This window comes from Spinacia oleracea, chromosome 4 (assembly GCF_020520425.1).
Source record: "Spinacia oleracea cultivar Varoflay chromosome 4, BTI_SOV_V1, whole genome shotgun sequence".
Classification (NCBI taxonomy): Eukaryota; Viridiplantae; Streptophyta; class Magnoliopsida; order Caryophyllales; family Amaranthaceae; genus Spinacia; species Spinacia oleracea.
This window is the reverse complement of record NC_079490.1, coordinates 158,975,941-159,048,029: the sequence shown is the minus strand read 5'-3', so window position 1 is coordinate 159,048,029 and position 72,089 is coordinate 158,975,941. Positions and strand designations below refer to the sequence as shown.

Genomic DNA, 72,089 nt, shown 5'->3' with positions numbered 1-72,089 from the left:
CATTGCTTGGAAACCCGAGATTCGTTAAATAAAAGGAGAAATAGCAAAGCCAAGTGGTTAGTTTTCTGAGAACCGTAACGCACCTCTCAAGGGTGCGTTGTAATGTGTCCCTCATATGATTTAATCGCTTTCATCACCCTTTTATAAAATTGTCAAACTATTAACTTGATTGATCTATCACGCCTAATAAGATAATACTTTGGACAATTGAATTATCATGCTAGGTACCTTAAATCAATCTAAATAAGATAATCACGATCGATTTAGTGTTATGTGTTGCATGTTGCTAAAATCAATTCATAATAGTTTAATAGTTTAACGCATGTCCCTTCAATTATTTATGCTGAGCTAGTAAGGATAACCTGCCTCTGGAGTTATCGATGAGCACTCCTCTCGGTAGTTACAGTCCCCCGAACTCTCAATCTCTGCCCTGCGGGTGTACGCTGAGCGATCCCCACACCAGGGATCACAAGGGAACCTATGGCCGTCGTGGTCGAACATAATTGCACTCCCTTTATGTCATGATAACCGGGTTTTGTCAGTTTTTCTCATTGTCGTTAAAAACTGAATGGCGACTCCTATATTACTAGTCGATTGGGTGTAAACTCACAGGAAATCCAATTACACTTGATCTGACAACGTCACGCCCACGAGGGACGAGGTCACGCATTAGCCTCGTGCTTTTTCGACCCCCTCACAGTGGCGACTCAACTGGGGAACGTTAATGAAATACTCGTGCTCGTAGGTAATCAAAATAGCCGAAGGGTGAAACGATCCTACTCCGCGTTTATTTACTTATCAAGTTGGGACGACCTGAAAATCAGCATATTAATGTGAACGGACAGAACCGCATAACGAATCTTGGCTCCCTTGGTGTGTTTCATCTCGGGAGTTGGGACTAAGGATACCCATCGCCACTCGGGAGGTGCATATGCTTCGAATGTCGTCCACTCGGCACTTTCGCTAGTAGTACACCTGTCCCAAACCCAATCGCTCGCCCACTAGGTCCCTCTCATTGGTGCATGCCCCCTTGGCTTACATCGTTATTGGCCTCTTGGGACGAAATTCGTCTGTTGAATGCACTACCTCGACCGGGGCACGTGTTGGATCTACGATAGAAGCGGTACCAAGCCAGGCACAAATATTACCCATAGAAGCCTATCATAAACTACGTGACATATTATTTTTTGCTTCATGTAGTAATGCTAATTATGTGTAGCGAATTATGTGATTGTGTTGTGATTGTGTGCGACAAATAATGCCGGAAAACCAACGACCCTAAAAATTGCCCAAACATTCATAAACACCGATTGGCCAAAGAGTTATACCAAAATACGTGTTCCGCAATCCCGGGCGATCGCCACAAAAATAAGCGACGCCCAGGACGGCCTGTAACGGATCCCACAACGCTGCACAACGTGTAAAGGACGTTATTAGGCAAGCACGCAAAATTAAGTCGTACGAAAAAAGGATAGACGAACAGAATACGAGTATCAGTCAGGGACGCATTTTCAACGCCCCTGGCTGGGTGCCAATCATTTTCAACGCCCAGAGCTGGGCGCTGAAGTTGCTGCCTGGCCTTTTGGTCAGGCACAGTAGCCTCGGTACCCAGGCACAAAGTATACGTAGCAACAAAAAATTCGTAACAAATTTGCTACGAGGAGGTATGAAAAAAGGCACTCGATTCTAAGAACGACTTATATAATAAATAACTCCTTGTGTCGTTGTTAGGCTTCCTATAACGACTACGTTCGGCACTAAAACCGAGCATGCTGATTAAAATAACCTTGAATGTCACACGGGCAAAGATTTTCGAAAATATAAAAGAGTTCAAAAGTGCACACACAATAGTCCAAATATACTAGTCCGACTTAAGGTAGTCATAAAGTGTCTAAAAAGCCAACGCATTAAATAAAGTAATGTGTCTCCTACTCCATAATGTTGATACAGGGCCACTAAATACCTACCCGTGATAGCCATCAAGGATCGCAATGGAAGTAGCATATCCTGAACATCTATTCCAAAAGGTCGCACAAACCCAAGAGATGCATACTCTGGGACACGACCCTCTACGTTCTAAAAGGCCACTCGCCTCAAAGAACTACACCATGCCAAAAGCCTCCCCCAACGCACATGCTTTCGGGCTGTTGTTTGGGTTAGAAAAGAGAAGAACCAGGAACAAAACAGAAATCATGGCATTGGCCCTTCAAGATGAATTATTTGATCCCACTAAACTGATCGCTCCATCACCCCTAAAGGTCGACCAAACCCAACAAGGGTGGCGCAAGACCTTCAAATGGACTAATGCTCGTGGAATGAAGTTCAAGATATCTGCGGGAGAGGGCCCAATGTGGGAAGAATTCGAGTCTGAATCCGAGTCCGAATCCGAGTCTGTACCTAATAAAATTTTAATCTCTCCCAAAACTAGCTTAGACCCGGAAATATCCACTACGGGAGACCTTTTTGATGTAATGCTTCACGACTTTAATGAGATAAACAAAACTTTTGAGTATATGCCGCTTAAAAATCCGAGTAGTAATGCAGAATATCCTAAATTCATTAAAATCGGCCTCACCTTAACTCCCACTGAAAAAACCGATCTAATCTCCACTTTACGGGAATTCGAGGGTGTCTTTGCTTGGTCCTACAAAGACATGCCCGGAATAGATCGAGAAATCGCTGAGCATAGGATTCCGCTGGATCCCAAAATGACGCCAGTAAAACAAAAGCTATGACGGCTTAAGCCGGAGATAGCCTTGAAAATAAAAGAAGAAGTCACTAAACAATTAGACGCGGGCTTCATAAAGGTCTCGAACTACCCAAAATGGGTGGCCAATATTGTGCCCGTAGCTAAAAAAGATGGACGAGTGCGAATGTGTGTAGATTTTTGAGATGTCAACAAAGCCAAACCCCAGGATGACTTCCCCCTACCTCACATTGACATATTGGTAGACAACACAGTGGAACATGCGCTTCTCTCCTTTATGGATGGGTACGCAGGATATAACCAAATACTTATGGCAGAAGAAGACATGGAAAAAACAACCTTCATTACCCCTTAGGGTACATATTGCTACACTGTGATGCCTTTTGGTTTGAAAAACGCGGGGGCCACCTATCAAAGAACAGCCACCACGTTACTTCATGACATGATACACAAAGAAATCGAGGTCTATGTAGACGACATGATCGTCAAATCTAAAGACCGGCACGGTCACCTCCCTGCACTTAGGAAATTCTTCACCCGAATCCTAAAATGTAACATGAGACTAAATCCACAAAAAATGTGTGTTCGGGGTAACTTCCGGAAAATTATTAGTATATGTGGTTAGTACACGGGGAATCGAGATTGACCCATCCAAGATTAAAGCCATTACCGAAATGCCCCCACCAAAAACTGAAAAACAGATAAGGGGTTTCCTAGGAAAGCTGCAATACATTAGTAGGTTCATTTCTAAGCTTACTATGACTTGCGAGCCAATATTTAAAAAATTAAGAAAAGAAGAAAAAGCCGAATGAGATGAACAATGCCAAACTGCCTTCGATAAAATCAAAGAATACCTAAGCAAACCACCCATCCTTTCCCCTCCTTTGCCCGGAATTCCTTTACGTCTATACCTAACCGTCACAGATACTGCAGCAGGAGCTATGCTCTCACAGTGTGTACATGGATCCGAGCGAGCCATCTACTACTTGAGCAAGAAGTTCATACAGTACGAGACGAGATATACAGAACTTGAGAAAACTTGCCTCGCCCTCGTTTGGGCATCCAAAAAACTCAGACACTACCTATTAGCCCACATCGTTCATATAGTGTTACAACTGACCCCTTAAAATTCATGTTCGAAAAGCCCGCGTTAAAAGGTCGCTTATCCAGATGGCTAGTCATGCTCTTAGAATTCGATATAAAATTCATGCCAGAAAAAACAATCAAAGGAAGAGCGGTAGCCGAATTTCTGGCCGAACACGCTACGAATGAGGAAACCACGGAAGCTTACCTCCTCCCTGACGAGGAACTTCTGATGATACAAGACGACTATTGGACACTATACTTCGACGGTGCATCCAATCAAAAGGGATGCGGTGTCGGAGTTCTCCGAGTCAGTCGCGAAGGGGCCCATATACCAATTTTCGTCAAACTTGACTTCGAAGCCACAAATAACGCCGCCGAGTACGAAGCCTGCATAGTCGGGCTAGAGGCCGCGGTTAGCCTCGGAGTCAAACATTTACAAGTCTTCGGGGATTCTTCCCTAATAATCAATCACATATCCAAAAAATGGAAAGTCCGAAGCACTAGTCTCTCAAAATATCAAGCCCACTTAGACCAAATAGTTGAACAATTCGAAAAAATCGAGTATACGTACTTACCAAGAGACGACAACCGATTCGCGGATGCACTAGCAAAATTAGCTTCGATGCTCAACATCCCGAGTGGGTGGGACGGAATGACCCTTCGGGTCGAACGAAGAAAAGAGCCGGCTTATTGCTGTGCCATAGACTCCGAGCCAGAAAATACCGAAGAAGAACCATGGTATACGGACATCCTTCGTTATAAAATGAGTGGGGAATTCCCCCCAAACACCTCCCCGCGAGCACAAAAGGTGTAATCCCCCGTAAATTTATAAATTTTATTAAATATATCTTAACCTATATTATTTATATTTAAATAGAATTTATGAATTTTAGTAATAAATATATGATTAACGTATATTTATTTTATTTACGTTTTAAATATTTTAACGATTTATGAAATTAAAAGTAATTTTAGAATTTTACGTTGAAAAGAATTTGAATTACGAAAACACGGTCGAATTTAGAAAACAATCATAAGCGGTGTTGAATGCAAATACTAAGACTAAGTGTTAATTCTACCCCAATTGGATGAAGCCCAAAGCTCTTTACTCCTTTCAATTGCACGTAAAAACCAAAAACAAAGAAAACACAAAAAAAAGCAAAACCCCTTCTCCACTCCAAGTTCACGTGAAGCTTTCTCAAACCCTTCTCCTTCTCTTCGACGTTGCTTCCCCGGACTGCTGCTGCTCAGCCCCGCCGCCACCAGCCACCGGCAATCCATACCGCCGGTAACTCCTTCGTTCTCTCCTTCTCCTTCCTCCTCTTCTCTTTTCGTCTTGCCCCTAAGCGTTTTGCTCTCCTCCTTAATTTTTTGTCTTCGCACGCAGTCACAGCAGCGGCGCGAGTCTTTCCTCGCCGCCAGCCCAGCCGCCGCGAAATCTCCACCGTCGCACCGCACGGTAGAACTCTCCTCCTCCTTTCTTTCCCTTCGTTTTTTCTTTTTTTCTCTTACCTTCGTGGCTGATCTTTGCTCATCCGCGCAGCCACCACCACCGCACCACCGTGTGCCGCCAACCTTGCTCAACCGTTGCCGCCGTGACTCTGTCCGGCCGCCCAAAACTCTCTTCTTGATTTGGTTATTTCTTAAACTCTAAGTAAATTAAACGTTACTCTAAGTAAATTAAATGTTTTAATTAAATGTTATTGATTTAATTTATGTTTTGATTGAATTACATTTATGATTTTTGTGATTTATTTATGAATTTCAGATTTTAATATTGCATAATTGAATTATTAATTTTCATATTTCATAATTTGATTGAAATAAGTGTTTGAATTATTTAAGGCATGAATTTCAAGGCTTTAATATTTTTAAACCATGGTAGAACAATTAGGAATTACTAAAACTATTATTTTTATACTCTAAGCATTATAATTTGGTTTTGGTAAAGCTTTAAACGAGTTTATATTGCTGGAAATTTAAAGTATGATGTTTTGAAGAGTTTTCAACGAATTTCAATTCTTAATATAATTATTATTATGCTTGGAGGTTAATTAGTTAAGTTTCGATATTGGAGAATGTTCTAAATACGTTTGGAATGTGTTTAGAGTACGTTAGTGTTGCTGTAAATTGTTAGAAATTGATTGGGGAATTTTATTGGCTGTTTTTAGGCGGAGAATTCTTTGTAGGCGACTTTTGAATTCATTAAAGTGGTCTTGTAGTTTGTTTACACAAGGTACGTACATACCTGTGTGCTTGGAATGTGTGCTAATTGTTGAAACCATGTTGAATTTGTTGTTGAACTTGGTTATGTTGATATTATTGTTGAACTTGGTGATGTTGATATTATTGACGAACTTGGTTATGCTGAAATTGCATGTTTAATACTGTTGGACGGACATATTGAACTTATATTGCATTATGAGAATTGTAACATGTTAGTATGGATGATTGATATAAACATGTTGGTTGGGAACACTAGATTATTCTATATGTTGGTTTGGATCGATTGATTATTGTTCCCTTTTTAGCTTTTCACTACTTTATGAGGGCGGTGGACCTTGTTTAGTAAGTTGAAACTTTATACCCATATACAGGGTTGATCATGGTTAAAGGAAAGTTTGGGTAAATTGGAATGAGTCTTGATTGATGCCTTTATGATCACTTACTTAATTCCAAGATAAAAACAGTTGTGAACGAATGTGGATTGTATGCCTTATGTGATTGTTGAGTCATATCAGAGTCTCAATTTGTAAATCATGTAAAGTGAAACTGAGTAGCAATAGCTTTAGACTGTGCACGTCTAAAGTGACGGACAAACAGGAGTTGGGGTTCATGGTGGTAGCCCATGGCCTTTTCTGGGACCGGATTGATCACCGTGTTCTATTTTTATTCAAACGTTCCTCGATATCGCAGGTCAGTGAGGTTACGGAGTCGCGCCCGTACCTCGTCTTCCTTAGTGAAGACTGTTGGACAGACAACTCGGTCCATTGTCTATTTCAACTAAAATGATATTAATATTATGAAAGTCTAGTCCAGTCTAGTCTAGTCAACTGTGATTTGAAAGTGAATGTGTCTTGGTTATTCTTACTTACGTTATTAGTATCATGTTAGGATTATTCGTTTCATAGAATCATGTTAGGATTATTATTGATTTAGTATGTAGTACTCAGCTTTGCTGATTACGTGCTTTTGCTTGTGAATGTTGATCATGACTATGCCTTATTGATCCTGTGATGACCCAATCTTGGTGAGCAGTCTCTGGGGATCAATAAGCATCGTCCATTACAGGTTTGAAGGTGATGCATCATGGGGTTCGGGATTGAAGAGCTGTGTAGTTATTAAATTGTTTTGTTTTAAGTTTGATGTTGAATTTGTTTGGCCTGTTTTAAAGAGACTCGAACTTTGTTTTAATTAATTACGTTGACTTTGTTTTGTTGGTTGGTTTTAGATTTTATTCCGTAGTTGACTTATTTAAATTATTAAAGTAAGTTTTATGTTTTCCGCTGGAAAATTCTGAATAAGCCGTTACGTTTTCACACGGGCGATAATGCCTTGATAATTCTCTACGTTTTATATTAAAAGGTTATTTTAGAAAAGAGAGAATTGTCGGGGTGTTACAAAAGGCCCTACGCCTCCTCGCGTCACAATATAGCATAATCTTGGGAGAATTGTACAAATACACCCCGAATAAAACCAAGTTACTTTGTGTTTACCAAAACCAAGCCCAAAGACTAATGGAAGAGTACTGTAACGGTGTATGTGGACCTCATATGAACGGCAAAATGCTATCCCGAAAAATATCCCGCTCAGGATACTATTGGACCACCATGGAAACCGATTGCCATCACTTTGTGAAAACCTGCCCAAAATGTCAAATTTTCAGTAACCTTAACCACTTACCTCCCTCAGAACTATACACATTCACTTCCCCATGGCCCTTTTCTACCTGGGGTATAGACATAATTGGAAAAGTAACACCCACAGGTGTAGGGGGACACGAGTACGTTTTAGTCGCAATTGATTACTTCACTAAATGGGTAGAGGCAGTCTCCTACGCGAAATTAACGGCCAAGCATGTAGCTCGCTTTCTCGAAAAGAACATATTCTGTCGGTACGGGGTTCCACACGAAATCATAAGCGACCAAGGTTCCCACTTTAGGGCCGAAGTCCAAGACCTACTCGAAAAATATCATGTCAAACATCATAAACCCTCTCCCTACAGGCCGCAAATGAACGGCGCGGTAGAGGCGGCCAACAAAAACATTAAAGTCATAATTGAAAAAATGGCCGAAAACTATAGAGACAGGCCCAACAAATTACACTTTGCATTATGGGGTTATCGAACCTCAATCCGCACCTCCATTGGGGTAACACCTTACTCCTTGGTATACGGAATGGAAGCAGTCCAACCAATCGAGTTGGAAATTCCCTCCCTCCGGATCGTCCTAGAAAGCAAGCTACCCGAGGCCGATTGGGTCCAAGCTAGGTACGACGAGCTCGTCCTTTTTGACGAACGGAGGTTGAGAGCTTTACATCACGTGCAAGTGTATCAAAAGCGTATCGCAAGGAAATTCAATAAAAGAGTCAAACCTCGAAATATCAAAGAAGGTGATTTCGTGTTAAAAGAGGTCCGTGCACCTACCACGGATCCCCGAGGAAAATTTCGGCCCAATTGGACCGGAGCATACTTTGTAAAAACCATCCTACCAGGCGGGGCAGTCCAACTGGCTGACATAGATGGAGCGGAATTCGCTAACCTCACGAATTTATACCAATTGAAAAAGTATTATATTTAATAAAGTTCAGTCCGGAGTTAAGGTATTTAATAAACGTTAAACTTATAAGCAAGCATTCTGCACATTACTCTAACAAAACGGCATAAGACTCACTAAAAAAAAAAACGGAAAAGCTCGCAAGAACTCAGTTTCAACGCCCAGGGCTGGGCGCCGTTATTTTTCACGCCCAGACCTGGGCGCCGATCTTTTCCAACGCCCATACCTGGGCGTCATTCTCTTCTGCCACTGGTCCTCCCGCTTCTGCAAGTGTTCGTACTTCTTTCTCGAATCATCAAAAGAATCACGAACACTTAGGGGGGGTAGCAGACGTGTAATAAACACCCTTTTCAAAAAATATATAGTTAGAACTACGCACGACCTTATTCTGACAAAGATACGTAGGCAATCCTTATCAAGGATTCGGTCCGATAAAAAAAAAGAATAATAAAGTCATGGAACACATCGAGAAGGAAAGACACTACAAGGGCACTATACCCCGACCCATGCACGAGTAAGGCTAAAAGTCCAAATAAAACAAAAAAGGGGAAGCCACAGGAGTCCATGAAGGTACAAACCCAACAAAGGAGTATGACACGAGTTGACAAGGACGAAGATCCCAAATATAGACACGAGAAAATATACATATGTAATACCCCCCAAGTAGTCGGCTAGTCTAGTACATGTGCACTCTTGTCAGAACTCACTCTTTTTTAAATACAATATATGGAATCCTTTCTTTTTCAAAAAATTGTCGTTGGTTTGAAAGTTTAGTACTGTCATAATGCTACGTGTTGAGACCTCATGTGATAAAGGCAACCTAGCAAGCCCAATGAAGGCTCAAACATTCTTGCACCAAAGATTCGCAAAAATATAATAAATCATATGTACACGCGAAATACAAGAATGAATAGAATACAAAAGTGGAAGCAAGCCTAAGACTCGTCCGCGGCTTCACCCCTCCAAGCCTCACCGGTCCATCCCGTCCACCCCCCATGGTGCGAGGACCCCCAGGCTGAACCTCCCCAATGCCGAGGCTGCGACTGCAACTCGGGGCTAGACTCACGAGCCACTGACATGGAACGCCGCCCACGCTCCCGCTCAGGTCGTTCCCCGGAAGTACTCGTCCCCACGTCAGAACGGCGATGCTGTAGGGGCGAGTGCCGTTCCCGTTCTCTCTCCTCGGGGTCGCGTCCCCCGAACCCCGACGGTCCCGCGTCATCGGCCCCGACTCGTCCTGTCTCCGTCTGTAGAAACAAAAAAGGTAAGTAACAGAAAACCAAAGGAAATGTACATCTCAAAAAAAAACCTCAAAAAGCAGGCACGTTACCTAAGTAGAGCGGGGGCTCCTGCAAGAAAGTGCGGATCGAGACCGAACCAACGCGGACTTCAACCGGTTGATCACCCCCACCATCGCATTGGCCGTACGGGCTGGGACCTGAAATGGGAATGTCAGTAACAAATGAAAACAAAAAAGAGAATAAGAAAGACGCATAAATGAAAGGTGCATACCGCCTGTACTCCCTCAGGGAGCGGAGCATGGAAAACCCGGCCCTCCGGAATAATCTCCACAAGCTCGGATCAACCCTCCCCGATATATGAGATCCGAACATCGGGAGGCACCCACCCCCCTAACGCAGGATCAGGATGCTCCTGCACGAAACACGATAGCATGAATATATGGGTACGAGCATAGGAACGCATCAAGAAATAAAAAAAGAGCGACTTACAGCTCCAGGCTCCGGGAGACGAAGAGAATCCAGAATGAACTGATGATAGCTAGCTCCCGCTACCACCAACTCAGTCGCCGGGACGCCCTCCCTCGAATGAACCCTCCAGGCCTCGCCTATCGAACGGGTGGCCAACATGGTCGCCGGTGGAGGATGAGGCACTGAGAAAACTCCAACGGTCTGCATACGTACCCGCTCCCCTAGATACCAGACGGGGTCACGTCGACCGATGAATAAAACACGCATCTGGATCAGGGCATAACTATCCCTGACCGAAGCGTAGGCACCCCTAAAAGAGATCCATGGGGTCCAGACCACCTATTCGTGAATACAGACACAACCAGATCTCGCACAACAAAAAAATAATAAATAGTTAATAAGAAACGAGATAAGGAAAAGGTGCTTACATGCTCGGGGTTCCCGTCCCGAATGAGATCCCACACGGTATCAGGTGGCGGACGCGCCGTCAACTTCTTCTTCCAGCCCCAACGACGACCAGCAGGGTACTCTAAAGGCCTTTGCCCCTTTCAGGGAGCCAGCTAAGGTAAATTCTCAAAGGCCCAAAGCTATAAAAGAAAGAAAATGGGCAGTAAAACAAAATGTATATCAAAAAGCCCAATAAGGCATGAAAGCAAAAAAAGAGAGCTAGGCACATACCTCAATTAAGCGCGGCACCCCCGCCAATGCGATGACGAAATGACGTCTACGGGGGTCTGATTCTCGCACCGCCAGACTCATCTGGCCCACGAGCGTCGCATAGCCCAAATCGCCCCAGCAGTAGGCGCCTAGCGAAGACACGTGCTCCACCAAGTCTATCCACCTCGGGTCAAAGGTGTCAGTAGGACCCGACAGAAAAGTAGAAGTGATAAAGTGGAGGTAAAACAGCCGGGCCTGTCTCAAAGGCGACTCCTCCAACCCATGCTCCAGCCCCACATCAAATCAGCATAGGGTATCCCACGGGCCTGGTACGAGGGCAATCTCCGACCCAGCCACGAGCCCATGAGCCTGGTACCCTCAACAACGGTCGGCAGCGGGCCATCATACCTCATTCGAACGGGAATCCCCGTAAAGGTCAAGCCCGTCAAAGCCGTGTAGTCCTCGGGAGTAATCGTTATCTCGCCCCAAGGAAAATGGAAGGTGTTGGTAGTGTCCCACCACCACCTCATAAATGACCGCAAGAAAGATAGGGAGATGTTGAGTCGCAGTACCTCCCAGAAAGTCTCCACTACCGGGAACAACAAACTCTCCCTCACCAAAACCTGGGCGTCCAGACTCAGGTAGCCAAAAACGGTCTCGCTCATCGCCGCACCGTAACCGCGGACTGTAGTATCCCTCCTCGCGTGAAGACGGGTAGTCACGTGGTGCTCCAGGTCGTAATGCAAGTCCCGACCGTCGTAATACACAGGACCCACCCACAGGGGTCCCGCACCGGTAGACTGACGTGTCATGCCGCGCTCTGCGTGGTCGCCAAAGGACGGGGACGACTCGCAAGACATGCTGGTCAACGACACAAAGGCATTATACCTTTAACCAAATGGCACTTACCATCTCTAAAAAAGTGCATTCCGCTCATAAAATGGAGTCATACAATTTTGTTCCCTAAAAAAATATGGTACTAAGTTCAGATTGAGCAAATACCTCCCTAAACAAAATTAACTCCAACAAAATCAAGATTCTTTCATAATTTGTCACTCATGGATTATGAAGAACGACAAGCAGTATACCAAGAACACCTACATTGCAAAAAATACTAGAATCGTAGGTGCACTTGGGGGCTAGTATATATATGTCCAAATTCAACAAAAACCAACATACTTGCAAAAATCGACATGCACAAACTGATTAACATGTCGTGTAGAACATTTTCAACTATCTAATTGAAAGGAAGGGGCACAAAATCAAAAACCCCCAAATCAATTTCAAGTTCAAGAACACTCAACAAAAATACTCAAATTTGACCAAAGCTTAAAAATTACTGAAAATTACTTACGTTGGGAGGATTAGGAAGTGACTTGGAGTGGAATTCGTGAAGAAAAACGAAGGAAACAAGTGAAAAATGAGTAAGTTGAGTAGAGAGCTCGAACGAAAATGGCGAAAGAATGGGGAAGAGGGAGACGGGTCGCGTCTTTTAAAGACCAGTCTCCCCTTTGAGTTTTCAACGCCCCACTCTGGGCGTTAGAAATTCTCGCGCCTAGTGCTGGGCGCTGAAAATACTTCCCCTGATAGCGAATATTCGCTGTCGGGGCATGCGCGAGTTTCCTTTTGTAAGGTTATCCGTTGTCTTGATATTCCTTTCCCGCGGAAAAGCAACGGAATTCCAAAAATCTCGTTATTTATTAACGAGAGACATACACAGTGTGGGCCCACTTACAGGACACAACCAATTGGAAAATATTGCTACCCACCAAACAGGTTGTAATCATAAAAGCCTTTTATTAAAAAAAAATAATAATAAAATAAATATATAGGCAAGATAAAAACAGGCTCGCCATCTTCAGTCGGCGGGGTCTACGTCACAAACCGCGTAGGTCCTTATTTTCAAAACATCAAAACAGATTCGTCCACTTCCATCGGACGGGGCGTCCACCCTTAGCGGACAGGCTTGCCCACCTTCAGCGGGCGGGGTCTGCGTCACTAACCGCGCAGGTCCTCAGTTTTCGAAAATGAAATCTTCAAAAACACAAAACAGGCTCGCCATCTTAAGCCGGCGGGGGTCTACGTCACAAACCGCGTAGGTCCTTATTTTCAAAACATCAAAACAGATTCGTCCACTTCTATCGGACGGGGCGTCCACCCTCAGCGGACAGGCTCGCCCACCTTCAGCGGGCGGGGTCTGCGTCACTAACCGCGCAGGTCCTTAGTCGCTGCAGCGATAACTTTTTCTGGTTTTCCTTTTCCAAAAATCAAAGGATTGGTTTTCCGTTTTCCCAAAAAAAAAGCGATGTGCTGGATTTTCCTTCGTTTTACGTCCTATAAAAACAAGGGGGTTTTCTCGTTTAGCTAACCTTAAAAAATGAGAATCTTTTAAAACGTCTTACCTCGTGATTGGGCTTGGCCAGGCCTAGTTACACTTTATGGCTTTGATTTCGAAAACATCTTTAGATACTTCCAATGACAAAGTGAGGGAGTTTCTATACTACCGGTTAACAGATTCCAATGACACGTGAGGGATGTGTTAACACTTCAAGTGATGACCCTTAAGTCAAATGTTATCACTCGGGGGCTCGTGAAACCCTCGCAAAACAGGTCACATACACCATGGCTTGTATGACGCACTCCGTCCAGTACTTTGACCATCGTCTCATCTCGAGACTCAGTCAAAGTGGGGGCTAACTATAGACACCCCACTTTTGTCCCCATTCCCGAAAGGGAAGGTTCGATGATGAGAACACAAATCTCCACTTGGCAACGCATCTCCTATAAAATAACGAATCTCAATCACCCTTTTCATTTCAGCCAAAACTGCTATTTACGGAAACCTGCTAAAAATAGTAACTGCCGTAAAAGATAGTTGTTAAAAGTGGCAAAGTCATAAAAGATAGAAACCTGTCGGAATTAGGTGTTGCACTCCAACATAAATCCTAAAAGAGATAGAATCTGCAAAAGGAATTCTATTCCTGGTATAATTCGAAAGTAAGAGTTACGTATTAATTAAAATCCTAACGAACCTAGAGTTCGTAACGGGCCCAGACGCATTCCGTCATAAAGTTAATATGCACTAAAAGACTCGGATAAGTCCCAAAAGCTCCGCGTTCTGAGAGTCCAAATCTGACAAAGAACTCGGCCCAGATCCCATTTTCAACGCCTGGTTCTAGGCGCCGAAATCTTCGGCGCCCAGCCCTGGGCGCTTAAAATGCCTAGGCCGTTTTATTTCCGGATTCTTTTTGGATTCGTATCTTAAAATCTATCTTTCCACAAACTCTTTCCCTATAAATACAGCCTCAAAACCGACGTGAAGAGGATACACAATTCCATAACCTGAGTATTGACTCTAGCCTTAAGCCTAGCCTCACGCTGCGAAATTGATCAGGCGTTCTGTCGCAATCGACCCAAAAGTCGAACAGAACGCATCCTGCCCCTTGTAGCTGATGAATTAAGCCTAAATACTGGAATATTGCTTGGAAACCCGAGATTCGTTAAATAAAAAGAGAAATAGCAAAGCCAAGTGGTTAGTTTTCTGAGAACCGTAACGCACCTCTCAAGGGTGCGTTGTAATGTGTCCCTCATATGATTTAATCCCTTTCATCACCCTTTTATAAAATTGTCAAACTATTAACTTGATTCATCTATCACGCCTAATAAGATAATACTTTGGACAATTGAATTATCATGCTAGGTACCTTAAATCAATCTAAATAAGATAATCACGATCGATTTAGTGTTATGTGTTGCATGTTGCTAAAATCAATTCAGAATAGTTTAATAGTTTAACGCATGTCCCTTCAATTATTTATGCTGAGCTAGTAAGGATAACCTGCCTCTGGAGTTATCGATGAGCACTCCTCTCGGTAGTTACAGTCCCCCGAACTCTCAATCTCTGCCCTGCGGGTGTACGTTGAGCGATCCCCACACAGGGGATCACAAGGGAACCTATGGCCGTCGTGGTCGAACATAATTGCACTCCCTTTATGTCACGATAACCGGGTTTTGTCAGTTTTTCTCATTGTCGTTAAAAACTGAATGGCGACTCCTATATTACTAGTCGATTGGGTGTAAACTCACAGGAAATCCAATTACACTTGATCTGACAACGTCACGCCCACGAGGGACGAGGTCACGCATTAGCATCGTGCTTTTTCGACCCCCTCACACTTAGTATTACAAATCGCGTCATTTCTCGATACTTTTTAGGCGATTTTTCGACGACAGAACGCGTTGAGAAATAATTTCTCGACGCTTTTTGTCAACGTCGAGAATTTAGGCGTAGAGATTTCTCGACGCTTTTCCCCGTCAAAATTGTCGACAGTTTTTATCGTCCAGAACTTCTTGTTGACGAGTTTCTGCGTCGAGAATGTCTACTCATTTTGGTGTTCCAATTCATTTTCTCTACACTGTTCAACGTAAAAAAAAAAGTGCGTGGTAATAATAAATTTTTTGAGGGAAATCTTTTATGACGTGGAAAAGCGTCGAGGAATATAATTTTCTTCTTTTCTTTTTAACCCAAAGCAAAATACAATCTAAAACTTAAAATCAAACGCAACTATAACAATTAAAATTGAAATGCCGAGATATTGATAACTTAAAAATACTAATATTAATTTGTATAATACTTAATTCAAAACATTCCTAAAAAATAACGTTCAAAATATATCATCAAAGTTTACACATTATCCAAACTATTTAGATAGTATCTACATGTTGTGCTTAAGTTGTGCTAAGTATCTACCTTTACAACCAAAAAAAAAATCTATATAATGAAGGATACAAAATGTCAAACCACTCATTATCTACCCGAGAAACCTTCTTTCCCATAATTATATGAATTCTTCCTTTCACAATGTTCTTAATATCTGAAATAACTGAGGGGACTGATTCCACTTTTAGGTTCTATGAAGCTGCATTTCTAGCATTCAAATTCTGTAAGTTGTTGCTAAACACTTACAGAATATGGAATGCATAAAGCCATAAACCATATATTAAGAAAACACAAAAACCCACACATCAACAATAGAAAATTATATAGAGAACAAAAGGCATAAAGATCCAAAATTTAACAGAACATATATAGTTTTACATTCATGATATCAGTGTTTTTCTTTGTATTACAAAGGAACTCAACTCAATAACTTACCAAATACATTTACACCAAGATATTGTACCATCAATTGAATCAAATAGCACTCTTAATACCTCTGTATAAAACTGCATGAAATTGCAAGGAAATCTCAGTACAACACTAAGAGAAATCAGATAAATTCTTTCTAGTGTAGGACTGTGTGCCTCCAGCCACCACCATATCCAAAATTCTACATAACACACACATGAAAAAAGAAAAAAAGAAGCGAAAGGCTCTGCAGTACGAACCTCATATAGAGTCGCGCCCTTTATTACATACAGAAGATCTTTGAGCTTATTCTTGGTTTATGCAAAGTATATGTAAAGCCATGTTAATAATCTCTTATGATAATGCATACTGTTGTTTAATCACATGCCTCTTAAACTTTTCTTCAAAAATTATTTCCCTTCTCAAAATTCGACAATGTATATGTGTAGACACCTACTTTTGTCCCCATTCCCGCAAGGGAAAGGTTCGATGATGAAAGCATAAAAACTCCACTTGACAACGCATCTCCTATAAAATAAACGAATCTCGATTCCCCATTTCATTTCACCCGAAACCTGCTATTTATGGAAACCTGCTAAAAATAGTAACTGCCGTAAAAGGTAGCGTCTAAAAGTGGCAAATCATAAAAGATAGAAACCTGTCAGAATTAGTTGTTGCACTCCAACATAAATCCTAAATGAGATAGAAAACCGCGAGAATCCTATTCCTAATAGGATTCGGAAATAGGAGTCACGTATTAATTAAAATCCTAACGAACCTAGAGTTCGTAACGGGCCCAGACGCATTCCGTCATAAAATTGATACGCGCTAAAAGACTCGAATTAATCTCAAACTCTACGGATTTTAGGAATCCGAATCTGACTAAACAAAACTGCCCAGACCCTATTTTCAACGCCTGGCTCTGGGCGCCAAAATCTTCGGCGCCCAGGCCTGGGCGCTGAAAATACCTGGGTACGTCTCTTTTCCTAATTCTTTGTGGATTAGAACTCTGCAATTCTATCTTTCCACGAACTCTTCCCTATAAATAGGCCCCTAGTTTCGACGTGAAACAACACACAACAACACACAATTATATTCAGAGTATTGGCTCCAACCCTTAGCCTAAGCCTCTCGCTGCGAAACTGTTCACGCGTTCTGTCGCAATCGATCCATAAATCGAACAGAACGTATCCTGTCCCATAATTGAGATTCGTTAAATAAAAAGGAGAAATAGCAAAGTCAAAGTGGTTAGTTTTCTGAGAACCGTGACGCACCTCTCAAGGGTGCGTCGTAATGTGTCCCTTTTCGGTGATTTAACTGCTTTCCTCGCCTTTTTTATGAACTGTTAAACTAACCTAATCTGATTGTTCTATCACGCCTAACAAATATAATATTTTTGGGAAATCGGATTATCATGCTAGGTCCCTTAATGCTATTTAAATCAGATAATCACGATCGAATTAGTGTTATATGTTGCATAGTGCTAAAATCAACGAAGATTAGTTTAATAGTTAACGCATGTCCCTTCAATTATTTATGCTGAGCTAGTAAGGATATCCTGCCTCTGGAGTTATCGACGAGCGAATTACTCCTCTCGGTAGTTACAGTCCCCCGAACCCTCAATCTCTACCTTGCGGGTGTATATTGAGAGATCCCCACACCAGGGATCACAAGGGAACCTACGGCCGTCGTGGTCAAACATAATTGCACTCCCTTTATGTCACGATAACCGGGTTTTGTCAGTTTTTCTCATTGTCGTTAAAAACTGAATGGCGACTCCTATATTACTAGTCAATTGGGTGTAAACTCACAGGAAATCCAATTACACTTGATTGAATAAAAAGAAGCGTCACACCCACGAGGGACGAGGTCATGCATTAGCCTCGTGCTTTTTCGACCCCCTCACAGTGGCGACTCCGCTGGGGATAGTGAAGAAAATACTCGTGCTTGTAGGTAATCAAAATAGCCGAAGGGTGAAACGATCCTACCCCGCGTTTATTTCCCCATCAAGTTGGGACGACCTGAAAATCAGCATATTAATGTGAACGGGCAGAACATCATAACGAATCTCGGCTCCCTCGGGAGTTGGGACTAAGGATACCTTTTTTCGCCAATAGGGGGGTGCATACGCCGCGCATGTTTCCCACTCGGTACTTGTGCGGGTAGTACACCTATCCCGAACCCAATCGCTCGCTCATTAGGTCCCTCTCACCTGCATGCCCCCTTGGCTTGCACTTGCGGGTTGGCCTCTTGAGCGAAATTCGTCTGTTGAAGACACTACCTCGACCGGGGCATGTGTTGGATCTACGATAGAAGCGGTACCAAGCCAGGAGCAAATAAACTACCCATAGAAGCCTATCATAAACTACGTGACATATTTAATTTTCATATCCATGTTTGTAATGTAGTTATGTGTAGCGAACTATGTGACTATGTTATGATTGTGCGTACGAATAATGCTAGACAAACAATGTTAGAAAACCAACGACCTTGAAAAAAATTACCCAAACATTCATAAACCAATTGGCCAAAGAGTTATACCAACATACGTGTTCCGCAAGCCCGAACGATAGCCACAAAAATAAGCGACGCTCGGGATGGCCTGTAACGAATCCCACAAACGCTGCACAACGCGTAAAGAACGTTATAAGGCAAGCACGCAAAACTAAAGTCGCAAAAACAAAAGTATACGCAAACAGAAAACGAGAACCAGCCAGGGACGCATTTTCAACGCCCCTGGCTGGGCGCCAAAATTTCTCACGCCCACTGCTGGGCGCTGAAGTTGCTGCCAGGCCTTTTGGTCAGGCACAGCAGCCTCGGTGCCTGCGCATGAAAAAATATACGTTGCAAAAAAAACTTTTCGTAAAAATTGCTGCAGGGGCGTATGAAAAGGCACTCGACTCCAAAAGCGACTAAAAAATAAAAAATAAATAACTCTTTGCGTCGTTGTTAGGCCTCCTACGACGACAATGCTCGGCACCAAAACCGAGCATGCTAATTAAACGACCTTGAATGTCACATGGGCAAAATATTCAAAAAATAATGTTCGAATAAAGTCTTCAAGAAAAAAAAATGTTCAAATAAATCCGAGTCTAGACTAGGCTATGCCAAAATACAATCCAAATCCTAAGTCTAGTTGTCTTATCCATAGAATCGGTCCTAATGCTTGGTGTCGTTCTGCAAGTTAAAAGGTTAAACCATATTGAGTCTCCCTTCCTAACATTTAAATCAATAAAGAACCCACATGTAATTGTCATCCCTTGCTAGGAATCCACGGTCTCAATACTCTCTCTCACCAATAAAATATATTATAGTATTTGCAAAATGGAAACGGTCACATTCTGGAAATCATTCCCCCATAGTCGCACAACCCCCAAAGTGAACCTAAGGTGTTAATACCATTGGCAAAGAAAAAATTAATGGCCCCAAGGCTTATAATCACATTGGGTCACGACTATCATAGTCCTCTCGAGTCACTTGCTCCTTGAAATACTACTAAGTACGGACTAAAAGATTTTCCATGAATGCAACATGACCAACCATGAAAATACCCAAATCGGCATACCATAAGGCTACCATTGGGGTAAAGCAATACACACTAAGAGAGAAGCCGCACTAATGATTCTAGTCTTGCAAAAATAAAAATTCAATCTCCCCAATTAACTACCTTGCCAACATTAAGCAAAATGGCGCATGACAAATGAACACCCAAGGGTTAAAATCTAAAGTGTCAACCAACGAAAGTTATGGTCCAATTAGCCTAAGTCTGAGAGTCGCTTGGTCAAGTATTATAGGCTTACGCCACGTCATTATTTTGAGTCTAGGCCACCTCCTTGTATTCATACACGGGTTATAATCAGAAATATTAATGAAAGTTTGAGTCTAAATCACAACTTCCAATTAAATCCCAGAAACTGGAATCTGAAAAGAAGCAAAAATTACTTTCGATGTAATTCTTTCGTTAAAATTCAATAAGGTAAAAACAACATTTTGAATCTACGCTATTTGCATATTTTAAGAAACGACTAAATACGCGTGCAAAGTAAGACAATTTAAAGGTCCACCCTAGGCCTACTAAAATTAAAGGTCCACTATAGGCCTACCAAACGAGGCTCACTCAGTCTCGCCTCGTGACTCAAAGACCACAACCATCTACCTTTTAGCCCAAATAAATAAAAAATTGATTGAAGGATTTATGTTGGGGAGAAAATCCCAAGCAAAAAGAAAAAAGAGAAAGAGAAAAGGGAGAGCGAAAAGAACGAGCCATGAAATACTTAGCCCGTACCTCCCAAAGCGCAAAATTTACCAAAGTAAACGGAGGAAAAGAATTGAGTCAACCAATCCAAATCATAAAATTCTACGATATCTACCCTTTCCAATCCTTATGCTCTTAGACGCCTTCACTCTGGGGTCCCTGTTCAGCTCATTTAACCCATCCATGTTCTCATTGCCATAACCCAAGAAACCATTACCTCAACTCTTGTTTTTAAACTTGTTATCAACCGCAAACCACGCACGGCCATTGACACGTGCGTCATGCCCATTATTTCCAAAGCCCAAACCTGTTCTTACGCCACCATTAGCATAATGACCATATAACTTGTGTGAATACATCCTGTTGATATTCCCTTGAGCCGTCCCCATGCTACTCATTGGCCTTGGTTGATGTAAACTCATGACACTAGTTTGAGACTGCAAATTATGAGTCCTAGCAGATGTAATCCTTATGCTAGACCAATACCTATACAACTTATCCAAATCTCATTCAACCCATCTTTCAAGCCATCTTGAGTCACAAATAAAAAAAAGACAAATAAAAAGTACATTCTACGCTCAACGTAAGAAAGATTAAAAAATAAAATGTGAATAATAAAAAAAAGAAACTTTGCAAAGCGCCTCTAAAGTTAGTCTAAAAAGAAAAAGAAGCATTTAATGCACCAAAAAAAGATCCTCCCAGAAGTCATTTTCAGCGCCCATAGCTGGGCGCCGAAATCTTGAGCGCCTCAGCCTGGGCGCTGAATCTCTCTGCTTGCTAAAATTTGTCCCGAAGTGCTCGTCATTTTATCTGCACATGCACGGAAAAATAACGAACACTTGGAGGGGTACAGCACGTATTCAGATATACGTACCACCAAGAAATACATGTACTCAAAAAAAATATAAAACAAATTTTTGGCTTACGGCAAAGCAGCAGATTAAAATAATAACAAACTTCATTTATTCTACCGTTTCAAATAATATGTTTTCACCTCAGAACATACTTATCGAATTCGGCATTCTAAGAAACCATTTTATAGGCTAAGAACTACGCAAGACCTGATTCCAAATTAAATCTATTTAAGGCGGATACGTAGGCAATCCATGATTCGGTCCAACCAATTTGCAAAAATATTAAAGCCTATAGAAAAACAAGAATAAAAAATAGAAGTCCCTTATTGAAATTTAATTACTTGCAATCCAAGTCGAAAGAAAAATTTAGGTCAAAGGAAGAATCCAAGTCATCAAGATGCCAAAATTAATGAGCACACATCGAAAAATAATAAGGGCACGTACCCTTGCCAGAAGGAGCTCTCACACTCCTAGGCACTTAGCCAAGACTCAAAAGATCGCTTTGCCTCAATTGAATGGGGGCTAGCGCAAGCGTCCATGACCTCTAAAGTACTCGACTTGACCCTCCCTAAAAGCAAACTAACTCACTTAAAGACTTTCTTTCACCACTAGACATAGTCGTTCGCTTAAAGACCTTCTTTCACCACTAGACACAGTCATGATCGCCAACAAGTAGTAAGGGCAGTAAGCTTGCAATAAAGAGGATTGTTCTACGGCATCGCCCCATCGTTCCTTCGAACTCAGGGCACCCGTTCATGGTAATTCAAATGCTTGCGAATCCCCTTTGGAAAAAAATAAAATAAAATCAGACATTGTCAATAGGACTTGGCACTTAACCAAGGCTCACCCTACTCAGGAATACGACACGGGCATCTAAAATCGAAATCTGAAAGCATCATTAATGGGAAGACATAACAGCAACTGGGGGCTAAAAGTGAAATGAAAGAGCTAGGGAAAGAACTAAGTATACCTTGACCTTTTGTGCAGAAATACACCAAGTAAATCTAAGTCAATTTGAAAACGGTTTATATTCCCGCAATTCTGGAAAAGATGGCCCTAAAAGCCTAAAGCACATGCCAAACGGGCACAAGTATATCTTGACGCCTGCACCCTGGCTTCCAGCAAACCCTTAGACAGCATTCCAAAAATCGTAACAGTATTTAGATTCACTCATGTAATCATGTACGAACCCTTCTATAAGTCAACCTACTTAGGACACCTCGGATTGTACACAGTAGGATTCGGATTTTAAAATAATTTTCAAAGACTTTTTCGAACATAATAAAGTGTCGTTGGTTTAAGCTAAGTATGCGTTTATCTCAATGTTGCAAGTGAGTCAAAAGATTTCCAAATATGATTATGGGTAAAGAAAGGCACCTAGCTTTTGGACAAGGCACACTTCAACATGTGACTACCTTGACCATGGCAATGTCGCACAATACGACATTTACAAGAGAAGCAGCAAAATCACTACTCGAACGTACCTCGCACTAAACGAGTCTGGTTCAAACTATTCATGATCCATGTCACCATGAATGCATAAAAACGTATGCAAAGCATTATAGCACCAAGCCAATCCCGTAGCTACAATTGGGGGCTTGAGAAAAATACTCTAAAAATGCTCGAAATGACGATTTCATCGCAAATTCTCGACGCTAATGCTATACATATGTCATAGGGGCTCAATCCTAAGCTTTAATCGTGTAAAACGAACCTTAGAATGGCTACAACCCCTCCCAAATTCTAAGCGCTACTTAGAATACATAAAGTCACCCCACTAACAAGGGTAACTGAAAATCGCGAGTCACCAACACTCCGATCAAACTACTGCACCTAACGCTCGCCCTATAAAGCGCCCGTTACACAGTCTACATCGTTCCAAAGCAAAAGCGAAAGAAAAATCAAGGATAAGAACTGTCAAAATATACCCAGAGATAATTTTCAACGCCCAGAGCTGGGCGCCGATATCTTTAACGCCCCAGCCTGGGCGCTGAATATCTCTGCTTGCTAAATCTTGCCCTGATATAAAAACAAGAAAGAAACACCTATGAATCCTCGCATCGAACGAAGTAATAAGCCGTGCAAACCCACGCAGAAGGTGCTACACTTATTCGAGCACCTGAACAAGGCATGATGAAATACTCCAATGCAAATGATATCCCAACGCCTGGAAGAATGTTCTAAAACACGCCGTTAGGCCACACAAGCCTACGTCGCACCATAAGTTCAACCGTCCCACGGTACAAGTCTAAAAGAAGAGTAAGGCATGTTGCACTAATGTAGGCACGACCAAGAGCACGTGTAAAAGAGGCAAAGATTACTTATCGCCCAAATTCAAAATGCAAGCCACACTATTTCTACATTAAGGATTGAAAGTAGCAAAGTATTACCTACCACGAAAGGGATAGCTCGCACCTACACGAGCGAAACCCCAAGGCATCTTTCTCGAAAGAACCTACAAAATTGTACGCCAAAAGGAAGCATCCCAACATGCGTACTTGGGGGCTCCAAGCTACGAAACAACCATAGCAAAATAGAAAAAATCTCAAAGCAAATGTTTGAACAATCGAAAGGGCACGATGTTTGAGCCCACCTCGTGAATGGGCCTGAACCCTATCAAGCTTCTAAGCAAACTATTCAAAATCAAAAAAAAATTCAAGCAAACTGATTAATGGACCGCACACAACGGCCATTCTATGAGCACTCGTTCGCACATACGTTCAAAAGAAAAAAAATATATATACAAGAGCGATCAAAGTCTTACGCTTCAAGGTATGTTCCTCGGGCCAAATAGACTCGCCCAACGATTGCAATAACTGTACGCCTTAAGAGCAACGGTTCCTTAAAATAATCGCCCCAAAGCGACAAGCACCGTAGTCCACCAATCGGCTACGGCTTCTCGAGAAAATAATCACGTTCTAAAAACAAAGACAAAACAAAAGAGAATACATAGAACTTCCAAGTGAAGTAAACGAATGAACAAGAGGCCAACTGTGTCATCAAAAGACCAGCCCAAGCAACATTTTCAACGCCCCACCTGGGCGTGAATTATTTCAACACCCAGGCCTGGGTGCCGAAAATGAACCCAGGCTCAAAAAAAAGGCCCTAACTTCTATTGGGCCCTGCCGCATCCATTCGACTCGAAAATTGCCGATTTCCTTACTGAAAGTCGCACCTCACGACTTTGTCAAGAGTAGCACACCACTACAAAGATCGCTCGCACTTACGAGCACGATCCCAAAACACGATCAAGGACATTACAAAATGCGTATCCCCAAAGAACCTCTTTGACAAGAACTGACCATCAAGCACGAGTGCTTGGGGGCTCGAAAGAAAATATATAATATGCAAAGTTAAAAACAATATTCCCAGACTACGCTATACGAAGTCCCGTGTTTGGATGTCTCAAAAAATAAAAAATAAACCGGTTTACGACCTCAAGACAAAGGTCGCCGTTGATACCTATACGTAGTCCCCTAATCAAGGACCCAGGTAGTGGCAAAATTGAGCCGTAAGGACTAACTCAAAACCATAAAGGATGATGACCACAAGACAATGGTCCGTCTAAGCATGTTGTCAACCCACATTCAGGTTGCAACTAAATCCGAGTATCCCTCGAAAGAATTCGCTCCTGCAAGAATAAATGAAAAGAAATTCTCAAAAGAAATCACAAAGTACCAAAGAAATAGGAACTTGCCCATCTTCAGTCAGGCAAGAATCGCGTCACAAACCGCGCGAGTTCCCAAATCGAAAAGAAAACGAATTCAGGGACGTCCACCCTCAGCGGACAGGGCTCGCCCACCCTCAGCGGGCGGGGTCTGCGTCACTAGCCGCACAGGTCCTCAGTTTTCGACAAAAAAATAAAGTCTTCAAATTTAAAATAGGCTCGCCATCTTCAGCCGGCGGGGTCTACGGCGCAAACCACGTAGGTCCTTATTTTCAAAAAAAGCAAAATAAATTTCAAAACAGATTCGTCCACTTCTATCGGACGGGGCGTCCACCCTCAGCGGACAGGTTCGCCATCTTCAGCCGGCGGGGTCTACGTCACAAACCGCGTAGGTCCTTATTTTCAAAACATCGAAACAGATTCGTCCACTTCTATCGGACGGGGAGTCCACCCTCAGCGGACAGGCTCGCCCACCTTCAGCGGGCGGGGTCTGCGTCACTAACCGCGCAGGTCCTTAGTCGCTGCAGCGATAACCTTTTTTGGTTTTCCCTTTTTCCAAAAATTAAAGGATTGGTTTTCCCTTTTTCCAAAAATTAAAGGATTGGTTTTCCCTTTTTCCAAAAATTAAAGGATTGGTTTTCCGTTTTTCCAAAAAAGAACGATATACTGGATTTTCCTTCGTTTTACGTCCTATAAAAACAAGGGGTTTTTCTCGTTTAGCTAGCCCTGAAAATGAGAATCTTTAAAAACGTTTTACCTCGTGATTGGGCTTGGCCAGGCCCAATTACACTTTACAGCTTTAATTTCGAAAACATCTGTAGCTACTCCCAATGACAAAGTGAGGGAGTTTCTACGCGCCTTTAGATCCTTCCAATGACAAAGTGAGGAAGTTTCTATACTATCCCAATGACACGTGAGGGATATGTCGACACTTCAAGTGATGACCCTTAAGTCAAATGTTATCACTCGGAGGCTCGTGAGACCCTCGCAAAACAGGTCACATACACCATGGCTTGTGTGACGCACTCCGTCTAATACTTTGACCATCGTCTTACTCCAAGACTCAGTCAAAGTGGGGGCTAACTGTAGACACCTACTTTTGTCCCCATTCCCGCAAGGGAAAGGTTCGATGATGAAAGCATAAAAACTCCACTTGACAATCTCCTATAAAATAAACGAATCTCGATTCCCCATTTCATTTCACCCGAAACCTGCTATTTATGGAAACCTGCTAAAAATAGTAACTACCGTAAAAGGTAGCGTCTAAAAGTGGAAAATCATAAAAGATAGAAACCTGTCAGAATTAGTTGTTGCACTCCAACATAAATCCTAAATGAAATAGAAAATCGCGAGAATCCTATTCCTAATAGGATTCGGAAATAGGAGTCACGTATTAATTAAAATCCTAACGAACCTAGAGTTCGTAACGGGCCCAGACGCATTCCGTCATAAAATTGATACGCGCTAAAAGACTCGAATTAATCTCAAACTCTACGGATTTTAGGAATCCGAATCTGGCTAAACAAAACTGCCCAGACCCTATTTTCAACGCCTGGCTCTGGGCACCAAAATCTTCGGCGCCCAGGCCTGGGCGCTGAAAATACCTGGGTACGTCTCTTTTCCTAATTCTTTGTGGATTAGAACTCTGCAATTCTATCTTTCCACGAACTCTTCCCTATAAATAGGCCCCTAGTTTCGACGTGAAACAACACACAACAACACACAATTATATTCAGAGTATTGACTCCAACCCTTAGCCTAAGCCTCTCGCTGCGAAACTGTTCACGCGTTCTGTCGCAATCGATCCATAAATCGAACAGAACGTATCCTGTCCCATAATTGAGATTCGTTAAATAAAAAGGAGAAATAGCAAAGTCAAAGTGGTTAGTTTTCTGAGAACCGTGACGCACCTCTCAAGGGTGCGTCGTAATGTGTCCCTTTTCGGTGATTTAACTGCTTTCCTCGCCTTTTTTATGAACTGTTAAACTAACCTAATCTGATTGTTCTATCACGCCTAACAAATATAATATTTTTGGGAAATCGGATTATCATGCTAGGTCCCTTAATGCTATTTAAATCAGATAATCACGATCGAATTAGTGTTATATGTTGCATAGTGCTAAAATCAACGAAGATTAGTTTAATAGTTAACGCATGTCCCTTCAATTATTTATGCTGAGCTAGTAAGGATATCCTGTCTCTGGAGTTATCGACGAGCGAATTACTCCTCTCGGTAGTTACAGTCCCCCGAACCCTCAATCTCTACCTTGCGGGTGTATATTGAGAGATCCCCACACCAGGGATCACAAGGGAACCTACGGCCGTCGTGGTCAAACATAATTGCACTCCCTTTATGTCACGATAACCGGGTTTTGTCAGTTTTTCTCATTGTCGTTAAAAACTGAATGACGACTCCTATATTACTAGTCAATTGGGTGTAAACTCACAGGAAATCCAATTACACTTGATTGAATAAAAAGAAGCGTCACACCCACGAGGGACGAGGTCATGCATTAGCCTCGTGCTTTTTCGACCCCCTCACAATATGCTTTTGTCGAAGGTGGTAATACAACGATATTAAACATACAAGAAAAGTAGCACACTGCAACAACATAGCAAATAGATCAAACAACCCTCGCAAAAATAGCCTACAATCAGATATCTATGTAAGTAGTTCCATTCCAATTTCTCACCACGCTAGAATCTCCACAAGAAGAGTTTGTTTTTATCCTAAAGAGGTACAGGTTTGTAAGACAACAATTATCAAACCTTGGACAAAAAAAACCATTCTCAAAGGAAAGGCTTAACCAAGACAAACTCTGACCAAAGTTATGTCAAAATTTGAATCGAAGCAAGACCTTAGACCAAACTCACACTGCCAAGATGGAGCAAGTATTCCAAGTCAACAAGGATGATAATGTCATGGTTCATAAAAGCAAAATAAAAGGGAATTCTATACCCATATCCAGGAGAAATAAGTAATCGACATTCTGAACCAAGGAGGGGACAGAAAAATGAGAAGAAAAAAAAAACCATTAGGAAATTCTGCTAAATATTCTGCACTAAAGTTGAAGTACACAAAATATATATATATATATATATATATATATATATATATAAGGAGATCCAATCATAAACCATTATTAGAAAAGGTGACAATTGTTGCCGAAAAGCATAGTAACAGTATGATTTCAAAACGTAATGGATAAAATACAGGTTAAGTCATGGCTAGCCAATCTAGAAGATTTTATCAGAGACCTGGATAAGAGGCATTCCCTGGAAAACTGTGTGTCTCTCTATGATTTCAGCTGCCATCCATGTTATATGACCAGATTTTGAATACACTAATTGCGAAATACTCCGTATTAGATAATAATCCATCTGAATAACTAACACTATTACATTAGAAGATGCATATACAAGTTAATCTAAAGATAAGAACCCAACTCAATCACTTACCCCAAGCATATCACTTGCTGAAACACATGCGAAGAACGGAAGAAAGTGCACTCAGTTGCCAAGGACTAATAGCCTTACTCTTGTTCAAAAAAACTTATGAAACAGAGTTATAAAGAGAAGGATAAACTTATCGGACAAGACTAACTCGCTAAATGCCTGAGCGGTTTTTTTTCCCCAAAAAATTGATTCATGTTATGTTAGAGTTCTAAAGAACTCAGAAAAGAGAGAGAGATAGAGTAGAGAATTCAGAGAATGAAGAAAATAGAGAGGAGAGAATTATTGTATTGATTGATCATTATTACAGCAGCTAGATTGGTATATATACAAGAGCTATGATGTATGCTAACCAATCAGATTGCTTCATACAATCTGATGACCAATCATATCGTGCCTATAGTACACATCATCATCTAATGCTAGTTATTACATCATGAATGTCTAACTGATTCCATAACAGAATCATTGAGTTTGTTACACTTAAGATGCTTCTAGAATAAGTTAGTTAGAAGGCTTTCCATGTGACATTGCTATCTTGTATTGTGTGTGGCTGATCTTGCTGAGACCTGTGACTGTTTGATGCTGCAATGCATGATACTCCAATATGTTATGAACCCGTGATATCTCGGAATTGAATAGACATTGAAAACAGTCGAGAAATAACGCGGACCATTTTTCTACGTTGACGGTAATCCACAGCGTCGAGGCAATATCGTCGAGATTCCACGCATTTTGTAGTGGTTCCTTTGGATAGCATGGGCATGGTTGTTGAACCACAAAATAATCAATGAGAAAGCTTCTCTAAACTATTAATTTCCAATGAGGCAGTACGGTACGTACTAATTCATTATTTACAAAGTTCATATACAAATACAAATAGTTACAAGCATATTCATGGGTGTTAATTCTTTGAATGACATAAGTATGATTTCAATTGTTTACCAATAATACTAAAATCTCATATCTTTTGAGAATCTATTATTATTCGATCCAACATTTCCACAACATGACACATTGAAGGTCTTTCATAATGCTTTTGGTTGGTGCACAAGTTGGCAATCTTAAAAAACTCATAAATTTGGTCTTCTCTCAAACCTTTACGAGGAACACTAGTATCTAAAACTTGAACATGTTTATTTTCAGCAATCCTTTTCTTAGCCCACTCTAACATCCAAATCTCACGACCTTCCTCACGAACAGGCCAATTGGGTCGTTTCCCAGTAGCCACCTCAAACATCAAAACTCCAAAGCTATAAACATCACCTTTCACAGTAGCAGCCGTGTAACCCCCCAAGTACTCGGGGGGCATGTATCCCATGGTTCCTGCTGCTTGGGTAGACACGTGAGAGTCAGCTCCTTCAATTCTCCGGGCCAACCCAAAATCAGCAATATGGGCCTCAAACTCATTATCCAACAAAACATTACTAGCCTTAATATCCCTATGCACTATAGCCACATCCAGCCCATGCAAAAAAGCTAGCCCATTAGCTACTCCCTTAATAATCTTAACTCTCAATTCCCAAGACAAAGGGACCCACCAAGAATTAAACGATGATGACATGTCTTGTAACCATTGGTCTAAACTTCCTTTCTCGATATATTCATAAATAAGAACCCGATCCAAACCCGACACGCAATAACCCAAAATTTTAACGATGTTAGGGTGACGAAGCTTCCCCAAGGTTTCCATCTCCGCCCTAAACTCGCGGAGACCTTGGAAGGCATCCTGACTAAGCTTCTTAACCGCGACAGTGATGCCCGATGGAAGCTTGGCCTTGTACACAAGTCCGAAACTGCCGTCACCAATTATGAGCTTTGGATCAAACTCATTGGTGGCTTCGGAGAGCTCGGACATGGAGAGTTGGCGGAGAGCAGGGTCGAAGGAGGTGGAGATGGAAGGTGAATTATCCGCGCGTGGGAATGAAGAGCGGCGCGTGACAGGAAGTGGAGTTGTACAACGGTGTTTTGGTTTATATTTGTTGAATAGGAAGAGGAGGAGAGAGAAAGTAAGAGAGATAAAAATGAAGCAAGATACTCCTGCGACGAAGAATTCAAGTCGTTTATCCATTGTAGAAAAGAGAGAATATTTGGGTGGTGTTGAAAATGGAAGGAAACTTATGAGTATGTGAATTAATTAATAATAATTATGGTGAGTGGAATTTTCTTAATGAATGAATGGAGTGGGACATTCCGGGAAGGTGATAATGAAAACATTGACTTGGAAAAATTCAACTAGTCAACGGTCAGTGTTTACCATTTGTATAGAATACAAATTTATGCGGTGGAATGTGTTGTTTGATATATTTTGACAAATGGAACTTGTGATCTATCCACATCGTGCATTTGAGTTATCAGTTCGTATGCACATTGATTAATCACATATGAACGGAATTGCAATATATACTGTGAGTAGAAAGGAAAGGTTATACAGGAAGAAGTAATACTGTGACTGCTGTTAGTAGATATTTCATAAAGAACTCAAACCTTATAATCTCATTTCTACCAGAATCACAACATGGATAATGATAATGATAATGATAATGACAAAAGGAAGGAAGAAAAACCAAACTTCAATGTACAATAATACCATACCATACCAATATACCATAACGCAATCTCGTATCAAAACCTCTTTTCTTTCTCTTATAAATCATTCTTCTGAGCAAGAATAGTTGTAATGTACATTAGTCTATTGTCTACTCCCAACAGATAAAAATGAGGACGCCTACAACTACAACGGTTGGCAAACCTATTCCTATTCACTTGCAATTGCAATTTACAAACCTCAATGACAACAAATGAAGCTACATATTAGGTTATAACAGTGTGATATCATTGATTAGTCAATAGCATAACCCCATTATCCAGATCACTACCAGGTTGCTTGATGTCACCAGACTTCTTTGTAGTGCACACCACATTCTTGATGATAGAGAAATATAGATCAAATTCGGATTTCAATTTTAAGCAGCTTGCATCTATCCATTTCTCTGCAACACTTGTCGGCACATTGTCTTGTGTGTCTCTTTCATGTTCTTCAATAGCTGGTCGTATTTCGTTGTATAAAGATTCTAGATTGGAGCTTGCATCATTTTTTATCTCCTGCACAATACAAGCAGTCAGACAAATTGCCGATCATCACTTCAAATCTTCATCTAAGCTAGTAATGTTAACAGGTAACTCACAGTTTTTCTGAGCACAATAAGACAACTGTAACTGCTAAGAACATGTAAATGCCAGAAGGCCAAGAGCTAAATTTCAACTCCCTTAACAAACAACAAGTATAATCTGGGAAAAGATGGAGGAATACAAGGGAGTTTAAGGCTACTTTGAGCATACCAGCACGAAGCTGCCTTTATACTTTGGTTGTGTACTAGTGTGTCTGCACTCTACACACAGTCATTGCCAAAAAGAGGGAGAAACACAGTCATAAAAAGTTGTACATGTCAAAAACAACTATAAATACCATCGAATAAGAAAACTGAAGAAGTCATTACTCATCTATAATTGCTAGATTTACCACCATAATAGCCAAAAAGGAGAAATAAAAAGTCTCCAAAACCATGCAATATCACTAGAATCAAAGAAGCCCTCCACAAAATGAACTATTATCACCATTGGTAATGCAGCCCTGATGAACCAAAACAACGGTGACGACTCAGTATAAATTAAGCCATAGGGTTGGGAGGTCAGGATGAATCATAACCATTCACCCTTAGGGCTCCGTTTGGTTTGGCGTAAAACATTTTCAGTGAAAAATGATTTTCTATGGAAAATATTTTCTAATGAAAACAATATTTCAAACTAGTATTCCTTTGTTTGGTTCCTTACAAGAAAATTAATAGAAAAAGGAAAATGGGAGAAGAAAGGTGAAAGGTGAAAGACTGATGGGAAGGAGGAGGGAGGTAAGGAGAAAAGTGGTTTCCTTCCTTTCAAATGGAAATTTCCACCTTCGAGTGAGTTATGGAAAATTATTTTTCATCTCTTGTCATACCAAACAAGGTTAAAATTGATTGGAAATGTTTTACACCAAACCAAACGGAGCCTAAGTCCCTAACCAGTGTAAAGTAGTAGACATTTTTTGTGAATTGGCCCACAAAAGACAATTTGTTTCACAGGGGGATAATGAATGCAACACTGGTGAAACCGTCCACAAAATGAGGTAGTAATACTTGGGGAGTTGGGGTTTGTAGCAGATTTTTCTGACATTACAATGGAGAAAACACACAAACTACTTAGACCAATTAACTACTACAAAAATACATGGGCACCAAACACGTGAGAAAGAAAAATATACGTCACTTAACATTAGACATGATAGAAGAACTTCATTTGAAACAAATGAAACTGAAGACCATGGTCATGTGCAGATAATGAAATATAAAAATTTAGATCAGAATAATCAAAAGAGCTCCATTTTGTACCTCATACACCAGGATCTCTTGTTGTGCTTCTTTTGCTTCTAGAAGGGAGACAACATAGTTAGCATTAAATTCCCTTTGGTTCAGGTTTTTTGCTTTTCCCTTGTTCAACTGTTTTAGCTTTTTCTTTGGTAGAGGATACTTCCGGCAGACAGTAGATGCTAGACCATTTGCCACAACAGAAGCAAGCGGATCAATATTGATCAGGGTGGAATCAATCTTATCATCAGCATCCATCATATCCTTATCACCACTACCAATTTCAATCTTGGATGAGCTACTTGAAACTGTGTGCAGGAAAATCTCATCTTCGGCGGAGTCATACAGAGGAATTTTCTCAACAGAGTATCTGTAAATAAAAGCAGGTAGGTTAATGTCTAGGGACAGCAAACATAAATTACTAAACTGAAGACATTGACCAAGAAAGAAAGGATTACATGCCTAGGGAGGGACAAAGAGGACAAGCAAATTTACTGAATCAATTATAGGTCCTAATGAGCTTGAGTCCAGGATATTCCTAGGAAAATCTAGCTCAAAAGAAATGTTTGTGTGAAATAAGAAAACTAGGAAAACTATATTGGCTCCAACCAAATTCTGGAGGAAAGTAGGAAGGAGAGAGAAGATAACAGTAGTTGAAGAAAAAGGGTGGATAGAAGAGCTTTCAAAATAGAAAGGAAAAATGAGATACAGCTCAAGCATGATAAAGGAAACCAATTTTGACATTACAAAAGATTTTCAGATAGGAAATACATTACATTAAACCGAAGAGGACAGTGAAAGATTCAAACTAGAAACTGGTAGTGTCTGTAATTAGGAGTTACCTGTCATCATCATCTTCCCACAGATATGTGTCTTCCTGTGTAAATAAGAGTAAAGTGTGAGAAAAGTAAATTAATAAAAAAAATATAACCACCTAGTACATAAGTTCAATTACTCAAAAGTGTAAATATACATAACAGGTTAGGACTAAACTAGCAAACTTCATCTTCCCCAATAGCAGTTTCTGCAGTGCATTAACAAGCTTTTCCCCCATTTATTTCAGAATAAATAGTAGATATGACTTTTTTTTCTCTCTCACCGGTCTACCCAACAACAACAACAGCAACAAAGAGTTAGCCCTAAATGATTTGGGATCAGGTAACATGAACCGTCATAAGGAACCGTTTGCGAAACGTGAAGGAACAAAAGTAAAAGGTTGTGTTAAAGAGAATAAACCCACAAAATTGAGAAGCGAAGGCAAGGCTGGTGAGGCACGAAAAATAGGGAACAAGAAAACATGGTTGGTTTAAAGAAGAGGCACAAATATTTTATTTATTTATTTTTGTTAAAAAAAAGTTAGCAAAGGAAAATAGAAAAAAGAGTCGTCGACATATATTATCTCCCTATACTCCAGACTCTACCCTATCTAAACTCTAAAGCCATATTTTTCCTCAATCCCCAAAACTCATATCACTCTCAATCACCCTCTTCCAAATTTTCTTTGGACTTCTCCTACCCCTCACAATTCCACCAATTTGCCACTCTTCAACCCTTCTAAACAGCGCATCATTTCGTCTCCGTCTTACATGGCCAAACCACCTTTTGATTCTCCCTCATATTGTTCTCAACCGGTGTAATCCCTACTCACTTCCTAATCAACTCATTCAGCAACCGTTCATTTCTTGTATGGCCAACCATCCCCCGCAACATACGCATCTCCGCCACATTCATTTAATGAATATAACATTGTTTTACAGCAACCCTCCGTACCATGTAATAGTTTGGGTCTAATTGTCATACAGTAGAATTTTTTCTGGTAACACTTTTCCACTTCAACCAACCTAATTCAATTCTATGGTCAATATCTCTATCCAACTCCTCATCCTTTTGGATAATAGATCCTAGATATTGGAAGAAATTTGAACCTTCGACAATCATCCCATCCAAGGTGATCGTCCTTACCTCAATGCTTCTATCACTGCTAAACTTACACTCAAAATACTTTGTCTTACTTCTGCTCAACTTAAAGCCACGAGATTCCAAATATATATCCATAATTCCAACTTACTTTTCACACCTTCTTTTACTTCATCAACCAAATATCATCTACAAACAACATGCACCATGGTACAGAATTAAACTCATCCATTCGTCCATAACTATGGACTAAGTGTGGAACCTTGATGTCCAATCGTGTTAGGGAACTCCTATGTCAAGACAATTCCAACACTGGCCCGTACACTCTTGCTAGCTCCTAACCACTTAAAACTATTATAAACTCCATGTTAATCCAGGGTGTGAAGATTGTTGAGGGAAGCATAGTTGACAAACCTAGATCTATATCCACGGCTCCACGCACTAACTAATTCTTTTTGCCGCCATAAAGTAACAGATAGGTGGTATTCAATCTCCAATCAACTTTAATGTCTTATCATATTAGGATTTAAGGCTTTCGTGTTGTTGTTTTTGACTGTACGCTACCACTGGAGTCACAGACCACGGCAATACTATCAACCCAATCACTGATTTCATCTGCACTGTCCCCCCCCCCCCCCCCCCTAACCCCACCCCAAGAACCCTCCACCACTGTCGCCTATGCCATCATCAAGCAATTTACTCATCTGCTATTTTCGCTGGAAGCGCACCCAAAAGTTACTTCCCATTATACTCCAAACAACATTCAAGTGGCTATCTCTCCACTATTGGCCGTTTTCTTCACTTAAATTAGCGTTCAGTTGTCGCACATTGCACATAGCACATTAAAGATTTGGCCCTGGGTAGCTATGTTACTTAGACTCTTCATTCCACCTCAATTACCCGTGTCGGATCCTCGACACTTGAACATGGGTACGGATACTAGATACTTTATTTTGAACCAAAATCATGATTTTTTTCACAAAATAGCCGAGTCGGACACTTAGGCACGTACCCATGTCCGGTACTGGCTGGAGTCAGAGTAACATAGCCGGGTATTAGAGCAAAAGTTGGAGTTTCCCTAGCCAATAGTTGCTTTAGCTTGTAGGAAGATATATGGAAACTTTAAACATATATAAGTATATAACCGAAAACTTGTCTATTTCCATTCAAGATATCTGAAACATCCAATTTTGTTGATATTATTCATGAACTACTGATTATGAAGCATTATCTCGAAATATATTAAGCAATTTGAAGGCAATATATCATACTATCAACTTATGCTTGCAACAAATGAATCCTAGACAAGATAAAGCTCAAAATTCGCAGTCATAAACTCCACAGCATCGGTGAAGTGAATTTACCTGGAAACCACGGGATTTTGCGCCAAGAAATCCAGAACAACTGGCAGCACCACAAAGACAACGCACCTTCGCACCACCATACCATTCAAAATTGTAATCATAAGCCAGCTCTGTTCCAACTGAAATATCCTGCTTCGCAAATATGCCAACCCTTATTTCCCCTAATACTGTCCACTTTCTTGTCTCACAATTTGGATGACTGCGAAATCAAAGTAAAAGAGAGGCAAGGCAGTGAGAGGAGTAAAATTGGTTAGTACAAGTCCCGAAAATCTGCCTAAGTCTCACCATGAATGATTTATGAACCTAGCGAGGCTTCCCTTCCCAGTTGCATCAATAGATTCGGAGGCATTGAGAGAAATGATGTATGCATCCCTGAGACCTTGAAGCAAGTCATTTTACAAGTTTTATTAAGCACAGGTGTTCAAAGAACATAAGTTCAGGTTTACCTATGCCTAAAATAAGCAAAGTACCTTGGGTTTCATAAGCTTGAGCTCTTCTCTTAGCTTCTTTCCAGGAGATTACTTCACCACAATATTCAATGATGAACTGTCCAGCCTGAGTGATTGAACCAAGGGGTAAGATGGATGGAAAAAAATGAAACATGAGAAACAGGACCCACAGGTCATCCGGACCCGGTAACATAGCATTGACATAATAAGCTCCTCGGTGGGGAAAAAATAAATGAGTGTTCTTTTAAATTTTAACTGATCATTACCTTTATTTCCTCATCAGCTAGAAGACCCCATCCACGACCATTGGTTGAGAATAACTTGGTTTTTGCATATTCACATTTTTGAAATTTCTGTGAAACACATGCATATTAGAGATTGAAAGGGAAAATTAGATGTTGCACAAAATAAACATCAAGAGTACAGAATGAACCTACAAAAACCCAATAGCCCATCCCTGAAAATTAAGCCTTTCAACATCTAATAAAACCCCAGTGCCTCCAAAGAGGCTCTAACCAAGGGCAGAAGTAAGGAGGGTTAGACGAACACAGCCTTATCCTTGCAAAGACAAAGAAGCTGCTTTTGCCAAATCCTTGTCCGAAAGTTGATTCATTCCCATTTCCCAAAAAGAATTGAAGTTCCGCACAAATTTTCACATTTACAAAATGGATATCACTGTTCCCCTCCACGGTATGCATTAAGAAAGACAGTTGGCTACACATTAATGTCAAAAAACTTTGTAAAAGGTAAGGGGGGGGGGGGGGGGGGGAACAGCGTCCCAGCTTTGCTTTACATCAAGAAAAGAATCTCAGGAAAAAAAACTATAATACAGTGGCAACAAAAGGGAAGCAAGACCATTGGTAGCATTATAACAATAAAAATTACTCCCTTTTCTATACAGTCCAGCCAAGAAACCCAAAGAACAACCAACCATGCTGATCTTCATAAAAGCTTCCTGCACGTTCTTTTCAAAAACAAGACATAAGGGGGCAACAAACCAGAAGCAAACAAAAGCATTCTGTTCCCTCAATCTCACATTCTCACCTATGTTACATGGAACCAGATAAGGGTGTCGGATTCAAAAAATGTAAAGTTCTTGGGCACGCGACACCGCCCTAGACTAGGACACAAGTTCCGAGGCGCGGAATTTTAAAATAGTATCTTCTAAATTATCCATCCATGTTCATATAAACATGGAAAATCTTTATGGTATCTATGCTTATGCATTCAGTATTTATTTTACTTATTTATTTATAAATGCATTTTTAATATAGATCTATCGACTCCTTAGTTTTAAAAGGCGCAAAAGTCCTTGGCCTAGGTGCAAGGCGAAGGCGCACGCCTTCCATAGGCAAGGCACACAACTTTTTTAGTTTTTTGTGGTATTTATTTTCTGTTATAAAATCAAAATAGTACTCCCTCCATATTTAAATAGGAGATACACTTACCATTTCCGGCCGTATTTAGTAGGAGATACACTTGCCATTTTCAGTAACTTTTCAACCCCACCATCTAATTAAATAATATATCTAATTTACCCTATGACCCACTACCACATTAAACAATTAACTTCATAAACCCCCCACCCCTAACAAAATTTAATGGTCCCCACTTATTTTACTTGATTAAAAAATTTACCCCAACCCCACTTGCTTTATTATTTCATTTCATTCAACTAATTTTCCTTAATGCCCGTGCCCGGCCAAGTGTATCTCCTATTTAAATACGAAGGGAGTATTACTTGTTGTCATAGAGGGGTAAAATAGTAATTATAATAAAATTAAAAGCCTTTTTAAGGGGGGGGGGACTAATGAAGGTTCTGGTAATTTAGTCACTTTTATCTGACTCTTAATTTAGATTCTCAAAAGAAGTGCACCACACCTTACATAAAACAGTTACTTTCAAATAGAAAAAAGGAGAAGTTTACATAACCTGTCGCTAAAAAAACGACAAGCAAAAAATGGAGAAATTGAAGTTCTCTCTCCTCTTTTCAATATAGTAAGTTCTAACTGTTAGTGAACCAATAAAGTCCCGTGGTTTTAGCGTATTTAATTTTTTTATTACTTGTCAGCAATTGGAGCCTTGTACCATAAGGCGTTGCGCCTTGGGCGCGCCTAGGCTCAAAGAGCAGGTCTTGGCACCTAGCCATGACACGCTCAGGCACCCTACAAAAGGTGCACGCTTTATGCACCTTTTTCCAAGCTCAAAGAGCAGCGCTTATGGTATGACAAGTAATGATTTCTGTTAAAGAAAAATAACAAAACCACTTAACTTTAATGGCTCCCTAACATTCACAATAAAAAGAGGAGGCAGAAACCCCCAAATTATCTACCTTTTTTCTTTCTTTTTCTTCTCTCTATCAGTCAAAGAGCAATAGGTCATGTAAACCCCTCCTTTTTTAATTAACTATTTTATGTAAAATGTGGCCCACTTCTTATGAGAATCCGAATAAAGAGTCGGTGACTAAAAAGTTATGTGAACCTTCCACAGTCCCCTTTCTGCTTTATTTTTTGCTCAAAAAGGCTTTTAATTTTACTACAAGTACCTTTTTATCCCGTTGTGACAGCAAGTAATACTATTTTGATTCCCTTTTACAGAAAATAAATACCACAAAAAGTGAATAAACAGTGTGCCTTGCCTACGAAAGGTGTACGCCTTCGCCTTGCGCCTAGGCTCCAGGGACTTTTGCGCCTTGGTGTGCCTCGCGCCTTTTAAAACGAAGGGTACACCATAACATAGAGTCCCACACAATCCGCTCCATAGATATGCAGCCACCTTAAGGTGCAAAACAAGATGATTACCTAAACTGCAACTTTGTAAGCACGAGACAGGGGAAAGGCATTTATCAAGGAGCTGAGTCAAAAGATTATGATTGGCATTTGGCCTTCCTCAACACGCAGTCATTCAAAGGCTTATCTAGTTCTAAGAACTTGGATTTCCAAGCTTTAGGGGGGGCACAAGGAGGGATGGATACAGAAAGAGGTCAAGAACTACAAGTGAAAAAGACCATATGATTTGCCTAATCACACCCTCCATTCTAGAGAATTAGAAGAAATATAGGAAGACTAACAAAATAGTCTGCATGTTCCCGAGGAAAATTTTGCAAGAAAGGATATTACCCTCTGTGACTTCGAAATTCGACACGAAGGAATCGTTCGAGGAAAGGTGGTTCGTGAAGGAAAGAAATAGAAATATATAACTCCCTGCCTAAGACTCCTCCCACAACCCGGTAACTCCCATCCTAACTCTAACTTGACCATGAAAAGAATAAAGATCTGGGTGCAAATTTCTATGAATTCAAGTAGTTAGAGAAAATCAAATAGCAGAATTGCCAAGCATATTAGTCAGATACCCAGTATAAAACAGTCAGAATATTTTCTTTTCTTCCCTACTTTTTCCAACCCCTTTTGTTGTTTCTTGTAAGTATAATGTTGATCAAGATCAAAAGCTCAAAATAAAAGTGGAGAAGCACAACCAGAACATCCTAAAGATAGAATAGCTGAAGATGGGAAACACAGCAAATTACCTGATTCTTACAAACTTCACCACAAGGGCAATAACCAGGAGTGCACTCTGTATTGGTATGTACATTCAGGCATCCATCACCGCAAGCACTCTCTGGGTCACTAGGATTGTATTTGCATTCACAAATGACAATATCCTCTTCTTTCTGCTTCTTGTGCCTGAAAAAAAAATAGAGAAAATGTGAGTACTAATGGTCAAATTGATCATACAAAAAAGACACAAACTCAAGGATAATACTAACGATGACAACAGCAACAAGCTGAGGAACAATAGAAATCATCACCAAATGCATGAAGCTCCCACTGATTCACTATAGCATGGTCTAGAGGATCTGATAGGTGCAGAAACAAAGTTGCGAGCTTATTTCTATTTTCTTTCTCACGAGGAACACTGTAGAGGTCAGTTTGCTAGTCAATTTTCCATTCAATCTAATTGATTAGTCCCATTTTTATTTTATTTTTTTGATAGATTTATAATATAAATTCGTTGTAACAATTGAACTTAGAAAATGAAAATGTATGCCTAAGAGTAATATCTAAGTGCTACTTCGCGTAAAAATGAGCACAGGTGGTGCGGAATTTGAAAAGCATACATTCTAACAAAGAAAGCTTGTTACAAATATCCAATTTCTAACTCTTTTCCTATCATCACATCCTTGTGTCTTCTCCACACATTGTTCCTCCAGAATTTTCCTCTTTTCCTAAAAAGAGTGACAAATGTATACCATAACACTACTACAAAAGTGTTAAAAACCAACGCGTAAACTAACAACAGACCGAGATGGAACCGTTGTACATAGAAGTTTGGTAAAAAAAAAAACAGTCCAGTCGTCCACATGCACAATCACACACTGACACGCGCCAACTACCTACTTGTCTACATATAAAGAAAATAGAAACCACCTTCCTCGTTGTTTTCATACTCAATAGACGATTATTATTTCTATCTCTTATGATTATGAACACCATATTAAAGGAATCACAAACTTTAATTTGATAATAAGGTCCTTAATTCTTCGCTTTTCCCTTTTCCTCGGTTAATTTTAAAATTTATTGTGGAATTATTTTTATATACTCCGTAGTAAGGATCTGTTTAGACCGGCCTTCAATTTGAAGCAAAGTAGAACTTGTTTGATCGCTATGTATATCCATTCTGAATAATCTTTTTAATATTTTTTTTTTGATCTCTATATATGTCTATTTGTTGATTATTATTTTGCGCTTTCATTTGAATTTCTGCAATACCGTTTTTTTTTGCACTGTATAATGGACAGGATCATGATGTAGCGATTGTAGCCAAAATTGATTTCACCATCCTTACCCCGGCGGCCCGGCCTCCCTTGTTCTCCTTGGCTACCAACTTTCCTACTCATAAATTCCTACAAGCCCGGACAAAGCAAGGTTGATGTAATGGCTTGCATCGGATCTGTTGTTCTGATTGAACACGTTGTGTTTCCCGATAATACTCTTGATAAGTTTGTTCAGGTTAAAGACAGTTTTGCTTGCGCGTTCAATCCATATGTGTTGTTGCTTCTGTTACCATTTGGTGAATGTACAAATTGGTTCTCGTCTTGTTTTTCTTTTAAAGTTGGATCTGGTTTGATTTTTCGGATTTTGTGATTTCAGGTTAATCGAGGAGTAAGTATGGGTATTACTGTTGCTGGTTAGCTCAAAATCTAGGTGAGCTGCGACGATACTATAATTTTACATAATTTTGTATTTAGTCAATTTCGGAATTGGTGTTTTTTCGGGCATTATGTTTTCTAAACGGATGGTATATTTGCATTATGAGTTAGTCAGTAGCTTGGATTTTTGCTTTAAATGGCAGTTGTGTGATTTTAGCTATTAAGCATATATAGTCTTCAAATGCATTACAATTTATGATATTCTTTGGAATAAATGCTAGCTCGTCAATATTCTTGTTGTGTTGGAAACTGATTATTCAGCTTATTTGTTTTAGGAATTGGGAAATTCTTTTAATGATCCTAATACATTAGAAGCTATAAATGGCTATGGTAATTGAGTTATGATATGGGAGTACAAATGTGGTTTTTATCATTCCAAATTTCAGTTATCTAATTAAGACGACATACCATACTATACTTTCATGACTCTATCGTTCAATTATCCACTTTATTATGAGTTTTCCCCCTTAATTGGCAGAGCGGCACTTCGGCAGTGTTGCAAGATGTTGCAAGACTGATATGGAATTAAGCTTGTTACTTACCATTTAACTCCTGATCTTGATCTTAAGGTTACGTTCTCACACGTGTCACGTGCAACAATTTTTGCATTGGTTTATCGTCCATATCATTTGATGACTAAAGTCTATATTTTTCATTTAATTGATTCATTAACGAACTATTGGTGTTGTTATCTCTTTCTGAATTATAATGAAACTTATTTCTAATTGTAAAGCCTACTAGCTAGACCGGAAGAGCTATATACAATTGCACAATGATATAGGTTCAAATCCTACATAGGCTATATATGAAACTTTATAAAGCTCTCTGCATGCTAAAATTATCTCATCAAATAAAATTAAATAAAAAGTGAAGTACGTTTGACAACGGTTGGGGAAACCGTTGTTAAAGGGTACTCCCGTCTACAAAAGCGCTTCATCTACAATGGTTGACAATCGATATCTATTGCTATTTTCAACTATTGTCTATTGCAACTTTTGTACTCTCTCAGTTACTTTTTGTTAGACCTATTTGAAGTTTTAACGCCATTCACCATTGAAGAGAATCTTCTAACTTCTTTCCAAGTATATATATAAAGCATAGTCTTGAGGGATCTTTTGTTATTTGTCTTGATTATAATTTAACTTTTATTTATTTATCCTACATATTTAGAGATATTTAAATATTGCTTCAAACTTGTGTAAAAGGCAAATAAGACTAACAAAAAAATAACAAAGGGAGTAGTAGTGTAACATAGTCATTAAGTGAATATACCAAATTACCAACTAATAAAGGAGCAGCAATCACTACATAGTATGTAATAGTTTTGATCATTGATTATGCTTAATTCCAAGGAGGGAGGCAAGGCGTGCTTCCACAAATCATTTCAAGCCATCACTCAATGTCCATAACAAGATTCCACCTAGGATGAGGTAAGGGAAGTCAAACACATGCAGCCTTATTCACATAGGTGTAAAATATTTATCTGTGTATTACCTTTTCAATTGCAAAGAGGTTTACCGAACGACTAGTTTAAAGCACCACAAAAAAAAAAGGAAAAAAAAAGGGAAGAGTGAGACAAAAATAAGCTTAGTCTATCACTCTATTCAGTCTATATGCAAGAGGTCATCTACTACGAACATAATAAAAAAAAATTGAGTGGTATAGTTGGATCTTTGATTGACTTCCTTCTAAAACTACCCTTGAAGGCAATGGCATGTATCTTTTTTTATTTTTACTGCCAAATACTCCACTCAGGGTTGGATGAAAATCTTGAGAAGGAAAGTTGACATTCTTAACAAAAGACTTAGAAGCAGTCAAGCAGGTAGAATGAATGGCTTCAATTGCCAAATAAGTAAATGGAAATAGCAGACCTCAGAAGTCAGAATTTCCAATCAAAAAGCAGTATAAATTAGAAGGAAGGACAGGCGAATATAAATATACCCACTGGAAAATCTTTACAATCACAGTGTTTGATAACTGATGTATAATTCTCTAGGTAGCTAATCAACCTACAAGGGATACAACTATAACAGCTTGAAAAGAACCTCCTAAAAAAATACTCCATGGAACATTTTTTTCCTAAAAGTTAAACTTACATCCCTTAATAGTATATGCTATGAAAGAGCAACCGAAATTACTAAGTAATACAAGGTACCAGAACTGTACAAGTACAAAATATAGTCCGATTTCTAAAATTGGAACTCTATTCCTACATTATAGGTCTTCATCAACATCTCTTCGAAATATAGAATATAAAAGAACTAAATGCTATTGGATGAAGAGTAGGGCAAGATATCTTACTTCCTATATGAAAATTCGTTCTGACTGAGGTGTATATATCTGATTTCTCTGTCGAAATTTTCAACCTTCAAACAAAAAAGCTTCAGATTAACAGAGGGGCCTAAAGAAAATAAATTTCATACACATAACAAACATATATTTTCATAGGTTGTCAAATGGACATGTATCAGTATGAAGTAGCAACTAACTTACAAAAAATACCTCTAAAATACCTTCTATTTTTTACAATAACAATCAATTAGAAACGCTAAACAAAGCCCCTCCCGCCCTCAAAATAAAGTAGAGGAAAGAAACAGAAGATCACATTAATGATGAAGCCGTATAAAAGTACATCCATGCACGACCTCGTCCTGAAGACACAAGTTATGTCACAGAGAAAAACAGATTCCAAATGATATCACTGTTGTTCTAGCCTTCTAGGACTTTCATACATGAACTCGTCATGGAGACAAACGTCATCTTCACATGACAAAAGCTATTCAAATATATATCGTAAGATAAACTTAGTTAATTCCAAATAAGCTATTCAAGGATTCAATTGGCTTTGTCTCCCACAACCACCAACCAAACATCCACCCCAAAACAGTCGGGGGGGGGGGGGGGGGGGGGGGGGGGGGGGGGGGAATCGAACGCACTTTTAACTAACAAATGGCAAAAATAACACCAAACTCGCAGACAGGAAAATGCCGTTCTGTCGTTTCAGTGGAAACCAACATAGGATATCACTCAACTAAAATGCCAAATGCAAATAACAGCAACTTCACTGGGAAAAAAAGTTTCCAAGTTTAGAAACCTAAACCCTAGCAATTGAACTGCAATTTCAAAACTAGTTCGTAAAGCTTGTATCTCACACACAATTTACTGAATACCAATTCTCCAAATATGTTATTCAGCCAAGTTTCTTGCTTCAAACGCAAGAAAAAAACCCTGGTGAATCAATCTATCAATCTAACATAATTCTTCATGAATTTCAAAAATCGCTACATAAAATTAGGGTTTTAAAGAGATAAAAAAAGACACAAAACAATGTGGACTCGAGAGCTAAATTGATTGAGGAAATGAAGAATCTGAACCTTGGGAATTTTGCTGGGGAATATAAAACGAATTGTAGGGTGAGATTTTACGTCGCCGGAAAGGTCACTGTCGCTTGGTCGTCGGCGCTCTTCTCCGGGCTCCATGACGGGCGAGCAGCTTTTTGCAGTTACAAATGCATTCCATTTTCATCGTTTTTCTTCATTTTTCTTTGGGAAATTCACATCGGAAGCACGTGTTTTGTTTAATTTATCCCAAATCAATATCGCAGATACTAAATACAGTACAAAAATCCCTAAATGCAGAATCATTTAATTACTTAAAAATAAATAATAGACAAAAACACCATTTTCCAATTTTAAAGCCACCAAAACCAAAGGAAAAAAGATCTTCTACGTTGAGCTTTTCCTTTGGTAATAAAGCCATCAACAAAGGGTACAAACTTCCCTCCAATTTCTCTCTATAAATTGGGCACATTTCTATTAACCTTTTATACATATTTCTAATATTTATATCATTATTTGTAATATTACCAATCAAAATTAACCTGGAACTTCCAGAAGAACCTAACAACAGCTGGAGATGCCCAGATTCTGTGGCGAAAGTCCAATCATTTTCGCGGTGTTTTGGGACTAACATGGCAGCAATATTGGGGGAATTTTTTTTTTTTTTTTGACGGAATTTCGGGGGAACTTATGGGTTGTAAAGTTGAATCAATAAGAACAGAAATTTGAAGAATTTTGGTGTTTGGCTCTTGCTTTCTATGTGAAATACTTCCCACCTAAGAAGACGGCTCGTCTAAGGGGAGAGATAATTTCCATTACCCAACGAGAAACCGAGAGTTTGTTTGAAGTCTGGGAAAGGTTTAAGGATCTGCAGAGAGAGTGCCCACACCATGGTATGGATGACTGGTTCTTGATCCAACAATTTTACAACGGTCTGGGTAACGAGTCTAGAACCATTCTAGATTCTGCTGCTAGTGGGAGATTTATGCAACTGGAGGTGCCTAGAGCTTTAGAGGTGATTGAGGAGATGGCTATCCATAGTGCCCAATATGGGAATCCTAGAGGTTTTGCCGACCGGGGTGTTAAGCATGAGATGAATTCTATTGAACAACTTACTGCTCAGCTAACTGCCCTACATCACAAGCTGGATAATATACAGATCGCATCGTCCCAATCCACCCAACATGCTAGTGTTGCTGCAATGAGTGCCCAATCTGCCAATGTCTGTAATAGTTGTGGGATGCAAGGCCATTATGCGCAGGAATGCCGAAGCTCTATCGAACAATGCAATGCATTCCAGTCCTACAAGCAGAACAATCCGTACTTTAACTCTTACAATGAGGGGTATAAAAACAACCCCCTACTATCATATAGGAGTACTAATGTCCAGAACCCCCATCAGATTCAACACCCTCCACCACCACAACAACATTACCAACCACCACCACAACAGTCATACCAACCGCGGAGTAACTACAACCCGCAGCCTAGTGGACCACCTGGGTTTCCTCCACAACCTCAACCCACACAGCCTGATCCCATGCTTGTAGAGATGAGGAATATGATGTTGGAATTGCAGAGGTCTCTGAGCGAAAAGGATGCCAAAATTGATGCCCTCACTGCTCATAACAAGATCATGGATAAACAGCTGGCACAAATGGCTACTACTCTTGCTGAGAGACCCCAAGGTCAACTCCCTTCACAGCCCGTGCACAGAGAGTCTGTAAATGCTGTCACCTTGCGGAGTGGATATGAGTATGATGGGCCGCCTATGACTATTGAAGGAGAGGTTGAAGTACCTATCGGTGATGGTGTGACAGAAGACAGTGGGAAAGTGCTTAAGGAGAAGGAAGCTAGCACAAGGATTGAGAAGAAAGTTGAAATACACATTCCGCCTATCAAACTTCCTTTCCCTCACCGTCAGCTAAAGAACAAGCTAGACAAGCAGTTTGGTAAGTTCTTAGAAGTGGTAAAGAATCTGCAGGTAACGGTCCCTTTCACTGAATTAATTACTCAAGTACCTGCATATGCTAAATACATGAAAGACATCTTGACTAGGAAGAGAGCATTTAGTGAGGTGGAGACTGTTGCATTTACTGAAGAGTGCAGTGCCTTACTACAAAATAAGTCTCCACCCAAGTTGAAGGACCCCGGGAGTTTCTCTATCCCGTGTAATATTGGCAACCTTTTTATTGACAAAGCCTTATGTGATTTAGGTGCCAGTGTTAGTGTCATGCCCCTGTATGTATGTACTAAGTTGAACATGGGTGATTTAAAAGTTACCAACATAACTCTGCAAATGGCTGATAGATCTGTAAAATACCCCCTAGGTGTTCTAGAAGATGTGCCTGTTAGAGTAGGTAAATTTTTTATTCCCGTTGACTTTGTTGTTTTAGACATCGAAGAGGACAGGCAGATTCCTATTATTTTAGGTCGACCTTTCCTACACACTGTGGGGGCAATCATAGATGTCAAGAATGGCAAGCTGACTTTAAATGTGGGGGATGACAAAGTTACTTTCAGTTTAACCCATGTTGCTAAGAGTCCTATGGTAGAGGATTCATGTTGTGGAGTCAATGTTTCTAATGATTATTTCAATAATGAATTGACTCATACTAATTCTAATAACTTCTCGGAGAAAGCACGTGTTTCAAATGGTTTTGCAGGTGGAGGTGACCGGCATATCAACTCTTTGGCATGGGTTCGAAAGGAAGCACGATTTGATAATGTTGCGACCCAAAATGCCAAATATTATGTAAACGGCGGGCACCGTATTCATGATCGGGGTCGTGATCTGTCACTTCCCGCGCCATATAGCTCATCCAAGGCATTTGAATTAACACCAGATGGCACCATCTTTGGTGCCCCTATTCGATGAGTTGTCGTGGCTCTCATCCCCTTCTTTTCATTGTCTGTGCATAAACTGAGATTGTGTAATGGGGACATTGCATCAATCTAATCGGGGGATGAGTACTTCACTATCCATTTATTACTTTCTGCAGTGTACTTTATTGCTTTCGATAGTTTAGTTTTATTTCGTGTGTTTTGTAGTTTATTCTTTGCTTTAGAGTGGTGAGGAGAGGGTATTTTTTACTGTTTTGGGTGTATGATGATGTACAGGTGTTAGCTCCTAAGCGCGAGAAGTTAGAAAACATCGTAAGGAGTAAGTTCGCAAATGGCCCGACGGGCAAAAGCCGCCCGACAGGGCGCGTGTCGAAAGAAAAAGAAAAATCTCACTTCGCCCGACGGGCAGCCAGGCGCCCGACGGGCGGTTTATTACGGAGCTTCAAGCGTATCGCCATACGGCCGACGGGCGAGAGGCGCCCGACCGGGCGCATGCGAAAATTTTAACCAAGTGTCGCCCTTCGCCCGACGGGCGGACCTGTGCCCATCGCGCGGCCCACGAGCTACTGGCCCGTCGGGCGGGCGTTGGCCCGGCGGGCGAGAGGAGAAAAGGCTGATTTAAACACGGGATTCACTCCCATTATTTCACTTCTCCTTTCAATCATCTCCTTTTTGAGCCAATGAGGACATTGTCTGATTTAGCTTGGGGGGGGTGTTTCACTCACTTGTACATTTTAGGTATGTTTTCTTATTATTTTTGCATTTACTTATTTTGGTGTGTTTATTTTTGTGTGTGTTTATTTTGGTGTGTTTATTGCTTTCTAGAGTAGTTTATTGCTTTGAAAAAAAAAATACAAAAATACGTTCCGATGAATACAAAACCATGCTTCCCTGTGCCCCTTGATCGAAAGTTGTTTTGATTCTTGGTATTTGATGATGAGCAATGTTAGCCATGATTTGATATCCGATTGCTTTGATGCCTTAACATGAGTCAAGTCTGACTAACTATTTGTGGACTTGGTGCTCGGCTAGTTGATTTGGTTAGGAATGTGTGATAGCTTCCTGGTGTGTCATTGATTTTGAGTATTGATTTGATGCTATTAGTAGTGTTTTATGACTCATATACATGAACATTATGGAGGACGAAGGCATTTTTCTATTTAGGTAGCCTTCAGATGAAATTAGATACATTTGTTCCCTCCTTTTCTATCCATGTTGTTGCTTATTCGGTGACTAGCCACATTACAAGCCTGTGAAAACCCCATTGGTTAATAGTCCCAAGCCTAGCTTGGGGGAGCTAATAGTAGTGAGGTGAGGGAGTTGTAGTGTGCCATATTTTGAGCACAAAGTGATTGTTGAAAAAGGAGTTCGTCTTATCATGTTTGTTGTTGAAAAATGAGTTGAAAATGAAAGAGATGAAAGAACAAAACAAATGTGAAGGTTTCTAAAAAGAAAGATAAAAGAGAGATTGAAAAAGAAAAGAAAGAGAAAAATCTATTACTCTCAGAAAAAGTTCAAAGCATTGTTTCAATCGAGTTTTGCAAATTCATATCCTTATAAGTGATTGGTAATAATTGTGAAAAAGGCAAGAAAGTATGGTGTTGGTTATTTGTTGTTTTGTCATGTGTTGAGTGGGAGAGTTATGGTCATTAATTTGGTTGATCATGGTTGTATTTAGGATTTATGCTCCCCAAAGCCAAGGCTTTAAGCTCACATTTTTCCCAAATTTACCGCACCCTTACCTAAGCCTGACATTACAAGCTTTGAAGACCTTCCGACCTTTGTGCATAGAGTCGTACTTATGTGAAAATAGTTGTTTATCAATGCAAGTTATGACATGACACATTCCGAATCGACAACTAGGTTGAGTGTATGTTTTTCTAGACACACGAGTGTTGTGAGTTTGGGAGGGCATTGTACACTTATATGTTGGGAGGAGAGCGAACGGGTACATCTTTTATCCGCCACATAAATGAGTGACGAGTGTGTGAGCACTAGTCTTGAATTCCATTGTGCATTTGTGGTTCGCTTTGCGTGACGATTGTTAAGGTGGATTAGCGGTTGGATGGTTTTAATTGGTTGACATTGATGCATGCTCGTCGGATTTTGCCTTGAATTATGTTTTTCATTTTTGAAATATGTTGGGGGTGAAGTTGGTCTTGTATTTATCGATAATTTCTTTTCTTAGGGACAAGAAAAGATATAGCTTGGGGGAGTTTGATATGTTCATATTTTATAGTGTTTTTACCCCCGTCCCTTAGTACTTTTTGATCTCAAATGAGCTCTTCGGAGCGATTTTTAGTACTAATGTGCTCCTTGTAGTGTGTTTGTAGTTTCAGGTTCATCATTGTAGGAATTAGCATATTTTTTGTGCATTTCTTACTCATTTGAATCAATGCAAGAGATTATGTACTTTCGAGAGCACACACACTGAGTTGGAAGAGTTTTCGAGCAAAGCGGATATTGAAAGAACTAGAAAATCGACACTCGTCTACTCTTTTGATCATAAGTTACGTTATACAACTCCAAATGAAGTGTTTCTATTTGGGTTGGATTCTAGATTTCAATAGCTTTCCAACGATTGGTAACTCGCCTAATTTCGACGAATAATGAAGGAGATATGGCGTTTTAAAGATAGAGGATCGTGCAGTTTGTACGCGCGCCCGGCGGGCGAATGGCTGCCCGACGGGCGAACGTCTGCCCGACGGGCGGGAGCTGCCCGACCGGGCGCGTGCCGATGATTTCTAGAATGTCTCCCTCCGCCCGGCGGGCAAACCTGCGCCCGTCGGGCGGATTTCGAGCTGGTTGCCCGTCGGGCGGAAGGCTGCCCGACCGGGCGACGACAACCCAGGGCCTTGTTTCTCGCGGTTTTCTTCCGGTTTTTCCTTATGTTTATGGGCTAACTATAAATACTAGGCTTAGTTATTTTAGTTGGACCATCTGATTTCTAGTATTGAAACCCTTAGTTTTATTTTCCTTAGTTAATTTCTCTCTAAATTTATGCAAACAATTAGTTTACAATTTCAATAAAAATTCAAGATTTCTATTTCCATTGTTTTTCAATTAAGGTATTGTTCACTATTTCAATTCTTTGCTTAGCTCTAATTATGTTTTCAATCATGATAATTGCTTTGTTTATTGTTAATATGCTTGAGTAGTCTAATTCATAGGGTTTGGGAATCCATGAATAATATGAAGGGATATTGAATAATCATGATTGTTGGCATTGTAATTGATTCCTATTGATTGGTTCATTCCACTATACAATTATATTTGCGCAGGTTTAATTGTGGTAGTTATGCAATATCAAATTAAGATTCGAGAGATGCAATTTGATATTTAGGCTTGTGTCAATAGGTGGAATTAGAGTTAATACGTAGCGAGAGCCCGTTAATTCTAAGTCTATGATTAGTATCGATTCGAGAGAGCATGCTAGTCTAATTAATTACTTTGTTGATTATCGTGATTGTTCATTGTCCTGGATTGTTATTTGTTGGTGAACCTATGCCCTAGATTCCTTAATATATTGATTCTTACTCGTTTGATTATCGTTCGTAGTCTTAACATACAAACCACCAACCAATTCCTGTTCCCAATAGTCTAGATTAAATAATTGATAGTAGAAAGAACATTGTTTCCCTGTGGATTCGATCCTGACTTCCCTTGCTACCTAGATAGTGGACTTAGGTTATTTTTGATTAGGTGATACGACTTTAGCCTGTCAGGGTGATGGGAGCCAACCATACACCAAAATAAGTCGGGCAACTACCGACAATCGGGCCATACCGACAGGAATTCCAATGCACAACGACATAAAAGAGAATGAAACAACGTCTTGTATCATTCTAGGAGTACAAGTTTTCCGGCAAGACTCCCCCCATTGTTCTATTCAAGGTATATACGTTCCAAGAGTTTTGAAGCTCTTTGGGTTACACTTTACGTTAATTAATATGTTATGTTCAAGGCGACTCAAGACTCTACTCAAGACACAACATACAAACAATTAAACAATTCCACAATGAATCTTCATTATTTTACTTCTTTAGGACTTGTGATCAAACATAGACTCAAGTGAAATTACTCCCATTGTTCCTTCTCAAAAACACTGTTTGAGATAACCCGACATTGCCTATTAACAAGCGGGGTGTGCCCTTAGCACGAATTGTCCTTAATTCAATTCACATAGACTCTCTAACATATTCTACCCCTTTGGTAGAATATATATTGCTCACTGGCAATTTTTGAATGGCTCCATAATTATGCCAGACATCCTGTACTATAGAATTACAATAATAACAACTTGCATGCGCAATACTCATACATGAAAACCAACTTGAACAACATGCTTGACATAATTCAACGATTATAAAAGTCCATAACATGCTAGTTCAATATAATCTATAAAGCATAATTCACTTCATAACATGCTCGTTCACATAGATTCAATAATAATAATAACATGCTCGTTCTCAATATCAAACATGAATTCATAAAACATATTCATTCCCAATCATTAAACATGAATCCATAACACATATAAGTTCACATGATTCGCATTCAATACACTTCACAAAGTCCTCAAGGGATGGGTGGTCACCCTAGTCTTGTACGTACCTGGAATACCTAAGTACGGGGGCCACTGTGCGAATCACGACTCACTAGAAATCAACTCCTACAAACAAAATAAGAGAACTAAATTATTATCCATGTTTACTAAATTTCCAGGAACTATTTATGATTCTAAAACTCTTAGTTTAATTAGAAATTAATCATTAATCGTTAATTTAATAGTCTCAAATAGTCAGCTCAAGTCCTAACATAAAAACATTGACTTTTTAGCTTTAAAACCATTAAAAACCAACTTTTTAAAGCTTATAAACAATCTGAAAATTTTAGTTGATTCCCATAATTGAAATTGTCATTAAATTATGTGAATCAATCGCTTAATTAATTTGAAACCAAAATCCTAACAATAGTTTATTCCAAAAACATGTTCTGACTTCAAAATCAACACTTTATTAACTTATTAAATATGAAAATTATAAATTCAATCATCAAAACCAATCTCTTCAATCAAAACACAATACTAACCCAATAAGGTGTTCATAACCGTTTTAATTAATTTAAATAACCCAAATATTTAAAATAATCACAATAATTAAATCAATTTAAAACTGAAAATTAATATTTTTGAAAATAAATTTTTGATTAAACAATTGATCAACACACACACACACAACGATTTATTAATCGTGTGTGTGTGTGTCGGCCAACACACACGACAAACACAACAAGCAACATCAGCGACATCGCAACGCACCGGGAGCAAGGGCGCGCGCGCAAGGGACAAGGCAGGCGAGCGGGGCGCTGGACACAGGCGAGGCACAACGCGCGCACACACAGCTCTGTTGTTGTGCTGCGACGGGACGCGAGGTGAGGGACGAGTGGGCAGCGCAGCGAGCACGACCACACAGCACGCATGCACGTAGTGCTACGTTGCGGCTGCGGGAAGGCGAGAGAGACGGGCGAGGGCTGGCTGCCTTGTGCCGCAAGCAAGGGCGAAGAAGAGAAGGGGTGTGGGCGTGGAGTGTGCCGCAAGGAGAGGGAAAGAGGAGAGAGAGAGATTTCTGAATTTTTGGTTGTGAGGGTTTGACATGAGGTCTATTTATAGGTTTTCCCTCCCTTGTGGGCTAGGTTAGGGTAGTTTTGAGTTGGGCTTATTACCGGGCTCATTTAAGTTTACTCCTTGCAAGCTTTGTTGGGTTTGATCAAGGAAAAACAACCGGGCTTTAAATAAATCAATTTCGTTTTCGAAATACGACCCAACAATTCCCGATTAAATAAATTCATCGAATTTATTTAATAAGATACGGTTTTTGAAATTAATTAATAATTAAATTAATTAGAATGAAAGCGCATTTAATTCTCATTAAATGAAATTAATTTATAAAATACTTTATAAAATACGACGAAATGCTTTATAAATATAATAAAATATATTTATAATTATAGAAAAATACGAGGTATTACAAGTATGACCCAAAATATCTTGTCTTGAAGCATCCAATCTTCATCACCATCTTGTTAGCTTGGCATCGTCTTGAATTTTCGTTCACTTGCTAACTTAAAGTTCTAAACTTAGAAATACTTGAAAATAATAAATTACATTAAAATTTCCATGGTACGCAGACCATATTTAAAACTTTATATTTAAAGATAGAACGGTTCGCAGACCGTATTTAACTATCCTAAATGGCCATACTAGTCACTTGGAGTACCTTCATTACATAAAATATATATTCTATGCATTCACCCATTCGTACGCTAAAACGAATGGCCCATGATAATAATGCAAGTATTTACGTGAATTAATTAAAATGCACGTTCACATAAACGCGTCCTAAAAGATTAATCAATTTCCAAATTATTAATCGTTAGACTTTATTCTAATTAAAACTGAATTTAATTAAAATAATGCGACCTACGAAAATAATTAAAATAATTATTTCATTTTAGTTTCATTTAGTGGCTCCCACTCAAACCAATAATTATTCCGGATAATTAATTATTAAATATTAAATTAAAACTCGCGGCCCGGCCCAAGTAAATAAAATATTAAATTAAATATCCCGTTAGCCCAAATTAATGCAAACATGTCAAGCCCAACGAAATAAACAAATTTAAGAAAAAATGTCCAAGTGCATGCTCGGGCTAGGTTTGCGCCCAAACCATTTCCGCGCTTGTGTGGCCTACTAGGCACACAAGCAATGCTCGCACACCACGCAGCCTGGCGCGCGCGTCCCAACAACTCCATGCTGCCCTGCGCGCTTCGTTGTGCTCGTCGCTGCGCTGCGCGTCGCAAGGCTTCGTGCCTTGCTTTGCTCGCAGCACTCGCAAGCCAAGGCGCCTGCCTTGCTCGCCCTTTCCTCGCCCAGCGCGCGCGCGGCACGCAGCTCGCTTGCTGCTGCCCGCGTCCCTGCGGCTCGGCAGAGGCATGGCAGCCCGCGTGGCTGGTCGAGCCACACGTCCACCCACCCTTGTGTTCGTGCCTTTGGATCGTACTACGGACCAACTTAATTAAAAGAAGATTTTAATTTCACGAACTTTGCATTAATGTTATTTTTCATAAAAAGTTACGATTTTTATTTTCGAAAAACAACGGTTTTTACGATTTAATAAAATTAACGACAATCCAATTTCGTAAAATATTAAATCAAATTCAAATTTTAAGAATGAACGAACCAACCAAAATTTGAACTTTTAAATAATAAAATCCAAAACTTTAAATCGTTCTTTAAACATTTAAATTTCAGATTTTAATAATTAGGTTTAAGTGCGATTAAAATTAACGAAACCATTCAAAATTTTAATCCAATAATTTTTAAAATTAGCCACTGACCCATGAAATTATATTCCCCTTTCCCAATTAACCGAAATATTAGGTCTAAATTATTTAAAAAATCAATTAGGGGTCTAATTTTTACGAATTGGGGAAAAGCAAAATTAGGGTTTATACTTATCGAAAATATCTCAAATGTTTAACATAGATCAATAATATACCCAGAAATATTGTGTCAAAATTTAAAGCAATTCCGAGGGGTGTAGATTGAACTTTTGAATGAATTACTTTTCGACACTTTTAATTTTTATTAAAAAAATTAACAAAAAGGCACAAAAAACGACACTTCGAGGCCTATTTTTGCAATTCCGTTCCCATGATTTGGTCTTAGAAAATTGTTTTCAATCAGATTAGGGTCAGAAAAGTCGAAAAACCGAATCTTTTTGATTTCGGAGCAGCTTACGCGATTAATCCAATAATCCAATAAAATTTCCGAAAAATCAACAAAAATTCTAAAAAATCCGACAACAGCAAAAATAATTAAATCATGCTAAACCATGCTTTGAATACATAAGGCTCATGATACCACTGTAGGGGAATATAGTTAAACATAATAACATGTACGGAAACAATCCCCAAAGCCATGAAATATGTATAAAGCACAGATTAAGCATACTTACATTCGAAACGTATTTTCCTAGTAATCTGTCAACGAACACGAACTTAGAACTCCACTTGTCGTTCCTCTACTTGGTTCACTGACACGATCAGATCCGTCTTGATAACCGTAGCTTAGACAATCAATCAAGAGTTTTTGCTTTTTCGGAAGAACTAACTTTTGGAGGCACAGAGAGAATTAGGTTAAAAAGTATAACCGATAGAGATAAATATAAAAATCGATCATTCGGGACAAACAAATCAAATAAAATGGAAAGAACATCTAACCAATCATGGGAACAGAATTAGGGTTCTCTGAGTGTCTAGGGTTAGAGAGTGATTAGTTGTCTGGAAAACACAAGTGTATAGGTTATTAGAATAACCTAGCAACCAACCGGCCAAGCCAAAAGGCCATGACCGGCCAGCAAGCCCACACGGCAATCGACAAGCAAGCACGCAGCCAGCTGGGCCATGGGACGCGCGCTGCTGCTGCTACATTGTCGCCTTTGGCCCGCGCGCACACGCAGCCGCTTGGCTTTGGGCCAGCGCTGCTGTGCTATGTTGCCGCGCACCATGCGCCCATGGGCCTCGAATGCTTCGTGTATTTGGCTCGTGGGCTGCTCTTCGTATTGCGTCTAAAATTGTCTTTCGATAATTTATTTATCTTGTCGTACTTGACGATCCAACGTCGTACGATACGATTATTTGTTTCTCCTAGCTTACGAATATACGCAACACGATATACAGTTCCGATGCAAGGTCGTATCGTATAATACGTTTTCCAAAACTAATTCCCGAAAAGCTATTAAATGAATTTCCGATTCATTTAATCCGGTGATGTATTACGTGCCATTGGTGTGACCTTGTAGGTTCAGTCAAGAGTAAGTTGTGAGCTTAATATTCATTAGAACTCACTGATCGGAAGCATTGTTCCAGCTAGCTGTTCCGATCACTTGATCTCACTGAATTAATTGTTCGCAATTAATCTGAACCTTTGTATTAGCTAGACTAAATGCACCTTGGTTGAAGGAAATATTTCCTTTAGAGCTTTGGTGGGAAGTTTGTGGGGCCTCAACCTTAGATGGGTTGGCAGCCCCCTTCGTTCCCGTCATTTCAGACCGGTTGGCAGCCTCAGCCGTTTCAGCAGCCTGCACGTCCCGGGTGGGTGCCCGCGGTACAGACGCAGAGCTAGGACTCGTCTCAGTTCGAGACCCTGATTGATGGTATGCATAGCTCGCAGGGTGCTGGCACGAGTGGCGGTGCTCATGTTGACGAGGATGAGGATGAGCTTTTTCCTCCGGGGTTTACTGGGACCTCTTAGTAGGCTATATACATGTATTTTGACATGCATCATTTTTCATATCATGCTACAGACTTTGTATATGTTATTGCATTTTATACTATATCTTATTATTATTTGTCTATGTATGCGTCAATTTCGCGAAAAATGGGCCATTTTCAGTATTTTTGCCTTAGTCGGAGGTATTGCCTTTTCAGGTATACCGACTCACCTAAACAGAAAAGAAAACAGAAAACGCATAACGAGAAATGACGCACTTTAAGATTTAGGGTCAACAATGCTTATCAGAATCTTAGTCAAAGTAGAATTCTTATTTAGAAACGAGCTCGAGTACAAAAGTTTATGACACTAGTGCAATCCTGGCTGTCCTAGAATAGGGGGACTTATAACAGAGTTTATATGGGATTAGACTTGAAAAACCGAATCCTCGTGGCTGTTGGAGTTTGTGCGGAGCTGAGTTGTCAGCGCTGGAATTTACCAGCGCTCAATTTGGCAGCGGTAGAATTTTCCAGCGCTTGACTTTGAGCGTTGGAATTTTCCAACGCTGGTTTCTTTTCCTACAGAATTTCATATTCGTATATCCGTTTTTATTAAACTCCAATTCTTGCTAGGCGTGACTATAAATAGAGGGTGGGTGTGCCCCCTTTGATTTTTATCTGGCAATATTCTCTATTTGGCACCATGTTTATCAATGATGACATTTTCCTTGAATTTAAGGATGAGATGCAATCTTTGGCTCATGAGAGGTATTAATGTATCGACCCCGTGTTCTTCGCCTGAGGGCTTCTGAAAGTGCGGACCGTGCTCTACGCTTTCAGCGCTCAAAGGATGGGCGTTGGAGCGCACCGCTTTTAGGCGCTGGAATTTTCTGGCGCTTGCTTCAGGAGCGCTGGAATATTCCAGCGCTTGGAGTCCGTTATGTCGCATTTTCTAGGCGTTATTTTCTGCAAAATATGCGAGCCTAGCCTATGAAGTCTGAATAGTTTTATTTTTTATTTTTTATTGTTGAATGCCTTGCTGTAAATTAATTTGCTGAAAAAGTTTCTCTTTTTTTTATTGGTTTGTGAGTTATGATTGTTTGCACATCGGACTGGTCTCCACCCGGGCTTATTCTTATATGTAGTATTTCTTTAGCTGATCTAGATTAGTGAGGTTTGCGAATTCTGCCCCATCAATGTCGAATAACTTTACCGCTACCCCTAGGAGGATGGTTTTTACGAAATATGGCCCGGTCCAGTTTGGTCGAAATTTTCCTCAGGGGTCTGTGGTTGGTGCACGGACTTCTTTAAGCACGAAATCGCCTTCCTTGATGTTGCGAGGTTTAACTTTTTTGTTGAATTGCCTCGCTATACGCTTCTAATATACTTGTACGGGGTGCAGAGCTCTTAATCTTCGTTCGTCAAGTAAGGTGAGCTAGTCATATCTGGCTCGTACCCATTCTGCTTCGGGCAGCTTACTTTCCAAGACTATGCGAAGAGAAGGGACTTTTAATTCTACGGGTTGAACAACTTCCATTTTGTATACTAGGGAGTATGGCGTTACCCCTATAGATGTGCGGATAGAGGTTCGGTATCACCAGTTGTAATGCTAAAGTCTATTCGGATAATGTTAGCAATCGCTGTGTATTACGATTACGAAATATGGCAGATGGATGTCAAAACCGCTTTCTTAAACGGCATTTTACCAGAAACTGTGTTTATGACACAGCCTAAGGGTTTTGAGGATCCAAAGAATTCTAAAAAGTTATGCAGGCTTAAGAAATCCATTTATGGATTGAAGCAAGCATCAAGGAGTTGGAATATGCGTTTTGATGAAGCACTAAGTGACTTTGGCTTCGTCAAAAATGCAGCCAAATCTTGTGTATACAAGAAAGTCAGTGGGAGCAAATCTGCTTTCCTAGTATTATATGTCGATGACATATTACTTATCGGAAATGACTTTTATGTTGAACTTTGTCAAGATTTGGCTTGGAAAATGTTTTTCGATGAAAAATCTAGGAGAAGCACAATACATATTGGGCATCAAGATCTATAGAGATAGATCTAAAAAGATGATTGGAATTAGTCAAATAACTTATATCAATAAGGTGCTTGATAGGTTCAAAATGATTGACTCATAGGGAGGCTACCTACTCATGTCTCATGGAATGACTCTAAGAAAGACTTAGTGCCCAATACACTAGATGAGAGAAGACGAATGAGTAGGATTCCATATGCATCATTGATTGGTTCAATAATGTATGCTATGATATGTACATGCTCAGATGCTACGTACGCACTTAGTGCTACGAGTAGATACCGGTCAGACCCAGGAGAGGCATATTGGACTGCTGCCAAGAACATTCTAAAGTACCTAAAAAAAGGCACAAAGATGATTTCCTGATTTATGGTGGAGATGATGAATTAATTGTTAAAGGCTATACGGACGCAAGTTTCCAAACCGACAAAGATGATTTCAGATCACAGTATGGGTTTGTCTTCTGCCTCAACGGAGGTGCAGTAACCTGGAAAAGTGCTAAGCAGAGCACTATTGCGGATTATACAACTGAAGCGGAGTACATTGCTGCTTATGAAGCAACAAAGGAAGCTATTTGGCTAAGGAAGTTCATAGGTGAACTTGGTGTAGTCCCCTCCATTAAAGGACCGATAGCTCTATATTGTGACAAAAACGGAGCTATTGCACAGGCAAAGGAGCCTAGACACCACCAGAGAGTCAAACATGTACTTCGTAGATAAGCAAGATTAGAACTGACGACAACATCTCAGATCCATTAACTAAACCTCTGTCGCAAGTGAAGAACAACTCGCACACTGCAGCTATGGGAATCAAGCATGTTGGAGAATGTCTTGAATATCCTTGATGAATGTTTTAAAGATTTAGAGTTTAATACTTTGTAAAACATTCTGGTTAACCATTCATAGAAATGAACAAAATTCATTTTCCATTTAATTTTGTGGTTTATTAAATGATGAGTCCTTTAAATTTGACAACATATATTCAAGATAGACTGCCAGGACTGGCCTTGTGACTAAGAAATGTCTATCAAGTGAACTTGAATGTCAAAAATTGAAAATAGTCCCTAGTCGGAAGTTTTGTATAAAGGTGGACGCATAGAAAGCGCTAGACGACTAGAATGCAAGATGAATAGTAGTTATGTTTCTTGAACTTTGTGGACATGGCAATGTCGCAATCATTTGCGTAGATACTTACTTGATAAGATTAGTATCGGACATACTTATGAAACTTTACTGTAAGAGATCAAAATCTGTCGTAAGTAAATTTAATTACATTATTAGACACTAATCCACAATACCTGAGTGATTTGATATTACTTGTTTGAGAACTGGTAGCTTTGACGTTGTCAAGCGTCGCACCGTAAAAGGAGACTATAACGTTAACGCTCAGGTAATCACCTATCAAACGAAGTCTAACCTCAAGATCACAAGATTGGGATTGTCCTCCCATAAATCGGGATGAGTTGCCAAAAGTTGTACAAGGCCACTCCGAGAGCTAGAAACTGTAAAATGCATGGCTGTGCTCAGATGAATCATAGGCTATGATTATCTGTTTATTTGATCAGTTAAACTCTGACACCGAGAAATACCTCTGGACATAATAAGGATGACTACTTCTATCTTATGTTCATGAGAAGGCATCGAGCGACAAAGGAATTAGGAAATCGAGCGACAAAGGAATTAGAAATGGAAATATGGTTCGGATCGGAAAATATTATCGGAAATAGAAATATTGCCGGAATCGAAAATATTGCCGGAAACGGAAATATTACCGGAATCGGAAATGTTATCGGAATCGGAAATGTTATCGGAATCAGAAATATTACCGGAATTGGAAATATTAACGGAAACGTAAATATTTTTTTCGAAACGGAAATAAATTCCGAAATCGGTAAACGAATCGGAAGCGCGACGAGAGACAAGCCGGCCCATCGCTCGACGAGCAAAGACCGCACGCACAGCGCCAGGCGCAAGGCCCAGCGCCAGCGCTAGGCCAAACTCCCAGCAATTGTGCTGGCTTTGTGCGATGGGCCACGACAAGCAGCAACGAGCAGTGGGCCGAAGGCCAGCAGCGAACCTCGCTTGGGCCAAGACAGGCGTGCGCGCCAGCGTGGCCTTCATGTCTGCGTTGGTGGCAAGCGTCTTGTGCACCAAGGCTTGTACGGTTTCTTAAGCGCCAAGTTACTTGGGCCGTAAGACATCGGTTTTCCTATTTCTACTAAGATTGGATATTTGGGATAAATTTGAAACACCTAGAATTTGATTAATCCTAGAATCTTAATGCTACTAATTAACTAGAGTCCTAATAGGATTAGTTAATTGAATCCTAGTAGAAAAATAATTCCTTATTTCCCACCCTATAAATATGTGGTTCATAATCACAATTTATACATCAAGTATTAATTACAATTGCCTATCACAAGTATTGTGAGTTTTCCCTAGTGCAAATAAAACCTTAGAGAATATTGTAGTCGGTTGAATCTAAGGCGGATCTGGACGTGTTGTGGACTATCTACGGAGGGACGACATTTGGAGTCCTGGCTAGTTCTTGTTCGGTTCGGGAGCAGCTAGGGAAGGCACGCATCATATATGTAGTATGTATCCCGAATTATGCTAATTGACTATGTGGCAATTAATTTGGATTCCCGGCTTTATGGTTTTTCCACATGAATTATATTGTTCATAACCCTACAAAAATCCCACATAAAAAAGCCTATCCAAGGCAAAGTTAAATCTCGCTACCATGCAGGATCAGTCCGAATCATCATCAATCACAACCTCAACAGGTCCCTTGCCCATGTTCCGACTCATATACCGCTCCAAGTCCTGGTCAAGCTCTGTCCCCGGGGTAGCTGGCTCCTGCTCCGAAATACGAAGAGTACTGGGAAACTGTTGAGGTCCCTGCTGACGGGAAAAGAACTGATATGACTGTTGGGTCGCAGCAAATCGGCGTCGCATCTCCATCTCCTCACACAAGTGCATCCTCTCATATTCTTGCCAATGAGCCATGGTCAGCATTGTGAAGCCGACACTCAATGATGGGGATCCGCCCATGACTCCATATCCACCCATAGGCGGCCCCTGAAGTGGCTGAATACCCGTATCTACAAAGGAGTACGAATACCTGCCAGTCTGGATAGAAGAAGAGGGAACATCCCTCAGATCAGCATCTGAGCGCCTCCGACGAGTCTCAGCACTTGATTTAGGGCCCGGACCCAAATTCCGTCCGATCTGGGGAGCTCTATCCTCGGACTCTCTACGGCCCCGACGGCGCTCCTATACAAATTTCAAAATTCAAGCATCAGATATCTATGTACAAGTTACAAAATACAAACAACACAGAGAGGATAAACCTACAGCTCGCTCTAAACCAGCGAGCTTCCTAGTCATCTTAACACAATGCTACTTCAAAGAGTCTATTACGACCATCCAGCGGTGCACTCTTGCTCGAGGCGACTGCATACATACAAAATTCAAAAGTCAATTTTTATATACAAGAATACAACCATTTCAAGAAATACAAAAGCACTCATAGATGCATAATGCTCAGGAAGAGCGTTGGCCGTCATCCGCTCTGAAGGAGAGGCCACCGGGACAGTGAACTCTACCTGCTACACATCCGAGCCTAAATCCCTCGGGTCTCCTCAACCTCAAGAATGGTCTGAGAGGCCTCAAAAAGCTCCTCCCGAGACCAAAACACTAGGATCCACGTCCTATCGGTCTACAAAAAAGGGTGGGTCAGTACAAACAAATACAATTCAAGTAGCAAGTTCAAAAGTGGAGAACAAGGCATACCAAGCCAGCACGTGGCTGTTGGGGCAAATGATGTCTCGGGTGGAATACAAGGTCCGTCGGCTGCCAGCCACGACCGTCAAAAGTAGGTCTCCCCCGGGGGTCATGCCTGAGGGGAGCGCCTCCATCTCAACAGCTTCATTATCAGAAGCGTCCTCCATAGACGCCCGACTACTTGAGCATTCAGCTAGTTTCCTCCGAGTGTGACGAGGCATACTAGAAGCATTCAAAATACAAAAAACAACATCCAAGTCTGGGGGCTATCTTATACTAGCCCGTACAAAATTCAAGAGCCTAAAAAAATCCAGGTGGCAGTAAAAGTCTAGCCAGGGACTTCTATTTCAAGAGACTATCCAAGGTCAACACCAACGCCTAGGCTATCCATGCCTAAGCAGGTATTCAAGTTCAACACCAACTCCTAGGCTATAGGTCAACATCAACGCCTAGGCTATCCATGCTGAAGCAGATATTCAAGTTCTACACCAACGCCAAGACTATTCCTATACAAGACCCATAAAGGTCCCCAATAAAGTCGGCGTCTACAAATTCTAAGTACAAGATTCCAAGTGCAAAAATTCAAATTCGTATTCTATAAAGTTCCAACAGTTCAAGTTCAAGATGGCTATCAAACAATTTTTCATACAAAGTACAAGCAGCCTACTACTATCTACATTTCAACATTTCAACCTATTCAAGAAACAAATTCATCATCAACAATACAAGAACATTTCAAGTACATATTTTATCCTACATGCAATCCAAAGGTAATTTCAAAAACAAAACTTGAAATACTTACATGGACAAGTGTAGAGGATATGCAAGAACAAAAAGACCAAAGGAAGAGAGCAATCGAACTTTGAGAGAAAGAAGAAGCAAAGCAAATGTGCTCGACCAAGAGCACGGCGGGGGGGGTACATATACACAGCCCCTACGCCAAGCACTAGTGTTGCGTCAGGCATAAGCCCTAGTAGTCCGCATGCGCGGAATCTTAGAGATCTCCTCCGTGCTAATTGTACGTACTTTGCTGCTACAGTTTTCTGCACCAGGCATCAAACGTCGAATCAAGCTCCTTTCTTATAACTACGGGTATACATATATCCTATCAACTGTGACAGATAAATATCTCAAACGCATGAAACCCAAAAAATGTGCAGATTTAAGCTTTCTACTCCCAGCGGACTTAAGCTCCGGGAAAGTAAAAAAAAAATCCAAATTCCAAGAGTCAATAAAAACACTCTTTTCCCCAGTGGATATATTCCGCAGCAGTTCAAGCCTCAGGCGACGCTTCAAACAAGTACAAAACACAACGGATTCACTCCGGGTGTTCAAATTCAAAATTTGAAGGTTCAAAATTTTCGATGCCAAGGTCCGTTCTAAGTCAAAGGCGGAAAAGAAATGTAACTCATACAAAGATCAGAGTCGTCAAGTCGTACGGAGGTAGACTCTATCGTTTTTCTAACACTGGTCTTGTGTAGGTACCGGCGTACAAAGATTGGTCCTGATTGCAGAACATCTTAACTATTCTCCGTCCCTATTTGAAAACTTTGACTTTCGCTTTCCTAGCCGAACGCTCAGTTAAAGTTGGGGCTTCTGTAGACACCTAATTCGTATCTCCCCTAATGGGATGATGATGAAACCATTATCCTTGTTAGGTGGTTGGAACAACTCCGTGCGGAAGTCCCCATTGCTAAGATGTATTCAAAAATCCAAAATCCAAAGTCCAATTCCCGAACCCGTTCCCATTTCGGAACTCGGTACAAAGTTCAATTTCCAAAATTCAAGTTCAAAATCCAAACACAGTCTCGCCCAATAGACCTCTCCATTTTTTATACAAGGTCATTTCCAATCAAAATGCCGCTAAGCAATCCAAAATCGGGCGCAGACCACAAAACCGAACATGCCGGGCCCCGTCCCGTAAAACCGAGTCCAAATACAAATCTCAAATACAAAAGGTGAGTTTTTAGTCGCAAAATATTTCCTTAACCCCCAAGAAAACACTACGCTCCAAAGGTCGTACAAAGGTACAAAGCTCCGGTACGAATGAAAGGACGGAGTCATCGTCCTTCCTTGGCGGCATCTGGGACACGTCAGCAACGCCTAGCGCTAGCCCTGCACCTAGCGCTGGCGTGGTTTGGATTTTAGCTGGCTAATCCCCTATTTAAACCCTTCATTTTCACCCAAAATAAGGAGGAGAATTTTAATACAACGTCGTAATACATATTTTTCCGCTTAAATTCCAAATACAAATTTCAATCTTCAAAAATCTTCAATATTTCCTACAATTTTTCAAACATTAAAGCAATTGGGAGTACAAATCGGAAATCTAACCTAAACCTAAAAAGGTAAAACCGAATCCCTCGTACAAATCACCATGATTTAATCTAATGTTCTACCTTTCTTATTTCAAGTTTACTAATCCTATGATGTTCTTGTGATGTTCATACTCACTTGAACTAGGAAATGTTCCAAAAGGAGTAATCTTTGAGGGGATTTCATACTTGAAACCCCCCTCAAGTGATCTTCCAAAATCCCTTTACAAGTTTCAATCTTTATGCTTTGTTTTCAAAAAAATATGATTAGTAAGTTGAAGCTTTTATTCTTGAAAGTGTTCCTTACAACAATCATCATCAAATCTTCAAAAAATCACAACTTTATACAAGTTCAAGCATGTTTGGGAAAGTGAAAACCCTTTTCCAAACTAGAACACATGAACATTCAAATTTCTATTTTCAATATTCAAAGTTCTATATTCAATATTCAATGATGTTTAAATGAGACCAACTTCTCTTTAAACTAAAATCAATTTCAAGTCATGGAGCATATTAAAAGTGAGGCCTTTTAACAAGGACATGTCTAATTTTTAAGAATCTAACCTCTTAATTTTAATATTCAAGTTCAAGTTTAATTTCAAGTTCTATTTCGATATTCAAAATAAATGATGCCTCAAGATGAGCAACTCATCTAAAGTTAAGATTTTCTAGATAATTGAATCTGTGTCGGGCACACTTATTATTAAGAAGTTGCTTACCGTTCGGATCTCAAATACAATCGTACAATTTCAATACCGCAATTTCAATACCGCACTTTCAATACCGCACTTTCAATACCGCACTTTCAATATCACACTTTCAATCTCGCAATTTCAATATTGCAATTTTAATATCGCACCCTTTACTTCCCTTTCCAAGGCGATGTGGATTTGTACGCATTTCAATAATTCCTTTTCTATTTGTGATGATGCTTTATGTGTTTATTGCTTTCATCACCCAACATGCTAAATACAACAATATACAAAAGGTTACAACACGCTTAACACAGATAATTTTTGGACAAACCTGCCTTAGGTTCTTTGAATTAACTTTAAAGCAAAGTGACCACGTACAAGTAGCAATTTCAATGTTTCTAAATACATGATTCAACCAACCTAGTGCATGATTAGGATTTCGCAAAACAATCTTTGTCTTGTGTTTTAATGTGTTTATAAAGCCTACCAAAATATGCGGTTCGTTCCCGTACCCGAATCTCACACATTCGGTTTCCAGATTCAATGCCTTGTCCAAAAAGAGTCAACTTTGGCCCTTCCAAACGGGAACCTTAAAATGTTTGGTGGCGACTCCGTCGAAGTTCAATATTTGAAAGCCGTAGGGGTATTTTGTGCACTTTCTTATATTTTGAACTTTGATTTTCTATGTTCAAATTCAATTACATCATTTGTGTGAACCTAGAATTTGGCTCCCCTTTCGGGGTGGGATTGAAAAGATCAAGTCAAACCTAGTCGATCACACACTTGACAAATTGGACAAGTTAGAGACTTTGGAGAGTCTTAAATAAGATTCATCAAGCTCTCATAAATTACATACAAAATTCAATTTACCAGCTATACGAAATACGAAAAATACCACTACAAGAGAAAATGGAATGCAAATACCAAAAAAACCCTACACCTACAATCCTTGGTGTCATGACTTATGTCTTCGTGGAATTGGCAGTATAACTTTGGGTCTTGACATTCGGCGGGAGACTTCATCGGAAATGGTCGCTCTAAATCGAACCTGGTCCCTACATCCACCAGGATTGTACGGAGGTCCGTATTATATTCAAAGAACTCTTTCTCTTATGGGCGTCCCCTCTTCTACCCTGCAGATGCGAGGTATTTCTCCTTTGATATTGTCCAACTGCGATTGGTTCTTGTGGTCTTTTGATCTGTCGTTTCTTTCTTCCTAGAGTATTCCGCTGCTTCTCATGTGTTGCCGTCTTTAGATACGCTATATATTTAAGTTGCATGTATGAATGCTTCACCCTCGTCCAGTACTTCAGCCATTGTGCACACACTTTACTTGACCAAGTCAAACTTGAATGACCCCTTCTCTAAACTCTTGATGAAGTTGTCAAAGGAGACTCCATCTGGCAAGTTTGGAATCTGTTCGGCCTCCAGATTGAAGCGTTTCACATAACTTCTCAGTTACTCATCCTTTCCTTACTGAATGTGGCCTAGATACATACTTGTCTTCCTTTCTTCTTTATAAGCCATCAACCGGCCTTGTGGAGAACATGACTTCTAGCTCGGCAAAGGAGGCAATAGAACTTGCGGGTAGCCTTTCGAACCATTTGGACGCTACACCTTTGAGAGTGGCTGTAAACTACTTACACCACATAGCTTCGGTGGTTCCTTGTACATACATATGGTGATGGTATGCGACCAGATGCATATCAGGATCAATGGTACCGTCATAGGACTCTATGGTAGGAGTTTTCACTTTGGGTTCCTTTGGAGTATTCATTATGGCTTCACATAAATGGGTACTCATGTGCCTCAATGTCAAGTTGGTTAATCCCTACTGAATGTGACAGGTGCGCTCCCGACCGCTGGAGGCTATTCTGTGGCGCATGCCAACTCTAGGGGAGGTCATTTGAGTCTTCCCTCGAGCGGAGGGGTAGAAGGGTCGGTCTTCCATGACAGGAGTTGATCCAGTGTCTGATAATTCGAACTCGACCTCATAGTGTTCATGTCGTCCTGTTAGTGGATATTGGACGACGGAAGGATTTATTCGAGAAGCTGGTTGTGCCATCTCCTGGCGTCGAGCAGGGAGAGCCCGATTATCACGTTCCAAAGTTGGCCACTCTGCAAAAGGACTAGCACCTCTGTTGGTATTGGCCGAGAACTTTCCCCAGCCCTCCAAACATTTGACCTAAGTGGCATTCTGCTTATCCGATTGAAGCCAAGGATAAATTGTCCTCGTGGGACTGCCCTCTCGGTACTGGTATTGTAGATTAGCATGTTCCTCCGTATTTCTTATTGCGGAGTGGTGCTAATTTGTTGTTGGAAAGTTTGGTTCATCTGTTGCTGAAATCCAGCTAAGATCTCTCGCAACGTCTCTATTGAAATCGGAAGGTCCAAGTTTTCATCCAGCACAGCATCCTTTACACTAGGACTGAGGTGTCCACCAGGAGGAGGCAGCCCGGCGTCCATTTCTTCCTCACTGACTACTTCGATTTCGTGGACGCGATGCGAAGTATTCCCAGCATTGGAAATTCGATTGGCTTCTTCAATGTGACGATGGCTCCTCTTGTGCGGACGCCTTTCTCTTGAGTCTCCCTCATGTCCCTCACCTTCACATTGTAAGTCTTCCATGATATTGTACCTCCCCACAGACGTAGGTCACCCTTTCCATGGAGGTATAAGGTATGCGCTGGCACGATCTTATTACAACCTGCAAAACAAGAATATTCCCGTAGGAATATTCCCTCTAATGCCTAAGTAAGTATTTGATAAAGAGAGAAAGTAATTTCTAGAGAGAAGGCAGAGCAGAATAATTAAAGTGTATGAATTTGGAGAGCAAAAAAAACCCCTACACCTACAATCCTTGGTGTCATGACTTATGTCTTCGTGGAATTGGCAGTATAACTTTGGGTCTTGACTTTCAGCGGGAGACTTCATTGGATTGTACGAAGGTCCGTATTATATTCAAAGAACTCTTTCTCTTGTGGGCGTCCCCTCTTCTGCCCTGCAGATGCGAGGTATTTCTCCTTGATATTGTCCAACCGCGATTGGTTCTTGTGGTCTTTTGATCTGTCGTTTCTTTCTTTCTAGAGTATTCCGCTGCTTCTCATGTGTTGTCGTCTTTAGATACGTTATATATTTCAGTTGCATGTATGAATGCTTCAGCCTCGTCCAGTACTTCAGCCATTGTGCACACACTTTACTTGACCAAGTCACACTTGAATGACCCCTTCTTTAAACTCTTGATGAAGTTGTCAAAGGAGACTCCATCTAGCAAGTTTGGAATCTGTTCGGCCTCCAGATTGAAGCGTTTCACATAACTTCTCAGTGACTCGTCCTTTCCTTACTGAATGTGGCCTAGATGCATGCTTGTCTTCCTTTCTTCTTTGTAAGCCATCAACCGACCTTGTGGAGAACATGACTTCTAGCTCGGCAAAGGAGGAAATAGAACTTGCGGGTAGCCTTTCGAACCATTTGGACGCTACACCTTTGAGAGTGGTTGGAAACTACTTGCACCACATAGATTCGGTGGTTCCTTGTACATACATATGGTGACGGTATGCGACCAGATGCATATCAAGATCAATGGTACCGTCATAGGACTCTATGGTAGGAGTCTTCACTTTGGGTTATGGCTTCACATAAATGGGTACTCATGTGCCTCAATGTCAAGTTGGTTAATCCCTACTGGATGTGACAGGTGCGCTCCTGACCGCTGGAGGCTATTCTGTGGCGCATGCCAACTCTAGGGGAGGTCATTTGAGTCTTCCCTCGAGCGGAGGGGTAGAAGGGTCGGTCTTCCATGATAGGAGTTGATCCGGTGTCTGATAATTCGAACTCGACCTCATAGTGTTCCTGTCGTCCTATTAGTGGATGTTGGACGACGGAAGGATTTATTCGGGAAGCTGGTTGTGCCATCTCCTGGCGTCGAGCAGGGAGAGCCCGATAATCACGTTCCAAAGTTGGCCACTCTGCAAAAGGACTAGCACCTCTGTTGGTATTGGCCGAAAACTTTCCCCAGCCCTTCAAACATTTGACCTAAGTGGCATTTGAAGGAAATAATGCCCTTGGTTCAAGTATGCATTTAATGATAAGTATAATAAATGCGGTTCAGTATTAATTATGCAAGTTAATAATTCAGTGAGATCAAGTGAACTGTATGCCTAGCTAGAGGCCGCTTCAGTTCAAGTGGATTAATGATATTAATCCACAGCTTACTCTTGACTGAACCCATAAGGTCACACAAATAGTACGTAAACAGATCAAGTATTTAATGGTATTAAATACTCTATCTAATCAATATTCGGAATCGACGGATCTTGGTTTCAGTGGGAGCTGAGATCGTCAAAGGCAAATAAATGAATACTCCGGAAACGATGATATTGCCGGAAACGGAAATATGGATCGTATCAGAAATATAAATATTATCCAAGTCGTAGATGTTGCCGGAAACGGAAACATGGTACGTATCGGAAAATATTATCGGAAATGGAAATATTGCCGGAATCGGAAATATTGCCGGAAACGGAAATATTGTCAGAATCGGAATATTATCGGAATCGGAAAATAATTCCGGAAACGGAAATATTTAATATTTGTTCGAGACAGAAATTGATTCCGGAATCGGAAATGTTAAGTATTGTTCGTATCGGAAAAGAATTCCGGAATCGGGAAATTAATCGGAAGCGCGTCGTACGAATTAGCATCGGACGAGCTTGCTAGACGAAGGCCCAGCACGAAGCCAGGCCCGCGTCCAGCAAGCCAGCGTGCCACACGAACAGCCAAGGCCACGCCAGGCCCAGCGCAAGGCCAGGCCCAGCAGGCCGTGGCTGCGCGCGCAGCTGCATGCAACGGGCTGCAAGCAATGCTGCTGCTCGCGTGGGCTTGTAGCTCGCGTGGGCCGAGTGGCCGTGTGGGCTGTGCGCGGGCATGGCCTGCACGTTTGCGGGTCATGCTCGTGTAGAGTTTGTGTTCGCATACGAAACCTAAAGCGTATAGGATTCGTTTAATGATTAAATTCATAATCCTAAAAGATAAATTAATTAAATAAGACTTTTACTAGGATTCTAATTTAATTAATTCGTATCCTAGTAGGATTCGTTTACTTATTCCATGGCCTATAAATATGAGATCAAGGCTCGTAATTTATAACGAGTTTGAAGTATTCAAAGGTAAGAATTTGAGCAAATATTCAGCCATACACCTAGCCCTTAATAGCCGAATATTTTAGTACCTTAAGGGCGATTCTAGTTGGTCAATCTTAAGGCGGATCCGGACGTGCTGTGGACTTTTTACGGAGGGACGACACTTGGAGTCCTAAAGACTTGTTCTTGTTCGGTTCGGGCGCAGCAAGGGAAGGCACGCTACAAAGAGTATGCATCCTAATTATGCTAATTGTTATGTGGCAATTAATTTGGAATCCTGGCGTTTATGGTTTTTCCGCATGATTTATATTCGTTTATATGTATCATAACCTAACAGTGGTATCACGAGCCTCTAATTAATTCCATAATAATTGCTTAACATGGTTAAATTTTACAAATTTGCAAAGAATTAAAAGGGGTGATTAATTTCTGTAATTGTTAATTAATTGCAAATTGCGTTTATTTAATTATATGTACGCAGTTTTTCGGCAGTTTCTTCGTTACTCAACGAAATCGAGTGATTTTTGTGTCAATTCTGCATGTAAAAGGCATTCTAAAATTTTGACAAAAATAGTGTTTTTGGGCCGAACCCAGAATTCCCAAATTCGAAGCCTAACAATGACTTTTTGGAGGTTTTAGTTTTTCGAACGCAAAAGTTTGTAATTTTAAGATGTTAAATTGAATATTTCCTATTCTTGTTGTTAAATCTTGAATTTTTTATTGACCTACTGTATATGTTTAACAAATTTGAATGCCTAAGCTTTTTAATTAAACAACCTAATTTGTAATTGTAATTAATTTGTTGAAATTCAAATAATTTAGAATTGATTTGATTTTCATAATTAATTAACGATTTAATTAGGTATCCATGATTAAAAACCACCATAAATATTGTTAATTTATGATAAATTTTAGATTTTTATGACCTAGATTTGAATCCATGATAATCGGAAATTAATTGATTAATAAATTTTTGATTTTTCGCCCTAAAATTATGAAATTAATATGATTTATTAATTTGTCATT

General features: G+C 40.3%; 2 protein-coding genes across 2 annotated transcripts; both read right to left on the bottom strand.

The window, feature by feature from the left end:
* Nucleotides 1-29,114: 29,114 nt before the first annotated feature.
* Nucleotides 29,115-30,630, bottom strand: LOC110784788 (leucine-rich repeat receptor protein kinase EMS1). The gene has a single exon (XM_021989234.2). It carries the CDS (start codon nt 30,360-30,362, stop codon nt 29,253-29,255), a length of 1,110 nt encoding a protein of 369 aa, XP_021844926.1. The 5' UTR covers nt 30,363-30,630; the 3' UTR covers nt 29,115-29,252.
* A 284-nt stretch (nt 30,631-30,914) lies between these two features.
* LOC110784787 (histone-lysine N-methyltransferase ASHH1) lies at nt 30,915-45,304 on the bottom strand. The gene is made up of 10 exons (XM_021989233.2): nt 45,008-45,304; nt 43,935-43,999; nt 39,951-40,107; nt 36,691-36,777; nt 36,446-36,530; nt 36,261-36,354; nt 35,976-36,174; nt 33,537-33,571; nt 32,719-33,064; nt 30,915-31,396 (listed from the first exon to the last, which is right to left on the bottom strand). The coding sequence occupies exons 1-10, from the start codon at nt 45,110-45,112 to the stop codon at nt 31,127-31,129; spliced, it is 1,443 nt and encodes a 480-aa protein (XP_021844925.1). The 5' UTR covers nt 45,113-45,304; the 3' UTR covers nt 30,915-31,126.
* Between the last annotated feature and the right edge of the window lie 26,785 nt (nt 45,305-72,089).

What these genes read in the sequence shown, in the direction of transcription:
- LOC110784788 (XM_021989234.2), bottom strand. Translation starts at nt 30,362, where the DNA reads ATGGATAAACGACTTGAATTCTTCGTCGCAGGAGTATCTTGCTTCATT.
- LOC110784787 (XM_021989233.2), bottom strand. Translation starts at nt 45,112, where the DNA reads ATGGAGCCCGGAGAAGAGCGCCGACGACCAAGCGACAGTGACCTTTCC. An exon ending in TAGCTGATGAGGAAATAAAG is followed by an intron (nt 36,531 to 36,690) that starts GTAATGATCAGT and finishes TCAATCACTCAG; the next exon opens with GCTGGACAGTTCATCATTGA. An exon ending in CAAAATCCCGTGGTTTCCAG is followed by an intron (nt 33,572 to 35,975) that starts GTAAATTCACTT and finishes TTATTTACACAG; the next exon opens with GAAGACACATATCTGTGGGA.